Source organism: Rousettus aegyptiacus, unplaced genomic scaffold (genome assembly GCF_014176215.1).
Source record: "Rousettus aegyptiacus isolate mRouAeg1 unplaced genomic scaffold, mRouAeg1.p scaffold_m13_p_1, whole genome shotgun sequence".
NCBI classification, from domain to species: Eukaryota; Metazoa; Chordata; class Mammalia; order Chiroptera; family Pteropodidae; genus Rousettus; species Rousettus aegyptiacus.
Window position 1 is genome coordinate 104,709,735 of NW_023416284.1, and position 72,089 is coordinate 104,781,823.

At 33.6% G+C, this 72,089-nt stretch overlaps 2 protein-coding genes across 4 annotated transcripts; both read right to left on the bottom strand.

Moving 5' to 3' along the window:
- Positions 1-9,121: 9,121 nt before the first annotated feature.
- Positions 9,122-27,258, bottom strand: CRISP2 (cysteine rich secretory protein 2). Its single transcript, XM_016147320.2, has 10 exons — positions 22,639-27,258; positions 21,682-21,785; positions 20,517-20,555; positions 19,896-19,966; positions 18,681-18,797; positions 17,806-17,893; positions 14,032-14,177; positions 13,517-13,614; positions 11,477-11,565; positions 9,122-9,571 (listed from the first exon to the last, which is right to left on the bottom strand). The coding sequence occupies exons 4-10, from the start codon at positions 19,962-19,964 to the stop codon at positions 9,444-9,446; spliced, it is 735 nt and encodes a 244-aa protein (XP_016002806.1). The 5' UTR covers positions 19,965-19,966; positions 20,517-20,555; positions 21,682-21,785; positions 22,639-27,258; the 3' UTR covers positions 9,122-9,443.
- A 97-nt stretch (positions 27,259-27,355) lies between these two features.
- On the bottom strand, positions 27,356-48,756 carry LOC107512122 (cysteine-rich secretory protein 3). Of its 3 annotated transcripts, XM_016147317.2 has the most exons (9): positions 48,720-48,756; positions 41,702-41,799; positions 39,887-39,957; positions 36,380-36,496; positions 34,851-34,938; positions 33,120-33,268; positions 32,601-32,698; positions 30,634-30,722; positions 27,356-28,729 (listed from the first exon to the last, which is right to left on the bottom strand). In XM_016147317.2, the coding sequence occupies exons 3-9, from the start codon at positions 39,953-39,955 to the stop codon at positions 28,602-28,604; spliced, it is 738 nt and encodes a 245-aa protein (XP_016002803.2). In that variant the 5' UTR covers positions 39,956-39,957; positions 41,702-41,799; positions 48,720-48,756; the 3' UTR covers positions 27,356-28,601. The 3 variants fall into 3 exon arrangements, with proteins under 3 accessions (XP_016002803.2, XP_016002802.2, XP_016002805.2); XM_016147316.2 differs by lacking the exon at positions 41,702-41,799; XM_016147319.2 differs by lacking the exon at positions 41,702-41,799 and having other exon boundaries at positions 48,694-48,756.
- Positions 48,757-72,089: the final 23,333 nt, after the last annotated feature.

Below are 72,089 nucleotides of genomic sequence, written 5' to 3' on the forward strand. Positions count from 1 at the left end.
CAGGTGAGTTATCTTGGCTGCAGAGCCCCTTCTCTGTCAGAGGAGTGAGGGGTCCTGGCCCCACAATGGGGGCCAGGCTGTGAAAATCGGTGAGAGGTTGTGGCTGAGTGAGATAGAGGGCTAGGGGAGTTACAGACGTTCCTCTTAAAGTGCCCATGTCTGGACTTACTCACTATCAGACCCACTTGCTCTGAGCTCCAGCACTAGGGCAGCAGCTCAAAAGGTGCCAGGGATATACAAAAAAGAACTGAATTGTCTGGCTTCAGGGTGAGGGCTGGAGGGGTGGCTTTTCCCAGAAAGAAGTGCTGATAATATCCATTGTTCCTTGTTGAGCTCTCCCCCTCCCAATGTGCAGGTGCAGGTGGCCACCAAATCTGAACTGCCATCAACCTGGATAACACAGGCGGCTCTGCCCAGAAAATTCCCTGAGGCTTTGCCTTTCCCAACTTGCAGGCCCACGCAAGCTGCTTTCAGTGGTTTATTCCATACAAATTACCTGTCTTGGCTTTTGCTACAGACTTCTAAAATCTCTCAAAGACTCACAAAACCTAAAGCAGCAGCATCTGGCTCAGAGTGTCCCGTACCTCTTGGTGAGCAACCCCAGGCCCCACACTAGCGGCAGCCAGCCTCAGTTCCTGGCTTGGCCTCCTAAGGCATCTATAAGCTCAGCAGTCATCTGTGGATTGGTTGGTGACTCTTACCAGGTGGCTATGGAGGTGCACAGGCTGTGACTAAACTTGGCTTATGGCTGGAACCCTCCCAGGAGGCCCTTGGGCTGGCACGCCCTGTAGCCTGCTTTGACTAACACTGGAGCCAGAGCACCACCTAGGGCTGCATCTGAAGAGGACACACCAGAAGGGTAGACTGGGCAGGCACCAGAGTCCTGCTAAAGTGAATCTTGTTCCATAGGACCAGCCCTTCACTGACCAGATAAATTATTGGAAAAATGAGTTTCTTCTTTGTGTAATATGCTTCTGCACTAGTAGGTTGGTTCAGTAATAAATATGTGAAGTTTTTTTTTTTCTTTTTTAAAGATGGGGGGCTGAATGGATAAGAAAACAAGACCCTTACATATGCTGCCTACAAGAGACTCACTTTAGATTAAAAGAAAACACAGAGGGAAAGTGAAGGGATGGAAAAAGATATTTTATGATGGAGCTAGAGGGTATTGTTCTGAATGGAGTTAAGTCAGATAGAGAATGACAAATGCCATATGATTTCACATACAAGTGTAATCTAAAGACCAACACAACCAAAAAAACAAAAATAAAAACAAAAAAAACTCCGGAAACTAATACATAGATACGGAGAACACTTTGAGGGTTACTAGTTGGAAGGGGAACTGGGAGAGTCAGTAAAGAAAAGGGATTAAGAAGTACAAATTGGTAGTTACAAAATAGTTATGGAGATATAAAGTATAGCATAAGGAATATAGTTAATAATATTGTAATAATTATACACAATGTCAGAGGGGTACTAGATTTATTGGAATGATCATTTCGTGAGTTATATAGATGTCTAATCACTATGTTGTACACCTGAGACTAATATAATATTGTATGACAACTGTAATTGAAAAATAAAAAATATTATTAAATCTTAAAAAAAAAACCCACATCTCTATGAATGTAGACTAAGTAATCTCTCAGAACTTAATATAAAGGAACATTTTCCTGTCAAATTAGTATAAATACATTTTTAACCCAAACTGTCAATCAATTTTAGTCTAGTTCAGGAAACCTCATCGTGTAGTGCTTAAATCATTAGGCTTTTGTCGGATCACATCTGGGTTGAGTTCATACTCTGATGTTTGCTGGTTGTTAACCCTCTTATCCTTAACCCTCCTGTCCTTCTTTAGTTATCTGCGCAATGCAGACACAAGACTATTTTGAGGATAAAGTGCAAAAATAAATATAAAACATTCAGCATAGGACTTGGAATGTGATATATTTTTAATTAACTTTGGTAACAGTAAGTGGAAACACATAAGTAAATAAAAATTTATTGAGCAACATTAGCGTCTCATACTGATAAATATCTTAAATGCATTATTTATTTCACTTAATCAAAAAAGAAAAATCATCTTGATTTGAGATAAAGAAACAGAATATATGATGACATTTTAAAATTCTATATACAAATCAAGAGTACCTTTTATAATCATCTCTCTCAACCCTAGGGGTTTTGGTTTTAAGATAGTCCCCATTAATTGTTTTCATATGTGCATGTGCATGCATGTGTGTGACAGGTAAATGTAGTGTACTCCTCTATTTGCTGTTGAAAGAGCCATAACTCATTCACCTAGTCACTCCTGTGTACCTGTAGGCCCCTGTGGATTTTCTCATGTGTACTAACAGATCTTGTCACCTGCCCCATAGCATCTGATCCTTTTCTACTCTTCTACTCAGCCTCTCTCATAGATTTGGGGTGCTAAGTGTTCTTATGCCTGGGAACATTCAATGAGCATGTTGCTGGTAACTCCAACCTCAAAGATGAGTTTGTCTACTGGATACTCAAGCCTCCAGTGGTCGCTCTTCAGCCACCACTGACTGTCTTTGCTGCTGGCTTCCAATGTCAGTGACAAGGATGAATACTCCATGCAGCCAATATAAAATTGTGCTTTCTGGAACTTTCTTTAATTCAAATAAGATGTGTTCCATTTAAAAATGGTAAAATTGCATTTTCCCCTTTGGTGTCATTTTATGAATAATTTTTACTATCCTGAAGAACGTTTCGTGTCCCCAGTGGCTAGGAACTCTTATGCACTCATATCTCCCATATGCACTCATGAATGCAAGAATTCCTTCTGCTTTGTTCACTGATAGTTCCCTAGCATCCTTATCTACCTCTATATGTTAAAAACCATCAATTCATACCAATACCTCCAATCTCAATATAATAACATGGGATTTATTCCTACATTCCTCCTCTGCATATGTATAAATCCTTTCTCCAACAGTGAGAAATCTGGCTCCCATTATTCATAATATATTTCTTTGTTCACTCATAGGATATATAATAGTTTTAGAACTACTACCCTATGTGTCTAAGGTTAAAAACAATTAAGAAAATCTTATCTGCTAGAGTTGAAAGTTTGTTTACATAAATATAGAAGACATACAGTCCAAAATGGTATTCAAAAATTAGTTGAACTGGTTCTTTTTTTACCCATTACAGTGATTATTCCATGTATTTAAAATGTAGTTTAATTTGTTTTTGTGTCTATTCCATTTTTGGCTTTTTCTCACTCCCTTCATTGATTATATTTTATTTTAAAGAGTATGAGGCATTAACATGATTCACAAACTAAAACTATACAAAAAGAAATAGTCAGAGAAGTGTTACTCCCTCCCGTCATTTTTACCTAGCCCTTTGACACCCTCCATTCTGCCTCCCTCACTCATTCTTGCCCACCCACTGTAAAAAACCAAAATCATTAGTTTCTGTACACTCTTTTTATGTTGCATATATATTTTTCAAAACTGTGGAAGTACATATATATTTTTGTATTTATCATTTTTTTTACACAAAAGGTAGAATACTATAAAAATACTTTCGTACTTTGCTCTTTTTCATTTAACAACATATCCTGGAAATTACTCTGTATCAGTTCATAAAGATCCTTCTCATTCTTTTTAAAAGATGAATAGTACTACATTGTGTTAATGTACCATAGTTTATTCAACTAACTTTTTGAGTATGAGCTATGGATTTTTAGAAATGTTTTGCAATTACAAATAATATTTCCATAATATTTCACATATTAATCTTCATTTTGTTGAAAGAACAATATGGAATTTCTAGAAGTGATTTAAAATTGAATTCTAGAAAAGCTGCTGGATTAAAAAATAAATGCTCATGTAGTTTTGGTAGCTATTGCCAAATACTTCATAAAAACTGTACCACAACATATAATTTTCGATATTTGTTTTAATTTGAGAGGTAAAAATTCTATGCAAATGTGTTTTTAATTTTTTTTTATTATGAGTAAAGTTAAAAATATTTTCTTATGCTTAGTGGTCATTTTAACAAATTTTTGGTGAATTATTTGTTATGTTCTTTGTTCATTTATGTATTAGATTACACATACACACATTTTTTTGAGATAATAGTTTCTTGATAGCTTCATAGATAATGGGCAGTTTAATCTTTATCACTAATAGAGTCAGTTTTTGTAAATTCTATTTTCCTAGCAAATTATTTTTTTATCTAGGGTTCCAAATATATTTGCATATTTATTTATTTATTTAAATTAGTTTTAAGTATACAGCACGCTGGTTAGACATTTATATAGTTTATAAAACGATCCCCCTAATTGTTCCTTCTCTCCTCTGGTTTTCCACCTAGCCAATATATTAATACTAACTGCATTCCCTATGCCACGCTCCCCATCCCCATGACCATCTATTAACTACTAATTTGTACTTCTTTAACCCTTCACCCCATTTCCCTGCCTCCTTCGCCGTCCCCCCATGCATACAAGTTTTAATAGTACCTTTCGCCCCACATCCACCCTTCCCTCCTCTGCCCCCGACCCCTCTCTCTTCCTATTTCTTCTATTCTAATAGCTGTTTCTCCTTTGCGATATTTGGTCAATTTGTGGTTTTATCTTTTTTTGTGTTTATTAAGCTCACTAGTCATTTGTCTATCTTGTTAATTATAAAACACAGAATTTTGATTTATTAACTATACTTCCGATTTTCTATTCTCTATTTTATTAACTTTCGTTTATGACTATTATTCCCTTCCTTAGAATTTACTCTTCTTTAGATTTACTCTACTGTTCTTTTTCTAGATTTTTGAATTGGGGATTTAATTAATTTATTTTAATTTATTGATAAAAATGTTTAAGACAATGAATTTCCTTTTTATCACTGCCTAAGCATGTTCCACAGATTCAGATAGATAATATTTTTATCATTATTTTTATAGAAATCCTGTAATTTGTATTTGTCTTTCCCCTGTTACTCAAGACTTGCTTAAAAGAGGGTTTTTAAATTTCCAACTAGAAAGGCCCTTTTCAGTTTTGATTTTGTTTCATTACTTGATGATAAAGTACTTTTTACATTTCTATTTTATAAAACACTTTTCTGTAAACTAATAATTGATCAATTTTTAAAAATGTTTTATGCACTTGAGAAGAAAATGTAAATGCTATTAATCTATCTGTCTTAGTGAATCTTTTCTCTTCTATAGTCTAATTTTTTATCCACTTGACCTTTCCTGAGCTGAGAGTTGTATGTTAAAATCATCTGTTATTAATATATTTCTGTTTATGCCTCCTTGCATCCCCTATAGTTTTTATTATATGGCCTTAATGTTATCTGATGAATAGGTGTTTATAACTTTCATATGGTGCATTGCAAAGAGTTATTTTTAATGTTTTATGTATTTTGGCTTGAATTCTTCTTAGTTTGATAGTAGGCTTATAGCCTATGCTTATTTTTTTTTAATTTCCCTGGAATACGTTTGCTAATTCTCTTACAGTTAGTCTTCTTGAATCACTCTTTTATAAAGCATACAGTTAGGTTCTGTTTTGTGCTAAGCTGAAATTTTTTAAAGTAATTGATTTAAAAGCCCATTTATATTTATTAAAATAATGTTTTCAATTTTATTATATTATTTTACATCATAATTATTAGTGCATTGCACTATATTTGCTTTGTTCCTTTATATATTTTCTTCACTCTTTTTAAAAAATTATGACTTAAGAAGGTTTTTACTTTTTATTTGAATAGTTATCTATGTACTTAGAGTGCCCTTAATCTTGTTTATTTGTCATTTCCTAGTGGATTTATCAGTTTTTAGTAGAATACTTTAGCTGTAAGTTATTGACTATACTAAAACAAATGAGCTTATTCTATTATTCTCTTTCTCCATTTGAATCTAAATTATTTCAGAAGGAATCATTTTACTCCCCAAACCATTTCCCGCTTTCAAAATTAAAATATCAATAGCCTTTATTTCATTTATAAATACTATTAGCACTGACTCTAAGATTAAAATTTTTATTTTAAACTTACATTTAATAAAAATAATAATGCATAAAATTGAATCGACATATTGAATAGCTTATATACAATAAAATATTGAAAAATCATGAATCATTGGGATGCTACTAATATTTTATTTTTCTTATATCGTATTCTGCCAGAGGTGATACAGTCTGACTGTTTCTGATTCTTTTTACATCACTGGAGGCTTCACATGATGCCTTTTTCCGCAACTCCTCCTGAATATTTTGTGCATTAGTGTAGTTTTGCTTTAAGTGTATGACGTATAGATTTGCTTGCAGGTATTAGGTCTATTTCTGTTCTTATTCTTCTTTAAGCTATATAACTTTGTAAATATAATCGAATTTAACTTTTGACCTGGAAATCTCCAGTAAAAGATACACTAATTTGACTGTCCTTTTTCACTGTCTTTTGAAATTTTAAGATCTAGTTTAGGTAATTTATCCTCTTATTTTCTTTCTTTCTTTCTTTCTTTCTTTCTTTCTTTCTTTCTTTCTTTCTTTCTTTCTTTCTTTCTTTCTTTCTTTCTCTTTCTTTCTTTCTTTCTTTCTTTCTTTCTTTCTTTCTTTCTTTCTCTTCTTTCTTTCTTTCTTCTTTCTTTCTCTCTCTCTCTCTCTCTCTCTCTCTCTCTCTCTCTCTTTCTTTCTGACTCAGTGTGCTTTAACTTTAGGCCTTTGGAATATTTTTCACTTAAATAATTTTACTAAATAAGTAAAATGTTTTACATATTTATATATTTTGCACATTTGATCCAATTTTGGACTTGCCATATTCTCATGATATGTCTATATATTACATTAATTTTATAAAGTTCAGAAACATAACTTAAAATTTAACCTTCACCTTTCCCCCTCATTTTGGATTCAGTTTTAGTGTGTGGTATACAATGAATAATATGAGGTAGTTGGAGTCTGTGTACAGTATATGCAACTTACATGTGAAATTATGTAGCCCGGTATTGCTTCTTATACCGCCAAAGAGAGGATGTTTAAATAGCCCACATTCTCTCTTTTTTTCTGTTACATCCTCTTGTTTATTTTCTCTCTGACATTTATGGTACACAATATCATGTTTGTGGGCCTATTCGTTGATATTTATTCCACAAATATTTATCGAGGCCTTCCTATGTGTGAAACCCTTTACTGGGCACCAGGAATACAACTGTGAAGTGAGTAAGATCATACTAGAAAGTGAAATTCGTGAAGGCAAGGAGACCATGTGGATGAACTCCTTGAAGACAAGGCCTGGAGCCTTGTGCCACAGGAACTGCCTAGGGCCTTGGGAACTGTCTGGTGCTAATGTATGTTTGGAGCCTGAGTTTATGGGAGCCCACTGGAAGCTTGGTGCTATGGGAGCTAGCTGGTGCCAGGGTGGGTAAAGAACCTGGGAGCACAGGAGCTTGCCAGGAGCCTGGAGCCATAGGAACTGCCTGAGGCCACAGGGGAGCCTGCAGAGAGTCTCTGGAGCCCCCCGGGCACAGGGGGCCTGGGTTTATAGAACCCTGCAGGGACCCCTGCAGCACTGCAGGATTTGACCTAGTGCTGGAGTGGGCTGGCTCCGGGGTCTAGGGTGAAGTCAGGCACTTATTTCACTCTACTTTTCCCACCAAAAAAAAAAGGTATTTCTCTCTATAATGGACTGCCCAAGATCAGGAGACAGGAATAGGAATAGTGTGAATCTATCTTTCCTTCCCTCCTCAATGTGTCTTTTCTTATTTATTTCTATACTTCATCTAGTTGCTGTAATCCCTTACCTGGAATCCTTGGCTCTGGTGAAGGTATTTTTGCACGCAGATTGTTCAAAATTATGGTTTTGAGTGGAAGATGAGTGCTAGAAATTCTTATGCCACCATTTGCCAATCCACTCTTCAAACCAACAATGTTATTTTAAATGCTTACCTGTATCATTAAATTTTACCACATTCCTTATGCAATGCATATAACAATTATGCTCATTTTATAAATGAGTATAATTTATAAATGAAGTCTGATCTGCTCTCTGTCAATATAGTTTGCATTTTCTAGTTTTATATAAATGGAATCACACAGTATGTATACTTCTGTCTTTTCTCACTCAGTTTAATTATTTTTGAGATTCATTAACATTGTCGAGAATATCAATAGTTCATTTTTTTACTTGCCAAGTAGTACCCATTATAAGCATATACTGTAATTTGTTTATCCAGCCACATGTGAATAAACATTTCTAGGTTTTGGCTATTACAAATAAACATTACATGGGTGATCACATACAAGTCTTCAAATGAACATATATTTTTTGCTTTGGTACATAAAAGTAGAAAGGCTAGATCATATAATAGATATATAACATTTTAAGAATCTGAAGATGTGAGTTCTAAAGCTATTACATGATTTTATATTCCCAAGAGGAGTATATGATGGATCCTCCACAACTTCGCTAACACTTTGTATAGTCATTTTCATTCTAGTCATTTTATTACTTGTATAGTGGTATCTCACAGTAATTTTAATTTGCATTTCTGTAATGACTAATGATTTTGAACATCTTTTTATATTCTTGCCATTTGTATATATTCTTTGGTAAAGTCTCTGTTCAAATCTTCAGTATTTTTATTGCTTTTTTTTTAAAAGCATTGTTGACCTTGTTTTTTTGTCAGTCTCAAATGAGAATGTGTGCAAAGACTTATAAATGGTAAATCTCTCTAAAGTATTTATTACTATTATTTTCCTTTGAGGAGCGAGGATATATTTGTATATGCTGTTAGGTAATACTTTTTAAAAAAAAAAATCAATTAAGGCAGTAGGGAGGAGATCGAAATGTTAAAAAGCAAAAAGCAAATAAGAATCGAACTGATTCCTTTGTTTTTGGTTATCAAGATTAATTTTATAGGTAAATATTTTGGAAATTTTGTTCTGTATAATCATTTATTTGGGCTGAATCTAGCTAGAGATAAAATTATGAATACTGTAAAATATTGCACACGAATCACATCTATGTGATTGCTTATATAAGTTCTTTATTCTAAAAGCTAATTACTTCTGTTAGTCTTTGTATTTATTCTTTATATATGCAAAAAATCACGACAATGTTGTTAAAGCTTTTTTTATTTTTTGCGTATTGTTTCAGGAAAGAGGTAATTCTTCATTTTAATTTGAAGTTCTAGAGACCTAAGTCCTGCGGTTAAACAACTTTAAAAATTCCCAACTTGGTTCAATTCATTAACTTTAAAGTATCGAATGTATATTGAAGTCCCAAAGTTGTCATCATGGACTTCGCTGCTTTTGTAAATCGATGTATGAAAGAGATTTTCATGAAGATCCAAGAGAAAAAGAGGTATTACTGTTCAGAATCAAATTTCTAACATGCCTACAGTTTCAGCTCTGTTATGTGTCTATTAAATGATGCAGCCCTTCTCCACTTATTCTTGCACAATGCATGATGAGTATTTCAGTAAATTTTGTTTTCACATTGGCAAGTAGCCTTGCACTTTTCTTTGAGTAGATCATGGTCACAGCCAGCTGTTGTCTTCAAGGAATCACAGTTACTAAGGAGATCTTCATACTCGCAACTATTGGCTGTAACAAAAGCAGATTAGTGATATCCTTATTATTTTCCTTAGTAAAGGCAAAACAATTCATACATTCAAAGTGTATAAGAGGGTGGATTGGACAAAAAATCAAGATTTCTTAATCTGTGATGGGCCTTTTACTTCATGAAGGACATATAGTTTCCTTAGTTGGGCTCACTGATTAATCCACCACTTATTTTATTTTGAAAATGGTGATATGTTTCTAAAATGAATTGACCTACTTTTCTCCCTATCAAAGACAGTAAAATGAAAATAAATAAATCTCTCTATACCTGTAGAGAGTCTAATATGAGAGCCACTAGCCATATGTAGCTATTTAAATTTAAATTATTCTAAATTAGATAAAATTAAAATTTTAGTTTCTTAATCTTGCCACATTTCATGTGTTCAAAGGCCACATGTGATTAGTGGCTATCATAAGGCAGATACTAACAAAATATTTCCATTATTTCATACTATTAGACAGCACTGCTTTAGACGTCAATGCTTTCTTCCCGGAGAAAGTGATTTCTATGAAAAGATAAAGATGCAAAACAGTGATAATGCGCCCTTTTTTCTTCTGATACTTCTGGGGTGTTCCCCGGGGACTTTAAACTCAACAGATCTCAAACTAGACTCATACTACCCACAACCTTCACAATTCCTGAGTTTTGTTTCTCTGTATGCCTCCCACAATCTTAGTGAAATGGTTTTCCTACTCAGCACTTTAGGCTGAATCAATCTGAACTCTTTTTCTACTTCTGTTTCGCACTCAACCAGCACAAGTGATGAACACTGGCTATTCTACTTCTTTTCTCTCAACTCTGTTCATTTCTCTTCCTTTATTTTGCCAGTAATGCAGTAAAGATATTCTTTTTGTTTTTCAACCCATATTTTTAAAAAAGTTTTCTAGCTGGCTTCTATCTAATTGTTTTTGCATACTATTGCTAGCAAGCTCTTTATAAACATGATTCTGACTTTGTCACTCTTACATTTAAACTCTTTCAATTGACTGCTTATTCCTAATAGGGTAAATTCCAAGCTTCTTAGCAAATAGCATTCAATGGAGATATTAATATTCAATGTTTTTGTCCTTTAGTTGATTTATAACTTTGATGCCATAAAAATTCTAAATTATACCTATAGAATTCAGTCAGAAAGAATGTTAACTAAACATGAATGCATTTAAAAATCTCAGTGAATAGGCCAACTCTATTGTTCATAACTTTAATAAAAGTATATCAACTATCAGAGGACAACAGCTATTTTTACATCTTTTTATGATGTGTTTAGAAATGATATGTATGACATTTATTTCATTCTCTCCTTTTGCAGCAATATGTTTGTGTGTTCGATGACCCAATATTGTATACAGGTTGGATTTTGTCATTAAAAACATCTATAAAACTACTTTCAAATTTTAAGGCAAGTGATCATTAAGTCAAACGCTATGATTCCAATTACACTACAAAAAGCATGCTAATCAGCATACTGAACTCATTAGCACAAAAGAAACATATTGTTTGTCTGTCTAGACCAAGCCATAATTTTATCTCACATCTGTATATTTCTACATTTCATTCTTTCAAAATACCTCCTTTGGTATAATAATACTAACTTTGATGAAATGAACTAGTTACCAGAAACATGTAGTTACTATTAATAAGCTCTTCGTAGTCCCACAAACGTACTGACAATAGATGTTTCATTATGTTACATATGGTATTTTTCATTACGAAAAATATGTAGATTATTAAAGTGTATAAAAAAATTAAACACATACACTGTTGAGTAATCTCTTTTCTTTTGCATAAAGACATTTAAATTTGTAACTTAAGGAAATTTCTTAACATACAAAAAGAAAAAAAATCCATTTTTTATTATAATAGCAGGTTAATCACTTCAAACTTACTGCATAATCCATTGTCACAGTTGCCAGGGCAACTGGCACAGGGTATTCCTTGTTGGTAAGGGGTATTCTTTTTACTCACATTATTACCTCTGAAATTTAAAATATATAATGTCAAATATTTTTCACTTGGCTGTGTAATTTACAGTTCAAGGGTAGTATCAGTCACCGAATATAATTATTCAATTTTTCAGATATGTAACAAAACTGAAAAATTATAATTCTCAGTGTGCAATTCAGATAACCTCCAAATTAAGAAATTAACTTTACACATCGACCCGTCTCCTTGACTATAATTTTTCAGGTTGAATAACTAAATTGAATAACTAAACTCTAAAGTTTTCAGAGTATATTTTCAACACTATCTTCATCTCGCAGTAGACTCAAATTGTTAAATTAGTATACCCCAGGGTCCTGGCTAGGAGTAGAGCATATTTCCTAAAGAGACAGGAGAAACTCCTGGGGGCAGGCAGTTGCAGTAAGGAAAAGAATACTCAATATTACGATATCATCTTATATTTGAAAGATGATAAAATACCATAATTTCTCTAATATGGACTAGGGACAGTAAAACTACAGTAGCATATTATATAGGTACACACATACATACACATAAATTTCTATATAGGAATAGTAATATTTAAGTAATTAGTGGTGTATGTGGGGGGGGCAGGGAGAGCTGGAGAAAGTTGGTGAGATTCTAGAGGCAATGTGTGAAAAATTTTTGTTTATTAAACAATGAATATTAGTTTGTTAAAAAGTTTAGAATAGACACCAATATCCAGGATATAATCACCTTACAGGAACTAACTGGTAATTCACTGATGATCATTATTGTATTGGTCATTTAATTAATTTGAAAATGCATAGAAGTGCAGATTTCAATAGTGTCAAGTGGGCTAATGGTCCAACGCAATACATTTGAATCTCAGTCTCTCTACACAGAATATAGCTGTATGTATGTGAGCCCTTGGAAAATTGTGAAATAGACATAAAAGTGTTCTGAAAGTTTTCTCATTTCTGCTTCTCCTTATTATTCACTCCAACCCTCATTTCAGATTCCTGGCTTCAGATACCTCCCCTCTCACAGCGAGACACTGAGTTTGGGTGCATTCCCCTAGGACTTTCCAATTCTTTCTACTAAACCCTAATAGGTGTGTGTGGGCAAAATTACTTTGGAGGTCACCCTTCTCAAACAGGAGATCCATATCCCCTAGGTTATCCATAATCTCAAAATAAATCCTGTGGGAGACTTGTTTGGGGGGTCTCCCTGCCTCTACTCGTAAGGAATTTCAAACACTAAAAAAATTAAGACTAACAGATATGTTGAGATTAGATCTTCAGTATATTCACAGGATTTATTGTAGATGACTTCAAACATTGCTTGACGAAACAGCATGCTTCCTGCTATAAATCAAGACCTTATGGATAGGTTGTTAATGGAGTTTTTTTTGGTGTGAAAACTGTAGAGAAACAAAGACTTAAGATGTTAACTTTTTCTGAACTCTGAAATAGATTAAAGATCTCATGAAAAACCTTTGAATCTCAAAAGAATGGATTATTTTTAATGGTAAAAATGTTAAGTTGTTTTTAGATAAACAGGAGTGGGAACATTTAAGCAGAAAAGCCTGAAAATACAATTTGCCAACATCTATTTGCTAATCCACTACCACCCTTTGTTTAACCATTAAGCTTCTACCCTCTTAGAGTGTGAAATTAGTGAAAACTAAGGATACCAAATCTAGAGAAATACACACTACACAAGCTCATGGAATAACCTTAAACCCTAGGGAAAGGCAATAGAAAAGATATCATTTGATAATTGAAGAAAGAGAGCTTCAGATTTTACATTTGGACCTAAGAACTTGGTCTTTTCTTTTATCAGTTTAATGTGTCTTATCTTAAAGAGAATTTTCAAAGATTTATGCCTTCTCTTTACTGAAATAAGATTTTTTAAAATTTTGGCTTGTTTAATACATGAGAATTTTTAATATGAAATTGCAGATAGAATTATGGACATTCAACTCTAAAGTGTATACTTACGCAGGACAATATTGGCAAACATAGTAGTATTTTAGACTATCTTGATTGGGACAATAGGCAATTCCACATCCAACACGGTAAGATGAGTACCAAACAACCTACAAATCCATAAGGGAATATATGAATACATTAAAGAAAAAAAATTAAAAAACGAATAGCAAATAAAAACTTGAAAAAAATGTTACTACTATAGTTCGTAGCTGTGTATCTAATGGATATATTTAAATTATTGATACAAAGTCACAAACTTTTTAAATGTTAAAATTTCATGTACATTCACTACTTTATCCATTTATATAACATTGGAAAAGTACAAATACACTTGCCAACGAAAAGTTTTGCAGGCCATGCGAAAAAAATAATATTTCTACTTAAATTACCAGCCAATTGTCAATGCTCTATTATACCTACTCAGGCTCCTTTCCCCAAATTAAACACTAAAGTTGTTCGCAATTTGGAGAAATTTTCTATATTAGAGCATTGGTGGCAGAAATATTTTTATTTGTTCTCTTTACCTGGGTATAATGTCCAACTACTGCACTGGAACTTTTTGGTCCTACTCCATAGACAAAATTGTGGCTCTCATCATACCAGTTTTGGATTGCATTTGACCAGGCAGTAGGGTCACTTGACATATAGAGATTCTCACCACATTTTGTACCTAAGAAGGAACAGATCATGAGGAAAGCTGTAAAGCATGCAATAGCAAAAGAAATCAACTGTACGAACGTGAGAATGTTGCTTTTCATAGTGACTATTTTTGCTAATATTGATTAAATACATTAAAAATGTGCTTCTATTTCTTCTCAGCTATAAAACTGAATAGAAGACAGATCTGCTTAGCACAGTGAGGCTGGTCTTAACATGTAAAACTTTGAATAAGTTGAGATGATCTTATTCTTTAAAAATTTTTTCCCTTGGGGTTGTCACGATACATTCTTTTTCATGCTAGATTCTTCACATGTGCAATGCCTCATGTACTCTCAACTTTGTATTGTAAGCTTGGAAAGGCAGCGACCAACTTTTATTCATTCTCTCCCCTTCTTTCCCATATTCTGAGTTTTTCACATATAGGACCCTGAATGAAATGTTTATGATTATAATTTTGTGTACACTGTGGGGAAAAAAACTTTATAGGCAATCATTAAGAACCTCAATCATGACATTGGTTGATAGAATTATATAGGTTTTAAGTGTAAAAAAGAAAAGAAAAGAAAAGAAAGAAAAGAAAAGAAAAGAAAAGAAAAGAAAAGAAAAGAAAAGAAAAGAAAAGAAAAGAAAAGAAAAGAAAAGAAAAGAAAAGAAAAGAACCTCAATCAAGCAACCGACATCAGGAGAGATGACAATTTTCAAAACTTTTGGATCTTTTTTAATTCAACAAATCAGAATGTCACCAAGTCAAATATACCTCAGAGAATTAAGCAAAAAAGGATCTTGCAGAGGGTGACATTAACAAAAGATGGTGGAGTAGGAATCCCTAGGCTTTCTTTCCTCAACAAACACACCAATTCAACAATAGTTCGTGAATAAAATTGCCCTTGTGAGAAATCCAAAAGCTAATTGAAAGGCTCCCATATGCTGGGAAAATATGAAACCAGACTCACTTAAGCCTATAGGGAGATTCGAATACCCTCTTGCTAGAAGCCCTATTCTCAGCACAGTGCCATATAACTAGAAAGAGACCTCCAAACTCCCAGGTCCTCCCAGGGGAAGGAATGACTTGCTTCATTTGCTCAGCATCTCAACTTTTCCTAGGAAACTCTCCAGAGGGCTGGCTTCTGTATTGCTGGTCTTGGAGCTCTGAGTGTCAGGCACAGGCTAGATACCCAAGGGAGAATGGATATGGTGGTTTGGGCTGGTAGATACCATAATTGCTGCTTCTGGTTCAGCACAGAGCAAGCAAATAAAAAAATAACTCTTAGCTTCCCCCTTGGGAGGCAAAGAGTTAATCAGTGTCCAATGTTCCAGTTTCTTTGGGGCTACCCAAAGAACTGGTCTGTTTTGCCAGTCTTGGAGCTCTGATGGATTTGGCACAGTCTTGGCTCCTGGGGGAGAGCAGAGAAGGTGATTTGGCTTAGTAGATGCCATAGCTCTTCTTCCCAACTCAGCATAGAGCAAGCAGACAAAAACCATAACTACTTGCTTCTCCTTGGGGAGGGAAAGAGTTGGTCTGGGCATCCAATGCCACAAATTTCCAGAAGCTGCCCCAAAGACTGCCTTATAACTTTCTTGTCTGGGAATGCTAACAAGACCTAGCATAATCTAGCCTGGGGCTAGTGAAGACACAGGGATTTGGGCTGGCAGTTGCCATAGTCTTTCCCTCCTGATCCAGTACAGAGTGAGCAAACAAAAAACCTCAGCTCCTATACTCTCCCTGGGGAGGAAAAAAATTGGATGGAAAGTCCATCATTTCTGGAGGCTACCTAAGGAACTAAGCATCTTTTTTGAACACAATGGACTTGAATAGACATTTCTCCAAAAACCATGTAAAAATGGCCAACGGGTATATGAAAAGATAATCATTAGAGAAATGGAAGTCAGAATTACAGTGAGGTACTATCTTATACCTGTCAGGATATCTATTACAAAACAAACAAACAAATGAACAAGAAACAAAAGACAACAAATGATTGTGAGGACGTGGAGTACTAGGTAAAATCCTAAAACAGTGTTGGAGAGAATGCAAAATGGTATAGCTGCTATGGAAAACACTAAAGTGGTTCCTCAAAAAATTAAAAGTAGAACTACCAAATAACACAGCAATTCCACTTCTGAGCATTTATACAAAAGAATTGAAATCAGGATCTTGAAGAGATATTAACACACTGATGTTCATTGCAGCAGTATCCACAATAGCCAAGATGTGGGAACAACCAAATGTCCATGAACAGATGAATGAATAAGCAGAATATGATACATACATACAATGGCATATTATTCACCCTTAATAAAGGAAGAAATTTTGTAACATGTGACACGGATAAACCTTTATGATATTATGCTAAGTGAAATAAGCCATAGAAAGAAAACTACTGCATAATTCCACTTTTGTGAAGTACTTAAAATAGTCACATTTACAGAATTAAAGAGTGGAATGGCTGGGAGGAAGGAGAAATGGGAAGTTGCTAAATAATGGCAAAAAATTCAGGTAAGCATGATGAACAAGCTCTAGAAATCTTCTGTACAACATTGTACCTATAGTGTATTATACACGTAAACATTTATTAAGAGGGTAGATCTCATGTTGTGATCTTAAACAATAACATTAAGTAAAAAAAATAATAATAAAGAAGTGCCTTGTACCCCAGAAACTTTCCCTACATTTTTCAAGCCCTCTCTTAGTACTTACATTTTGGTGGCTTGAAATTTATTATCTCCTTTAATAAGGAAGAATAGAAACTAAGCATCTAACAATAGACTTAGATCTTTAAGACCATTTGTTTCATTCTTCTACTGAGTACAGTCAACTCTCTTCATGATTTCATGATAACATTAGCAACAAAAACATAAAGAATAATAGTTCTACTGAAATCATAGGTAAATTATTCATTACCTTCAAATCAGGCTTACCTATATATATGTCATGCTTGACAATGTAAATAAATATTTTTTGTAAAGTTTATGAGTACAAATGTTTTTCCTCATAGCTTTTTGATCCTTGATATGTTCTTATGATGTTTTTGAATTTATTATTCTATGCATTATAAGCACATAGTCCACATAAAATACTTTTCTGCTATCAAAAACTTTTTACCAAAAATATTCATCCAGATTAAAAGTTAAATATTTTTAGAGCAAAGTTTAGGAACAACTCAACATAATTCAATATATTTTATAAATACAAAATAAATAGACTTCAGGACACCAAATGGCTATACAATATCACAAAAGGGTAGTGGGTTAGAAATCAGAAAACCTTGTTATCTTTCCAATATATGTTAGTACTTCAGGTTATATTATTGGTTAAGTCTTTCCTACCATGTTCTACTTTTCTAATTTTTAAAACTTGAATAATGGTGATGCATGACCTGTTTACTCATGAGCTAGTTGAGAGGAACAAATGAGATACTGCTTGAGAAATTGTGTAATGTAAACAATCAACACACATAAAATTGTACTGATCATAATTATCTCCCTGTATACAGTAATTTCGAAAAGATAAAAGTATAAGCAACATATATTCAAAATGTCTTCTTAATGCAACACCCTAGAATGGTCTGTTCTATTTTATTTGTCCAGTGTTACTTTATTTGTTCATTTGTTCAATAAATATTTATTAATTTACATACTAGTTTTTCGATCTTCTGCCTTACTGTGTTCTAAAGTGCACTTGTTTGCCCACTTTTGGGCATTTGCTGTTGCTTCTCTGCTCCATTCCTAAATGTCAGAAGAAAAAAATACACTTAAAAAATTCAACTTCAAAAAGCTCTTGCATTATAATCTGATTGGTAAATTGATTTGTACTCCTTTAAAACTTCTGTAAATGTATTATCTGTCCCTGGTATTAAAATATCCTTTTTCTCTTCTTTTTTTTTTGGTGTGTCTTTTTCTGCCCAGTGCCAGTTTCAATAAGATAGTCCATAGGTAATGTGTCTAATGAGGGAAATATCTAATACAATAATATCCGACTATTTATTATAGCACAGAAGCCACACCTAGGATTTTTAATAATAATGCTACTCTAAATACTGATCAACATCTGAAGTATTATATTTCAATAATAATAAGCTGACCTACATTATTTCCAATTCCATTTACAGTTCATTGCATTCCTATGGTAGATACTTGTTTTTTAGGGACTATGCCCTGGAAATTGGGCTATTTACCCTAAATGGCACTTATGTTGAAGGAAAGGGGATTTCTTTATTTTAGACTAGGAAGGATAGTGAACAAAAAATATAACAGCTTCGCATTTAATGTCCGAAGATTTATTTAGCTTCTAATTCTGTCTTCCCAACTTAATAGGCCTGTCATCTTGACAAATTATGTAACCATTATAAAGGAAATGGAGAACTTATGCTCTGCTCATGACACAGCACAAATGAAATAGTAAAATAGAGGCAGAACTTTCGAAGCCACAAAGCACTTACTAGATGCCAGTTACCAGCTGCCTGCTCATACCACCACTGGTTTACACCACTTTCTTGATATTACTCCCTCTTACCATCTTTAGCATGTTGCTGGCAGGTGGAGAGACTGATTTCCTTAGTTCATTGTGTTTATTTACAATCTCTCTTTGGACTTGTGATTGAGTGGTTAACAAAGCAGTAAAGGCTGGATCCTAAAGAGAAATAAAGTTGAGTTATTTTTTTAACATTTTTGAAAATTGCACATGAGAGTAAGTTAATGCAAGGGAACAAAGATCACTTTAAAAAGTGTTTAGTTCAAGCCAGTATTAGTTAACCATTGCCAAAAATTAAGCAATGACAAACAGTAAAGAAGTAATTTGAAGATTTGAGAATGCAGATGTATTTCATGGCATGACAAATTAAAAAATCCTCTGAGGCCACAAATGCTAATTTCTAGTTTCAGGGAAACTCTTAATATTACATATGAATGGTAATATTTTATGACCAAAAAGGTGGATAATAAGAACATTAAAACATATTCATTCTTATTCAATAAGGTTGCAGCAGGGGGAATAAAGGTAGAGTTCAAGATTCATCCTAGATTTTAAGGGGAACTTTGACCTTACATGTTATCTGTATTTAGAGAAAGAATGTATTTAAAATGAATTAAGAAAAGAATGTTTAGGCCCAAAGTGCATTTAATATTCTAGAAAAATTACTCTATTTATCATGTGATTTTATGGAGCCACTCAAAAGAAAATTTTGCAATATTAAACAAATCTCTGAAACAATATGAAGGGAGAAAAGCCATCCAATTAATGGATTAGTGCTGACTTTGTTCCTTTTAGTAACAAAAATATAATTAAGGTATTAAATAAGGTACTGATATTTTTGGTTTACATTTGTGTGTGTGTGAGGGGGGTCTAAATCTGGAGGCAGAGTGGGCTTTATGAAATTTGATGACCTAAATTTACAATTATCCAAAATATTATTTCATCATTTATTCAATATAAAAATTATTAATGAGATATTTTCCTTTTCTCTTGAAATCTGGTGTGTATTTTACACCTACAATACATCTTGTTTTTGACAAGCCACATTTCAAGATTCAGTAGCCAATGTGCCTAGTTACTTCTATACTGGATAGTTCAGCCTTAGACTTTCACCTAGAAAATGATGTTAATTGCTCTGCGCTATCAATGAGTGCTTTGTGGTACCGGATACTCTTACCCTTTCTGCTCTCAAAGTGCCTTGCCAACCCACAAAGTTGCCTGGATAGCTCTGGAAAAATTTCCCACTTTTAACTTTACCTTTCCTTCTGCGGGTGAAGATGGAAATAGCACAGCAACCAGAAACACCACCACTGGGAGTAAAGCCATTGCTGGGAGGTAAGTCAAAGAGAACAAAGGTCTGCATTGAAATATGTTATACATGGACTAAGAGGGAAAATACAATGAAATGATCATGGTTATCTCAAAGGAACTGTGATACCTAATTTATAACATAACAGGAGAAGAGTGTCATATGGTTCCAGTAGGATCATGGTAGAAACAACCTTGTCTCTGATAGGGACAAGAAAATATAAACTGAAGAAGAACCTGACCGATGCCCTGTATATATGTATGTGTATATATATATGTATATATACATATATATATATTCAAGTATATATTCAAATTATCATACTTTTATATTTTTCTATTATAGTTCTAGTCATAAACATGGGAATTATTTATATTATCTATTTTAGAAGGCAATGTAAAGAATTTATTTGTTTCAATTTGATATAGTGAGTAAAAGAGTAAAATTAATAAGATAATTCTTTCATCAATAAAAAATAGTTTTGAAGATCGTGGATAGATTTATTAAAAATATAATTTTATCATTGGTGAAAAAAATGCTCATGTTAAAATAAATGAGTTATCACTTACTGTTGGTTCTCAGAGCACGGCGAAGTATCTGTTTTATCTCTGAGAAGAAGGAAGGTGAAAAGAAGTTTAGAGCACAATATGTATTACTTCTATTTCTGTTTTAGCAAATTCTGGTTGTGCAAATAAACTTCTGAAATAGAATTTTTTATCCCAATATCTTCAAATTTCATTGCCAGTTATCTAACATTGTTTTTGACATTATTTGGTTCCAAGTTAGCTTTTAACATAAGTAAAGCATGCCCTCCTTCCCTAACTATCCCTCTCCTCTTTTAAGGCACATTAAAATCTGTTAGCTGCTTTTTTGGCCTTTTTGGTGTTTTTTAATAACCACTGAAGACTGGCTGATCACCGTGAAGGTAACCAGGGTCCTAACCTACACATAAACTCCTGTGGCTCTGCTTTCTATGATGTTTGATTTCCAGTTACCAAACTTCTGTAGCCTATTGGTTAAGAGCATAGCCTTTGGAAACTTCAGTTCTGGAAAATCCTCTCAGATATTCAATTTCTCTTCTGTAAAATGTGGATTATCATATCATGGGTTTGCTTTGAAAACTAAAAGATATAATATGCATAAAACACCTATTACAATGCCTGGCATATAATAATAACTAAAAATTATTAATATTTTTATTATCTTTTGCAACATGTGGTAGTTTTTGAGTTCATAAGATCATTCCATAAATGCATGTTGTTTGATTGAATCACTAATTTTAGAAGTGTTTATAAGAACTGTTGTTACTTCCAGGTGTAATAGGAAAAAAAATAAGTATACTCAAAGATTCAAATGTTTAAAGCCCAGTTCTAGTAGAGACCTTCTGGCTAGCTTTAGAAAAATGATGTAACACCTGGCTGTTGTAACTTCATCAGCTTATTAAAAGGCATACACATGGGCCTGAAGATTTGTATAGCTTATTCAGTAGGTTTGCATTAGACGACCCACAATTTCATAATTCAAAAGACCATGATGCCACATATTCTTCTATCCTACTCTCCTCTCCCCTCCCCACTCACCCAACCTATAATTATCTTTGTTGCAACAATAAAAATGATAATACTTTTAGTGAGAGTATATTCAAAGAAAAAAATGATCACATTTTATTCCTTTAAACCTATATTCATACACAGTTGAAAAGCTGGCTGCCATTTTTTTTCCCTTGCTACTTACTAATAGAAAAGTACTGTGCCCTTTCTTGCAGGTGTTTTAAAACCAGGATAACATAGTTCTCCTAGAGTGTCTGTAGGAAGAGCATGGTGTATGGTTTCATAATCCTAGAAAAGGGAAAAGAAGATATTTAAAATAAAAATCTGAAGGATAGCTTGAAAATAATGTCTGTCACAAACTTAAAACTTGACTCTAGTACTTTATTTGTTCTCTAATGCTTTATTTAGTTCAACTCATCATTAAGACCATAATTCCCTTCAAAGATCAGATTGTTTTGATGTTCCAGTATTTCATTTGGACACCAGCAAAGAAGTGGGCTTCTTAAAGAAGTTCGGTATTATTTGTTGACTTATTGCCTTGAAATGTCATAACATATTTTCAGGACTCCTAATTCCTCATCCAGGCCTTTAACCCATACAGCTCTTTAGAAGATAATTTCTGTAAGTAGTTACCCACATAGTGAGCATTTACTACAAGGATCTGGGGTCACACCTCTTTCTCTTTATGTCTTTTTCTAGAAACCAGTAGACGACACAAGTCCAGAAGATTCAACACCCACAATTCTAATCGTTTTAATATACAATTTCTAATAACTGCATTCAAAACATAAGACGCTGAAATTTTTAATTTAACCTCACAAGAGGCCAGATTTAGACATGACTTCAGCCTTCTGCTATGACTCAGAGTTTTTCTTGTAAATAGAATGGTTTATCTTTTAAGATACGTAAGGGTTTCAATAAGATAAACGTAGAGAGGCATGTTCAACGTTTGGTGGATCCGCGTTAAAAACCAAAGGAAACACTCTATCCCTCTGCACTGAATCAGAGGATGATGTGCAGAGTGCCAGAAGAAGCACATAGGTATCAGAAGACCCCTCGGCTCATAGATCTTTCTCTACCCTGTCTTCACCCACCTCTCTGACCCTGGTCATTTCGTTTCCCAATCTGCTCTAATTCTTACCCTGACTCCAGAGCCCAGATCTTCCCGCGTTAGGGCGGGAGCCAGAGACTGACTGCAGCTGGTCCCTCCTACAGTGTGTGTGAAATACCCAGCCAGCTGCGCACGCAGGCGACGTCATAGAGTTTTATGCCATCAGCGCAGACAGCGGATAACTGAATTCTTCCTGCAATTTTTCCATCTCCCTCTAGGGCTGCACCAGAGAAAATCTTACACATTTTCCCTTTGCAAAAAGCAGTCCTGCTTTTCTCTCATTACCATCACTTGATGAGGAAGGTAAATGTCTGCTCAAACACCTGAAAAGTATTAAGGAAAGTGGAGCTAGTATCAGGACCCGAAACGCTCAGAAGGTGGCCGAAAAGGAAATGTTCCTTTACAGACAAGATCTGAGTTAACGCAAGTCGGATTTTAAAGAGCGGATTGAAGAAGTCCAGAGATACTTAAATTTTCAGTTCAACACCAGTGTGGTGCCAACAGTGAACTCGGGAATTCCATAAAGTTGGCATTTTGCAGGTTTGCTCATAAACACTTCGTGTTCTTGTCCCTCTTTTTCCTTCCATAATAGTTTTGTGGTTAGAAAATTAAAAAAGAGTAACAAAAACAAGCCTTAGAAAAATGCCCAGAATTCCTGATGCAAGGCTACTAGCTTCAAGTTCCGCAGGTATATCCAGGGTTGGTTGAAGATGCGTTGACTGTCTTTACACAGGGCAGATGAATAATTGATGTGTTTTCTTTTGTGCTGAGTTGTTTTCAAGATTTAAAGGAATGTATTAATTCATTAGTTAGAGGATAGATTGGGTTAAAAAATGTCAAACCAAGAGTTAACATCAATCACATACTAGCACTGTATACCCCAAGCAAAGACGCTTGAAATTTTTCATTCCAAACCTTGAGACTCACCTAGGAACAACCGTAACTATAACTAACTGCCATATTTCATGGTGCTGAGTGCCATTTTTCCTTAGCAATGTTAAAAGTCCAAGTGACCAATGCGCAGATGTTTTAGTTTTCCTCTACTGTTATTTCAGTTCAACTACCACGGACTAAAAAAATCTTGGAATTTAAAAGTCATCCTAGACTGTTTTATTCTTATGGTTACATTCTATCAAAGTCAACTCCTGACAGTTTGCTTTTCTAACTATATATGAAATCCATTCCCAGATCTCTCTTTCTCACTACAATATTTATTTTTATCATATCTTGCTTAGATTATTAATTTAACATTTTTAATATTTACATCCACAAAATTACTGCTCACACTTTTATAATTTGTTTGGTGCAGTTAGTCTTTCTCTAGTGCAAAATAATTCATTGTTATCCTATAGTAGTCTATAATTTACTGTGAATATTCCTATTTTTCATTCTTGGAGACACCATACCTGTAATTATTATTTGCTCCCATGTATTATGTCAGAATGAGAGCAATTTGAGTATTGTTGTAATAGATACTGTTAGTAAACATGTATTTGAGAAATTGAGAATATCTCTCCTGATGATTGCTATAGCTCCAAAGTCTAGAAAAATACTAGTTACATAGATGGCAGTTTGTAAATATTAGCTGAGTGAATAAATATTGGCATGGCTTAGATTCTTAGGGAGTGATGAGAAAAGAACACATCATTTCTTTCCTCTAAGACTTATAGTACTGTTGAAAATATATATACATGTGAATATAAACTAGGTAGTGCAGTTTAGTACTAAGTAGTTGGAATAGAAAATATATACAGCAATTGGGAGTTCTGCAACGATATTATTTGGGTAAAACCTAGATGGTAGAGTAACATTTGAACTGCTTTGAAAAATGTATATGACTTGATCAGAAAGAAAAAAAGAGTTTGTACACTTGGTTAGAAGAGTAGAAACAGACAAATCAATGTCTCGCAAAGGCATATTTAAGTCATTATAATACGCCGTTGAAAATGTTGGGGAAGCTTTGTATCAAAGTCTAAAGAGATTTGCTTTTTTTTTGTATAACATAGGAAAGTAATTTCACTGATGTTCAGAGAATTGAGAAATTATGTGATAAAATATTATTTCATGAAAGCTACCTGATGGCACTCTGCAGGATGATTTGTGGAGCCGAGAAATTGGTGACAGGAAAAATTAAAGTGTAGTAACATTTCCCATCTTAATTTCAGAATAATAGAAATAGAAAAGAAGGTTGGGATGTGAAGAGATAAACAAATGGTGTTGATGATGGATTTAATATGGAAGGTGAGTCCAGAAAAAAAGAAAATTTGTAAATTTAGAGTCTACATGTATTGGAGAGTACATGGAAAGTATATCTCCATTATTGAGAGGAAATACAGGCATTTCTAAATATTCTTGTAAAATCAGAAGTTCATAGTGTGCTGAGCTGAGAGTTGAAAGGACTGGGTTCTTGCATGGACTTTGATGAGAAACCCCCTGTAATTCTTGTCCTGTTCCTTTACATGTAAGATATTCTATGTTCTTCTCTGTAATTTTGTGACCTTGCTAAACTTACTCATTTGTTCTAGTAGCTTTCCTATACATTCATTTGGATTTTTCTTTACAAAAAGATTATTTTAATCTGCAAATAGTTTCTACCTTTCTAATCTATATATTAACTTCTTTTATTTTATTGCATTGGTTGTAAACTGAAAATGTGAACAAAGTGGTACAAATTGAATCATTGCCTTATTCCTAATAGTGGATTCCAGATTGAAAAGTACTACAATCGTGTTTTCACTTGTAAAGTAATACAAAGAGAAGGCATTTGGTCATTCACTAGGTATAAGCTTAGTTAAGTATAAGGAGAGTTTTGTAATGTGTTCCTTATCTTAAGATAGGTAGTTGCTTTCTATTCCTGATTTTTTGAAAATTGTTTCAACTAAGGGTGCTAAATTTTATCAAGTGCATTTTTTCATCTTTTCTGATGATTATATCTTTATTGCTATTAATATGGTATGTCACATTAATTTATTTTTGAATGCTGAAACATCCTTTTATTCCTGTGGTAATCTTCCTTTGTCATGGTGTATAATCATTTTTATATGCTGCATTTATGTTCATGAGAAATAATAGTCTGTAGTTTTCTTTTCTTATACTGTCTTTAGCTTCGGCATAAGATAATATTAACCTGAGTTGGGAAACAGTTCTCTTATTTTCTGTCATGATATAAACAAAAACATCCTGAAATTATTTATGTATAGATATTATATATATGTAAAGACACACACATCTATAACCTAGTGCAATTTAACTTTCTCTTCTAGTTAATAATCTCTTAACTTTTTTTGTTTCAGTCTTGTCCTTTTACAATTTATAATTCATCCCATTGTTTACTTATAATATCCCAATTCTTTACCTGCCCTAGAAGGTGCCATGTGACTAATTTTTTGTCTGACCCCTTTTTAAAATTATTTTTTAAATTATTTTACTCACTCTACTCCAGCCATTCTAGGCTTCTTGCTTTTTCTTATAGATACCAAATTTGTTCCTTCCTCAACAACTTTGTACTCACTCTTCTCTTTGTTTGAAAATTTTTCGATCATTAAATTTACTGATTGTTTTTCTTATTTTTTAGTGTGTTCCTAATTCAATGCCATCACCTCAGAGAGAATTTACCTATCCCATTTAAATTAACGTTTGTCCCTCTCAGCCTATCCTCATTATTTTCTATCCTCCTGCCCATTTTAGTTCATAGCACTTGTCACTTCCAACATTGTGTTAGGATTTATTTGCAAAATACAAATTTTCTTTCTCTCTCCTCTACTGGAATGTGAACTCCATGAACTTGGTCTATCTTGTTAATTACTCTATTTCAAAGTGCCTAATTAAAAACCTGAGTCATAATTGTTTTCAATGTATATGTGTCGAATGCAGGATTGAATTATATAACACACTGTGCTGTTTGCCGTGAAAGAAAGTATAGAGGGAATAGGGGTAAGAAAGTACAAGAGGGAATAGGGGTAAGTTCTTCAGATTATTTACTCAGAGGAATCTCTTGGATAAAATGGCATTTAATGTGGAAAAGGTATTCTAGCAAATACTAGGGAGATGACTCTTCCAGACTGGGCTAATAGCAAAAATAAATGCCCTGAGCTTGGGAGAATTTAATAAGATCATTGTAGTTGAAGCATAAAAAATAAGGGAGAATGGAATGAAGTGAAATTAGATAGGAAAGTATGAAAAAAGATCATTCGGTTTCTTGCAGGTCAGTTTAAAAGTGCGGATATTATCCTAAGTACTTGAAAAATTTATGGAAAGCTTTTGAAAGTAGATTAGTCTATTGCTTTAGAGATTAAAAAATGCGTCAGATGGTTACCAGATTTATCTGGGCGATCACTTCATAAGTTATGTAAATGTCTAATCACTGTGTTGTATACCTAAAACTAATACTGTATGCCAACTTTAATTGATAAATATAAAAATATAAAAAGAGAAAAGAGAAAAAAGACATGTGTTGTGAAGACAACATCTGGGAGCCGCATTCATGGTTTTGGACCTGTCCCTGTCTTACCTTTGCCTCGTGACTACTCATATCCTTGAAATTATTAGTGATGCTTGACACTGGATAAGGATGTGAGTCTGATCTGACAATCCAATTATTAGTATTGTCTGAAAGCCCTTAAAAAAACACAAACATTTAGCAATGGAATAGAGAAATTCAAACTTGGGTGGGGTGGGAAGTCTGAGAAAGAATAACTGAACCATCTAGAGAAAAAGTATGAAGTGTTATGGAGCCATGAAAACAGGATTTTCATATTTTTTATGCATTTTTTATTCAAGTAGTTTTAGATTTGCAGAAATTTTGCTGAGATAATACAGAGAATTTCCATACACTCTGCACCCAGTTTCAGTTTCCCCTAATGTTATCACTTTACATTACCCCAATACATTTGTTAAGACTAAGAAATCAACATTACTATTAAAACACTCCAGACTCTGTTCCAATTCTACTGATTTTTCCACTAGTGACCTTCATCTGCTCCAGGATCCAATTCAGGATACATCTTATTTAGTTCTCATCTGCTTAGTCTCCTCTGGTCTGTAACGATTTCTCAGAATTTCCTTATTGCTCATGATTTTGACAGTTTTGAGGAGTTCTGGTCAGAAATATTTTATAAAATGTCTCTTAGTTTAGGTTTGTTTGACATTTTATCCCTTAACAACGTTCGGGGCATAAGGTTTTGGAAGTAATAGCATCTTATATAAAGGTATACATGAGTCCACATGAGTTATTATAGGTAATGTTAACTGGGATAACTTGGTTAAGATGGCATTTGCCAGATTTCTCTATTGTAATTATTATTGTTCTCTTTTCATATATCACACTTTGGATATGAGTAATTAAGTTCAGCTCAGACTCAAAAGGGAGGGGTCTAAGTTTTATCTCCTAGGGGAAAGAGAATTTACATTTTAAAAAAGAAGGCATGGCCATATTCTATTGTACAATTTATGCAGATGAAGAATGAAAAGTCTTCATTGATTTTTGGAAAATTGAAGGTTGGAGTTACCTTGGGAAGAAAAAAATAATATAATTATAAAGATGGAAGCTAAATAAGTGAGAAGAGGGAGGAATTAAAGCCTGTATGTGTTAATACTTCTTTAAAGATATTTAGCTATAAAGTGAACCTAGAAAGGAGGACTGTAGTCCAAGATTCATGTGACAATTATACCATGTTCCATACTTTTTGTACATTTTGTTCTAGGAACATGATTCTCAATTTCAATTTAGGTTTCTAGTGACCTTAGTCATAAGAGACTTTCATATAACTTTCAGAATCTCCATATTTATATCAAAACTCAAAGTTGTTTCCTTTTCACCCTTTGTATGAAAGAGATTTCTGTAAAATATAAAACAGATCCAGTAGAAAAAGATGTTACTATATGGAATCAAATTTCTAGCTAGCATATCTATGATTTCCTTGCTAATAAATGTCAAGTATAAGTCGATGATGTGGCTTTCTTCTACTTAGCCATGTTCAGCATGTATTGGGCATTTAATAAATTTTGTCTGAACAATGGCAGGAAGCCTTGCAACTATTCTTGGTGAGACCAGCTTCACATCCCAGTTGGTTTTTCAACTGTTTACAGTTACTGTAAACATCTTCATATTCACAACTATTAGCTGAAATGAAAACAAAGAAATTAGGCACTTCATTGTCATTTTCCTTCATAGCAACAACACAAAGAATAAATTCAATGTGAGTGAAGAATAGAGAATACAGCAAACAAGTTGGCATTATTCATTACCCTATGATGGCCATTTCAATCTTGAGGGATACATAAGGTCCCTTAGTTAAATTCACTGATTAAGCCATCATTTTAAATTTTGAGCTTTTCCAAATATTTCTAAAATGACTGACTTATTTCCCTACCTCAGTAAAGAGGTAAAGTGAATTTAACTAAATCTCTCTGGAACTTCAGTATCCAAAAGCCGCTAGCTATGAGGTTGTTTACATTTAAACTTAAATTAATTAAAACAAAAGACCATTGAAATTTCGGGTCCTCAGTGATACTAGTTATATTGCAAGTGCTAAGTAGCCAATGTGTCTATATGGGGTACTTTACAGGACAGTACAAATATTGAACATTTCCATCATTGCAAGAAGTTATATTGGACACTGTTGCCACTAGACTCTAATGCCATTAATCTTTCTTTCAGAAGTAAGAAGTCATTATGAAAAGGTGAGGATTTTAAATGTAAAAATGGGAGGGAATTTTACTATTACTATTGGACATTTCCACTTGGATGTCCCTCAGCGGTTATAAACTCAAAAAATCTCAAACTAAATTCATTATACTACCTTCGAGCTTGACATTTCTTTGAAATCCCTCCCCAACTTTCAACTTGATTCACTAAATCTCAAAGAAATGGCACTGTCAACTACTAAATAATTAAAACCAGGCACTGGGAATCAATCTGAACTCTATCTCCTCTACTTTTTATCAGTGCTTATTAAGCACAAGTAATAAACACTGGCTATTCTACTTTCTTCCTATCTCTTATAAATTCTTTCTCTTCGTTCACTTTGTTCTAATGCAAAAAAGACATCAATTTGTTATTGAATCCATGTTTTTTCAAGTTTCCAAGTTAGCTTTGATCCAATTGTTTTTTCATACTACTGCCGAGAGCTCTTTATAAAACACAAGTCTGATCTCATCACTCTTCTGTTTAAAATCTTCCAATTGGCTACTCATTACTAATAGGATAAATTCCAAACTTCTTAATAAATAATATTCAGCAGAAGTATAAGTATTTTCTTTTTAGTTAATTTATAGCTCTTATATAATCTCAATATTCTATATTATGGCTATACATTTCATTCAAAAAAATGATATAATTCAGTCAAGTGAATGCATTTGAAAGGTAAAAATTTGTTAATGGCTCATTTTTATTGTTCATAATTTTAGTAATACATCCCAACTAAACAAAAATACCAAATTTTTGTACCTCGATTCATAACAATGCTGGAAATGAGATATTATATGACATTAATTTTATTCTCTTCTGCTAAAATAGTTTTGAGACTTCTGTGAGCTAATGATACCATATGCAAATTTGATAAACATTTAAAGAGAACAAAAAATTACTAGCAAACAAAAGTGCATGTGGTTATTAAATTAAACTTGATTATTCTAACTATACTATGAGGAAAATTAGGAATTTAGTATGATATAAGATATTTGCTATGCCTGTCCAGAACTGAGCCATGTTCTATGGTCTCACACCTTTATATTTTCTTTTCAAGATGCCACTTTTGTTATAATCTCATTAACTTGGGTGAAAAGAAAATTCATATTTAATTAAAATAAATTAGGTTACAGGTGGTAACAGGCTTTCATTGCAAATAATACATGAATACTGAATAGTGTAAATTTTTCCTTAAATGCACTCTTTTGAAAAATTTTATTATTGTTTTTTATATGAAAGCATTGCTTAAGTTGGTTACATTCAGAAGGCCGTCTAATTTTTAAAGAGAAATGTCAGGTCATTTTGTTATACTAACAAGTTAATGACTTCAAACTTACTGCATAGTCCATTGTCACAGTGATGAGGGCAGCTGGCACAAGGCTTTCCTTGTTGGTAGGGCGTATTTTGTTTGTTAATAAAATTTCCACTGAAATTTGAAATACAACATGTCAAATGTTTTCATTTTTTAGTTTAGTTTATGCTCCAAGAGTAGCATTGATCACCTTATATACCTGAATATTTATTCACTGATTTTAATGAATATTGACTGAAAACTAATATTGCTAGTGTGTACTCAAATACCAATGCAAAGTAATCTAACAATTAACACATACACTCACTTCCTTGACAATAATCTCACACCCTGAGAAACTGAAATGAGATTCACAGAATCTAAAGTTTTCAGGGTATATTTCTATGTGATAACGCTCCTCATCTCTCAGTAGACTCAGTGAAATTCCTAAATCAGTGCACCCCAAGGTACTGGCTAAGGGTAAAACATATCTCCTAGAGAGACAGAAGAAGCTCCTGTGAGGATAGAGAGTTATAGTATGGAAAATATTTAATGTTAAATGTAATTTTATATTTTAAAAGGAAGTTATAATTATTAATAATTTGTATAATATAAGCTGGAGAAAGTAAATCTTCAGGATAATTTTAAGCTTCAAGATGCAGGGTGGTGGTATTTTCAAGTAGTTTGGGACGTAGATGTATTAGAAAAGATTTTGACTATCTAGAGATTTTATGTGTGAGATTTTTATGTTTACTAACAATGAGAATGTTATTTAGAATTAAAAGATGTAATTGACATTAATCTCTAACGTATGTTGGTCTTAACAGTGACTAGCCCGTACCTCATTGATGACTATCATCTTATTGGCCACTATTTGAAAATAAAAGGGACTCAAATCTTCACTTGGACCTAGTGAGCCCAAGACCCAAAGCAAAGATTCTGAATCTCAGTCTCCCTGTACAGAACACAGCTATATGTGTGTGAACCCTTGGAAAATTTGTGAAATAGATATAAAAGTGTTTTGTAAATTCTCTTACTCTTGTGCACTCCTTTTTCACTCCAACTCTTACTACAGATGACTGGATCCACAGCCAGGCAGTGAGTTTGGATTCATTCTCCTAAGACCCTTCAATTCTTTCTATTAAATCCTAATAGGTGTTTGCAGGAAGGTCACACTTCTTAAATTGGAACCTAACCTCACCTGGGTCCTCTATGGTCTCAAAATAAATCATGTTAGAAGCGTGGTTTGGGGCAAAACTCTCCTTTTTGTGACAAGGAATTTCAAACATTAATAACAACCTATTTAATGAGAATATATCTTCAATATGTTCATAGGAATTTTTTGTGGATAATTCAAACACATTGCTTGAATGCAGGGTGTATTTTCTGCCATAAATCAAGATCTTAATGAATGGTTCCTTTAGAAATTTTTGTGTGAAATTCTGAGAAGCAAAGACATAAAATGTTACCTTTTCTCGACCACTTGAAATATATCAAGGATTTTTTGAAAAGTATTTGAGGCCCAAGATTTAATCAATTCTTAATGATGTACTATAGGTATTTTTGTATAAGTAGGAGTAGGAACATTTGAATACAAAGGGCTAAGGTCACTAAAATGTCATTTCCATTTGCTACCTCACTTTCACTCCTGGCTTCATAATCAAGCTTTCACTTTATAAAATGTGAACTTCACAAAAACTGACAATACCAAATCTAGAGAACTACATACTCTAGATATGTGTGGAGTGACCCTAAGCCTTGGGAAAGACAATTGAGGGGGAAGACAAATCATTTTTGTCATGCGGGAATATAGTTTTAGAATATTATACTTGAAATTGAGAAGCTGGTCTTTTTTCTGAGAAGGGTTATGTATCAAATTTAGAAAACCTTTCTAAAGATTTATCTCTCCACTGAAACATGCTTTTTTAGTCTGTTTTGTCTATTACATGATAATTTTAAAAGATTGAATTGCTGATGGCATTATTGACAGCAAATTTGAAAGTATATACTTACGCAGGACAATATTGGCAAACATAGAAGTATTTTAGAACTTGTTGATTGGGACAATAGGCAATTCCACATCCAATGGTGAAAGAAGTGGCCCAAGCAACCTATATGCAGATAGGTGAAGATACAAAAGTACATTAAAGAAGAAGGAAAGATTTAAAAAAAAATAGTAGGAAATAAAAAAACTGGATAGAATGTTATTGATGTATTATGTTTTCATATATCTTATGGATATATTTAGTTTATTGAATTAAAGTAAAGATCTTTAAAAATATTACATTTTCATGTGCATTCATTACATTATCCATTTAGACTATTAGAAAAATACAGAATAGATTTCCCTACCAAGAACCTGTAGGCCTTTTACAAATGACAGCTAAAGGCTGAAATACCCACAAAAGGTGAAGATTGTCTTTTACCTACTTGAGATCTTCCCAAGATTCAACATTGGAATCAGTCAAAATTTGGAGAAATTTTCTTTTTAGGGCGTTTATGACAAAAAAGGTTTTTATTTGTTTCTCTTACCTGGGTATAATGTCCAATCACTGCATCGGGACGCTTTGGCCCGACACCATAGATAAAATCACGTTCTTCATCGTACCAACTTTGGCTTGCATCTGACCACGAAGTAGGTTGACTTGACATAAAGAGATTCTCACCACAGCTCCTTGTCCCTAAGAAGAAACAGATTATTCATGAGGAAAGCAATAAAACATACAATGGTTACTATATATATCAGAGTCCCTGTTCTTCAAACACAGTGCCATCATTGCTAGTTGTTGATTAACCCATAGGAGTTCCTTATCAGCTATAAGTGAATAGAAGCCAGATGTGCCAAACGCTTTAAGGCTGATGTCAACATGCAAAATTTTGAGTTGATGAAGTCCTCTTTAATATCTACTCAGTCTAGAATCATTCATTTACATATTAAATTATTCACTAGTATATAGCTCATGTGCTCTCTGCTGTGTAGTATAAACTTTCTGAAAGCAGAAAGCAACTCTTATAATATTCCCTCTTACTCTAATTCCCTCTTACCAGAGAATTTTCATATACAGCAACTTGAATAAATGTTTAGAATTATTATTTTGTGTAATCTTTGTACAAAATCGAATGCTCCATCTTTAAGGGCCTTGAGCATGAAGGAAATGACACCAAGAAGGACAATATTTTTTAAGTTTATGGGTCTTCCTTTAATCAGCAAATCAAAATGTCACAACCTAACTTCTCTGTGAAGACACAGGGAAAAAAAGTGCTTTGCAGCCCCAGAGCATTTCAATATATTTTTCAAGCTTTAAAATTAATTTTTATGTTTGGATGATTTGAAATGTAATGTCTACATGTTATGTAAAGGGAGTGTACACTACTCTTGGATAGCTTTTTAAAGAGGAAAACAAATAAACAGATTCTAACTAGACTGGGATCTTCAAAACCATTTGTTTCAATCTTCTACTGAATATAGTCATCTCTCTCCATAATTTCATTAAATTATAGTATCAAAAATACAAATAACAATGGCAGTCCTACTTTCGAAACAGGAGATTTATTTACTAGTTGCAAATTGGGCTTGCCTATATCTGTCATTTTTCAATAATTTAAGTAAATATTTTTTCTTAGTTTATACATATAATATTTTATCTAATTGTGTTTGTATTACTTGATGTAGAAGTCATGAATATGGATTATTCTTGGTGCGTGTATTGTGGGCATACAGAACATACAAAAGACAACTTACTGTCATCAAATATTAAAAACATGCTAAATATTTTTGAACAAAATTCAGAAACTTTGAAAAATTCAACATATTTTATATATTGGCTATAAATAGTTTTTAAAACACAAACAGTTCCATGAATATGAACTATGATATATAATATAATAATATGAAAAGGGCACTGGGTTAGAAGTCAGAAATTCTAATTTTAAATTTTTATATATGACACTAATTACCATTTTCCCTTTGACAGTCCATTCTCTACTCTAAAACAGAAAAAAAGATGATACGTGACGCTTTATGCATGAGATGGTTAAGATCTACAAATGTGATATTGTGTGTGACAATTTTGTAAAATATAAAACACTCAATAAGCACAGGTAGTGCTTTCCAGATTTTTTTCCTCACATGGAGACACTTCAACTTGAAAAAGGCAGCATTACAAGCAACATTTATTCACAAAGGTTTCTTAATGCAACATCAAAAAACTAGCCCTTATTATTCTACTTGTTTACCTACTCAATAAATATGAATTTACATACCAATTGCTCGATCCTTTCCCTCACTGTGTTTTAAAAGGCACTTGTTTGCCCACTTTTGGGCATTTTCTGCTGCCTTGCTGTCCCATTTCTAAAACAAGGAGAGAAAAAAATATATGCATTTAGTGACTCAAACCACAAAGGAGCCTAAATAAGGTTTATAATGATATTGGTAGGTTCATTCACATCATTATAAAATTTCTGTATATGCATATAATATACATGCATTATATATATTATATATATGCATATAATATATAATGCATTATAATTCAAGACACATTTTTTGATGAACTTATTTCTACTCCACAAAGAAATATAGATAGTATGGTTACCCTAAGTAATTAAAAAATATAAGATAGTTAATAGTCTATTTATGATAGCATGCAGTGGTCCTACTATAATTATTGATAAACATGTAGATGAATTGAGATTATTTCTCCTGTAATACTGAGCTGGCATACTTCATTCCTAGTTCCTTTTATTTATTTTTTTTCCCTACTGAATACATTTGGGAGACGTGGCCTTCAGTACTGGGTCCAGAAAAAGTGGGTTAATTTACCCTAAATGTCCTTGATCCCAAAAGGAAAGAGCCTTCTTGATCCTAGATTAGAAAAGTGAGTGGAAAAACAATGGCCATTATTGGATGTCAAATATTTGGTTTTAATTCTGCCTCCACAACTTAAATAGCCCTGTAAACTTGATAAATATATAACCATTATAAAGTGAAATTAAGAATCCCTGCTCAACCCCATGAAGCCAATGAAGCTTAAGTTTTGGGCCCCTCACTTGCATAGCCCCTTCCAAAGTTGTGCTAGGGGACCTCAGAATACGTCTGGCCATTTTTTTATTTTATTTTGTTAAAATTGAAGTAGTAAGATAGTTTCATATTCTCTTTCTTAAAGAGGGTTTCTTTAAGCTTTAAGTCATCAAAAGTTAAATTTCCCCTACTAACAACATGTTTCTTAGAAAAGATCTAGGGTATCAGGTGGACTTAGATGGAGTGGACATTAATAATGAAGATTGTATTGATGATGATATTGTAGGTCTGACTCTATGGAGAGGGACTGGACAGGAAAGCTGCATACAGCCAGAGAATTTATTCAAAAGTTGTTCTGGATCAAAATTAACAGAAAATGCCAGTAGAAAGTGTTTAAAAGTCAATTTATCAGAGTCAGAGGACACACACTAACCTCAGGGCCAGGGTTTTAACCTAGGGCTTATGAAGGAGTTTCAGGGGCTCCATGGGCACCCTGAGATTGTATGCAGTCTCTATACATACATTTGGGGGGGGGGAAGATCCTGACAGATTATACTATTCTAGTGAATAGAACATATTATAGTAGGGGGATTTATAAGCAAAATAGTATATGCAATAAAAAAAAGTATTTCTGCCTTCTTGGTAATAAAGCTCAAGTTAAATAACAAAAATAGAACTTCCTAAGTCACAAAGTTCTTAAGAGATCTTATTTACTAAGTGCTTGATCTTATCATAGCTGACTCAAGCCACTTTTCTTGTTACTGCTTCTTACCATCTTCAGCATGTTACTGGCAGGTGGAGACACTGCCCTCCTTAGGTCATTGTGTTTATTTACAATCTCTCTTTGGACTTCTCCTCGAGTGGTTGACAAAGCATCAAAATTTGGAGCCTAAAGGAAAGCCAAATTAGAATTATTTTTTGAAAGTTTTGAAAAATGCATATGAGAGAATAAGTTAATTCAAGAGAGCAAAGATTATTTTAAAAGTGTTCAGTTCAAGCCAGTGTTAGTTGTTAAATATTGCAAATAAATCTGAGCCAAAGCTATGACTTTTAAATAGGAAAGAAACAGAGTTAAATCTTGAAAGCGTGACATGACAATTAGCAACACCCCTGAAGCTGCAAATACCAATTTCTACTCTTAATGTGATTTTTCTAGATATATGTGTGATAAAATAATGGCAAGTTACAAGATAGAAACCATTAAGACATTCTCATTCATAATCAGGCTGCAGTAAGGAAGTGGTAAGAGTAGGGGCAGGTGATTCATTCTGACTTTAAGAGAAACTTTGACCTAACATGGTGTCTGTAGTTAGAGAAAAAATGTTTAGGACCAGTCCAAGTGCATTCAATGTTAGCAAGAGATTCTACCTATTATGCAGCAGATTTTATGGAGTTGCTCAAGAAACAGTTTTACAACATTAAACAAATCCCAGAGTCAATTTAGAAGGAGCAAATCCATCCAGTTAATGGGTTATTGTTGACTTTATTTCTTTTAGTAACAGAAATATATTTAAAGTATTAAATCAGATGCTCGTCATTATTCACAGCATCCAAGACATGGAAACAACTGAAGTGTTCTTCAATAGGTGATTGGATAAAGAAGAGGAGGACCATATATACAACGGAATACTACTCAGCTTTAAGAAAAGATGAAATACTGCTATTTGTGACAACATGAGTGGATCTTGAGATTATCATGCTAAGCAAAATAAGTCAGATGGATAAAAGTCAAGAACCATATGATTTCACTCATATATGGATCTAAAATTAAAAGTAGCAAACGAATAAGACAAACAAAAATTCATAGACACAGACAACAGTATAGTGGTTACCAGAGGAAAAGGGGGTGGGGGTATGTAAAAAAGGGTAAAGTGGGTCAAATATATGGTGATAAAAGATTTGACTTTGAGTGGTGAATACATAATGCAATACACAAATAGTGTATTATAGAATTGTACACTTAAAACCTATAAACTTTTATTAACCAATGTCACCCCCATAAACTTAATAATATTAAAAAATTAAATCAAATATATTTTTGGTTTATCTTTGTATATATATATATATGGGGGGGAGGGATTAAGCCTGGAGGTAGAGTACAGTGTGTGAATTGTTGCATAAAATTTATACAATTTGATGACCTAAATTTACACAAGAGTGTGATGTTATATGAACATGAACAAGATTTTGAAGTGTATGTGTGAAAGACAGCACCCTTTATAGATTTTCCTTGACATCTGGGGACCTGGGGACAAGTTATTCTTTCTTTTCTGCAATACTGAGTTCTCTTGAATCTCTCCAAATACTGCAGACATAAGTCTGACCACATTCTATTGCCACTATCTACTTATGAGTCTATTTCTCCCACTTGCTTACATGTTCTTAAGGACAGGGACCAAGAATGAATATTATGGCACCCACAGATCTGGCACTTACCCAGCTACTGATTCCTAAGTTAGAAAGAATGGAATGGGTTATTATATTAGCGGTGGCTGATCTCTGTATTATGACGAAGCATAAAATAACAACCCTGGATATGTCCTATTAACCCTCAAACACCTGCTTAAAATAGTTTCATTTCAAAGCAACTCAAAATTTGGTCCCTGAGACAGGAGAAGTGCTTATTTCCTGCTTCTTACCCTGTCTTGCTTTGTAGATAAAAATTCTAATGATGAAGACATGGCTTTGTTTGCTTTATAAAAGAAGTATCAATATTTTATTAGGTGACAGGTGAAAAATGTTGAATATAGAGTATTGAAAATAAAATGGGTACAATATGGCATCTATCTATCCTTAAAGAGTTTATATTGGATAAGCAATATGATATAAATAATTTTAATACCACATGACACATAAAATGATAGGTAGCATCTACTAGATATAGAGAAAGGATGGATTGACCCTTCTTGATTGGGGTTAGACCATCAAAAAAAAGATGGTCTGGATTGGGGTTTTGAGAGATAAATAATGTTTTCTAGGCATCTTGAGAAAGAAGTTACAGAAAACCACACTGGAAAGAGGGTATGTCAAGCATTTTCTCAGTAAAAATTTAGTGGTGCAAGAGGCAAATGATATCTCTCTCTTTTTTAATTATATCTCTTTTTACTAATTTGATAAATGAAAACAGGAGATGGACCAAAGAGGTGGCAGGGGATTGGAAAGGGCCATAAAAAGAAATATTTAGGAAAGAAAATGGAAAGACAACAAATTTCTGGAATGAAGCCCTTAGCAATGAAAAAATTGTCTTCAGATTAAAAATCCAATTGTGGCAACATAATGACTTTATTTACAAATGTTAAATGATATTTTCCCTTGTGTCAGAATTCTCTGGTCTGGGGAATCCTAGCTAATCTTGTATGCCCAAAGCTAAAGAAGAGTGTGAGAACCAATAGCTCCTTACATTCAGAGATTTTCTTATTTGAAGAGAGATACTTTCTACAGGTACCTACAAGCCAATTGAAAGAGAACAATTCATTCTGTTTTGGGATTATTAATATGAAGCAGCATATCATAAACAATAAGAGCATCTTATCTTATATATAATAATTATAAAAATTATGAAAAATCAAATATTTAATACTTTAGTGAGTTTTATTTTTATACATTAAAAATATAGATGTGATTATCCTCACCCAGTAGCTATGAAAATTAAATGTGGTGATATAAGTGAAGAAGTTTTGCTAAGTTGAGATTATATATTGTTAAGTTTGTGGAGGGATCACAATGAAATGGATTAAGTAAAAGGAAATAAGAAAAGATCTTGAAAAAAAGGAAAAAGAAAAGATCTTGAGATAGAAGAAGTTTTGATAACTTTTAAATTTATAGATGAATACTGTCAATAAAAAAATAAATAAAGCATAATACATATTTTAATTTTTTGGTGGCCACTTTAAAAAGATAAACAGATTAAATTAATATTGAAATATATTTTATTTAACATATTCAAAATATATGTTTTCATCATGCAATTCATATTAAAATTATTGAGATATTTTATTTCTTTTTAAGTTTTCTAAGTCTGTTGTGTATTACATTTATGCAGAACTCAATTCTGACTGTCCACATTTCCAGCGGTCAGTATCTTCAGGTAGCTAAGGGTTACCATACTGGTGGGTCAACAGACTTAGATTTAATCGTGTAAAGTACCTTGAGTAATAATGAGTTCTTTGTGATGTACTAGGCACTCTAGCACTTTTTACTTTCGAAAATTGATCTAGTAGCTTGATGTGCCTCAAGACTGATTGAATCATTCTGAAAAGATTTTCAACCTCAACCCTACCTTTCCATTTGCAGGAAAGAATGGAAGCAGCACAGGAACCAGAAACAGCAACACCGGGAATAATGCCATTGCTGGGAAAACAAAACAAAGGGGACAAAGACCAGCATTAGAATGTTTAGTGTTTGGACTTTTAAACAAAGGGGAAAAAACAAAATAAAACAATGTAATGATCTCAGATATCTCAAATTCATCAGTAACATAACAAAAGCAGATTTGATTCAGGATGCCAGCAGAGTGATAATGGATTCAACCTCAGAAGCAAGACTCTCAGGCAGACGATGAAGAACAAACAGATGTACTTGCCTGGAGCTCTCGAAGTAATACATCTATCAATGTTAAGGTTACACTACCCAATTCCACCTTAGTTCCACAGTCTTGTCTATGTAGCTCCTCTTTTCAAATTTTGGGAGTAGCTTCCTTACCCTGACCATTTAGGAGCAGTAATAGATCTGGTTACTTCTACTAGGGTACTACTGTACTATGCCTTGATGGTTTCCTTAAACCCCGTTTACTTTTGCAAATATCTACTAATTAACATCTCTTCAATTTACCAGTTAGCATACACCATTTCTTTCTGGCCAGGCCTCTGGCTTATATACTTGCCATTCATAGAATGCTAGGCAAATCTACTAAGAAGTTAGTGTTTTTTGTTTGTTGGTTTGTTTGTTTGTTTGTTTTTAACACTTTCAGCCACTCTCTTCGGTTTTGCATATGCAGCCAGTATCATCTTCATTTTCATTCAAATCTTTCTTTTTATTACAATGCTTCAAATTTCAAAAAAGGTAATACTCTGATCTAAAAACAGAAAATCACTTTTAAGGGATTACTAGTCCAGTTTATATTAACACCCTTAATAGGTTCATATGCTTTGCTTCATTAATTCAACTTTTTGGAATCCTGAAGAAATAATATATCTCGACAAACTTTAGGCATACATTTTATCACAATATTAATAGGGTAAAACATTGTAATTTATTAATGCTCAATTAACAGAGAGATAAAATGTCTAAATAAATTAGAATGCATTCTCTTATTAGAGTATATTAGACATAAAATTATGTTTATGATGGTTTTGTAACAAGGAAAATGCTTATGCATCAAAGTTAAGTTTAGAAGAAAAAAAGAGAATAATACCATATAGTATATGGAAAATTGTTAACCTTTTGTTACGACTGAAAGTTTGTACCCTCCTCAAATTTATATGTTGAAACCCTAATCCCCAGTGTGGTTTATTTGTATTTGGGCCTCTAAGGAAATAATTAAGGTTCGACAAGACCATAAAGATGGGCCTTGATCCAATAAGGTTAGTGCTTATATAAAGAGAGCTACCAGAGATTCCACCCCCTTTACCGCACACAGGGAAGAGGCTATGTGGGAACACAGTGAGAGGGTGGTTGTTTGCAAACCGTGAAGAGAAATTCACCAGAGACTGACCATACCGGTACTTTGGTCTCAGACTTCTAATCTTCAGACCTGTGAGAAAATACATTTCTGTTGTTTAGGCCACCAAACCTTTGTTGTGGTAGCCCAAGCAGGCTTATACATTCTCGTGTTTAATATTTTAGGGTTAGGATATTTTCAATGTGCTCTACTGTCCATAACATGTAGTAACTTGAAATCTTCTGGAGCTACATATCTGCATTCCAGTGCGCATGTGTGAGCTTGCGGGTTACCTCCAACTACTATCTAGCAAACGTATCTCAATGCAGCTCTGCTTTTCTCATGGTTTTATGACAAAAACTCCATGACATAGGTATTTGGGGCCAATTTTAAGATAAGGTAACAAAAATTTTATTACATAGTGGTATTAATCACCTTGATGTGTAAGGAGATCTGGAAAATATGTACATTATTCTCCTGGAGGATAGTAAAAGAAAAAGGACCTTATCCTCTTCTCCCACAAAACGAGTGCTCTGACGAAAAGCCAAGCAAAGAACAAATGAGGTTAGACAGAAATACAAGAGAATGAGTTTATCTTCCTGTGTTAAACAATCTTTTCTGTATTTTGTATGTCTATGTTACTGTAATTACAGTAATTAGAAAAAATAGAGATATTTATTCCAAGAGAATTATTAACTCTTAGAAAAGTGCTTCCGATTTTGTCAAACGTGTTACTTCAGTCACTTTTTTGCAAACAGGTATAGCTAATAGGTTAGGCATTACGATGTTCAAGTAAAAGGAAAACAGAGGCATGGAGATAGTGATCTGACCGTCTCACTGTTAGTGTATAATTGGGACAGAACTCAAAGTTTTCTTTTAACCTCAATGTCCATTTCCCGCTACACTGTACTATAATTTTTGGAGACATGGGGTTTTGGGTAGAGTGAAAGCATTTAATGAATTTTTTTGCCTTGACAAAAATAACACATTGCTATAAATCTTTTTTGTGACTGGTAAATAGCTGGCAAACTACTGAACATGTTTGAGAAAGTCAGAAAAAATCAATGCACATTATTTACAGTTAAGTCAAACCTTTTTTCTTGTCTTTCAAATATAAAATAAAAGTCCTAAGATTTGTGAATTCAAATATATTTTCTTAGGCTGCCCATCTTGAGTTGAAAACATATGCCACAATGATAATCTCTATTTATGTAAATTTCTTGAAATAATGGGGAGCTTTGTTGACTATTTAATAATGTGGTTTTGTCCATTTAACAACTAGGATAGGAAGGGAGGGAGTTGGAATGGTAATCCCAAAGTTGATAGCATGTTCCTATAAGGGTTCTATATTGAATATAACTTATACAGATGTTTCTACATGTTCTATACAATTAAAATTTCACTTATAGCAATAGGAAAAGATTGATTTTGTTTATATTATAGTTTTTAGGTGAAACAGAGGAAGAGGTAAAAGAACAGAATGAAAATTTGAAGACAGAAAAGGAAAAACATGGAAAGAAAAAATAAACATTTCTGTATAAAGCAAATACATAAATTTAATGCCAAAAGGAGTCATTTTTATTTCTCAGAGATACCTGATCCCCTATTGAACGAACATAAACTTTGGCACCTGTATCATGATAAAAGAAAGAGAGCAATGTAAGTGTTAAGAAGCGTGGGTTTTTCTTGATGTTATTGGTGCTTTTTTACCCAGCTCATCTTTAACTACATGAAAGTGAAAATTTACATCTGTCAAGTTAAAATATGGTGACATAGGATCACTTCATAGGGTTTTTGATAACATGAAACAACCACCATATACATACAAGTCCTAGCATTAACCTTACTGTTGTTATTATCATTTGGGATGCTTGTTCCTCCAGCAGAAATCTCTCAGCTCCCAGAACCTTCAGGGATTGCCTCTGCTGAAGACAGCCACCTGGCCTAAGGTCATGCTCCCTTCAAATGGCAGCCTCATTTGATGTCTGTCAGATATGGGATATAAAGGCCTGACCTCTTTACTTCAACTAGAAATATCCCTGAAACATCTTCCCAGCTCCAGAACTACTTTGAAGTAGTTGATTGGCTGAAGCCTCCAATGAAACTATATCACAGCTTAATTTCTACCTTTGCCTAATCTTTCTTCCTTCTGCTCCTTCCCAAAGGAATTGATCCCAAGTGCATTTCTTAATAAACTTCCTGTGTCTCAGATTTTCTTAGCATTGCTTGGGGAACACAAATTGTGACATCATTCATTAGATAGTCTTTATTCCATAACTCTAATCGGGATAGTCTTTTTATACTTTCATTATCATTTAATCATATGCTTTTATGCCTTTGATCATGTTAATTCTTAAACCTTGATTCTAATCACATCCTTCAAGAATATTTCAGGCTCCCTTTCTTTAAAGAAATTCACAGGCTAACTCCAAAAACACTGATCTTATTCTTGGATAGAAGTGTTTAAAGCCCACCCAGTAAACTTTTGATTATATTCAATTTTTCTGATTATGTACAGGATAGTTTCTTCATGTACATTTGACTTTTTTCCATAATTAGATTGTGAGTTTGGAAAAGACACACTACCCTCTCCACATTCTTTTAAATGCCTGATGGCTAAAGATGGTTCACCATATACTTGCTCAGTGGTGGAGCTATAGAAACTTTCAGAGTCTCCAGAGGACACTCTCTTTAGCTAGAACGCCCATCCCTCTGGCAATGGCCTCAGGAGGGCCTACTGGAGAATTTGAGAGCCACAGAGAAAAACAGATCCTTTTTTTTTTTTTTTTTTGCAAGTTAATGACAATCAGGTGGAACACCTGATTTTTCCTTTGACAGACATTTGTCAAGTTTTACATACTCCATCCAGGATAGCATGCTAAATATTGTCAAATGTGATCAAGTGAACAAAACATGATTCCTGCTCACCCTCAGAGTCTTACTTATCATTAGGGGAACCCATTATTTAGATATCCAGGTTGTGAGTTATTTGGACATTCCTATATGTAAAAAACTGGAGTGTAAAGTTTTATTTTCTTTTGACCTGATTAATTTTGATTCTTTTGAAGAAGGATGGGGAAGAATCTAGCATAGCACAGGCTCTAGAAATAAATATTACAGCTGAGGTAAATATGATTAAGATCTACTGTAAGTTGGAAGAGAAAAGCATTTAGCTCCTCCACTCCACTCTTCTTCCCCAGAGGTCACCCTAAATAGTAGGTGCTGATAAGATACAGTTTATTTTACTTTCATCGAATAGAGTTATACAGAAAGCATTAGAAAGAATTAGGTAAAATAACTTCCTCTTCCTGTCTTCCACTTGCATGTAGACAATTTCCAAATGTGTGTAGTTACACATTTCCTCTGCTTAATTACCTGGGGACAAACTTGAGATTCTTTTGAAATAATTTCCCTTAAAAATGTTATTTTGTTATGTGTGATTCACCAACTTTCTCCTTCTATATGCTTTTCCACTCTGCTATTTGTAATTCCCCTTTTTCAAAGAGATTAGTAATTTCTCTTAAGTGTGAGTATAGAAAAGCCAAATCCAGGGATTTCAAAGGTTTACCATTTCAGGTATTGAGGGTATACTACTATCTAAAGACAGCAGAGCAAATTGTGTCTTTCCAAAGCATAAATACATATATGCTACAATTAAAATGTAATATAGTGCTCCTTCTTCATGTTGATGTTAGGACCACCACTGCATTTGAAGTACTCATTTGAAAAATAAAATAAATTACTTTCTCTAAGACATAATATCACTGCTTGTTAATGGATAAAAAACATATAGTTAAAAAATTATACAGGCATACCTTGCCTTAAAAGTTCATTTCGTGAGATAAGAATTTTCAAATTATAAACTAGGGAGAATTTTGCTTACTTGCTAATAAAAGAATTGATAAAAGAGTCCAATTAAAAAGTAAGCTTTTAGTCTTCTATTCCAGTCAGGATTTCCAAAGAGGCAGGCTTCTGATTATCACCCTAACATGAAATCTGAAGAAATGAAAAAAGTGAAATGGAAATATGGCTTCCAGGAAAGCATTTAAAAGATAGTGAGACAATCTGTTGAGAATTAAGTCTCTCATGACCTCTAGTATGTGTGTATGGATGTGTGTCTGTGTGGCAAGTATTAAGTGGAGGAAGGTGTTGCATCCCAAGGCAGTGCCTGGTCTGACCATGCAGTGACAGTAACGACTTTTAGTTCCTGCTTTTGCTTCAAGACAATCATCGTGTCCCCTTCATTGTAAAATTTTGTAGCTATAGAAGGAGCCACTTGTTCTGGTGCTTACGTGTTCAAGACAGCATCAAGGAAACATAAAAACCTTCATTAGGTGTGAAGAACTAACAAAAGTAAAGATATGTGGACTATTCTGCATTACTGTTACAGTTATATCTCTATTTATTCCTACCCCCAAGGGTTATATAAGTATAAATTACATGACTACTTCCTCCCAAAGGTGTTTCTTTCTAAGATGTAACCTTAAGTGTGGCAGAAAATGGAAATGATTCTGGGATTGATTCCTAAAACAGATGAGGATAATAGTACATAACATAAGGACCTATTTTATAAATGAAATTTGAAAATCTTAACAACACATCAACTTACCAATTTCAAAATATCATGATTAAGTAAGTAAAGTTTATATCAGGACTGCAAGGATACTTCAAAATTAGAAAATTTATTTGTCAGACTCATCACATGAATTGACTAAAAAAAAGTGGCAAAAAATATTTCACTAAATTTAATCTCTGGTTACAGCTAAAAAAAGAACAGAGGAGAATAAGGTAGATCATTAATTTGATAATGGCAATATACTAAATAACTATAGCAAATATTATAGTTACTGGAGAAACTAGGTGCATTCTATTTGATATTGAAAAGAAAAAAATGACAAATGTCATTATTATTGAAGAGGTCCTGATGAAGCCATCAGACAAGAAAATAATATATTCATGAGTCCTGGAAGAAGTAAAATCATTATTATTTTTAAATGATATGGTCATCTATCTAGTGAATATATTATAATCAACAAGTTTGCTAGATGTAATATCAACCTACAAAAAATACTATTGACATATATCAGCAACATTCAACTAGAAAAGAAGATTTTTTAAAAGATGCCACTCATATTAGTAACAAAAACTATAAAGTTTATGAAATAACCAAGAATAAAAAGATCTTTTTCAGAGAAAACTTTAGAACTCTAGTAAAAAACATAAAAGGAGATCTGTGTAAATTGAGAGATTTTTATGCTCTTAAATGGTATGTGTTAATATAATAAAGCTATCAATTCAAATTAAACTAATATAAAAATTCTTTAAAATTTAATAAATATCTGATGGGCATGTGGATAATTAAGTAAAGCTTTTATGAGAAGAATTAATTTGGTATCTTTTCATTTTAGTTATTTATACTTCAAATTTATGTTTATAAAAATTCAATAATTGTAAGAACAGACAAATGAACCAAGGGAGGTGAATAGGAAATTTAAGAGACAGACCAGATAAGGTAGTATAAAAAAGCATTAGAGGAAGAACAGATTATCTATCATATTGTGTTAGGAAAATTAGCTCATGATACGGAGAAAAATAAAACCAGGTCCTTTTTAAGCATCACCTATAAATGTGAGTGTAGAAGGATTAAATTTATCAATAGAGAAAATAATTTACATGCACGTTTTCAGGGCCATACCCTTTTCATCTAAGTGAACCACACATAACAATGCCATTATATATATGGTGATACAGTGTTTTGTGTGAAGCAACTGTATCACTCTTGGCTTATTTAAAACTCCTAACAATCTAGGGAGTAGATGATATTCAATATCCTAGTTTACAGCTGGACAGTCTCAGGATCATAGATTTAGTAATGAGTTGTAATAAACATGCCAGCAGGAGAACTGGGGTATAAGCCCACACTGCTTGGTCTCAAAGTCTTCACTCCTGAAAGGAGGGAGAGGAAATGTTTTAAACAATTATACAAACCTGAAAAGATGCCATTACATGTATTAAGACACTTGCATGAAATGTGTGCATTATAGGTATATCACATTTATATATTAATCACAGCACAGAAAAGTATCTAATCTAATATTTTCAAACTCTAATTATAATATTTAATGTTCATTCTGATCACATTCTTTCATCTCACCACTTGTCTCTGAGACGGAAAGCAGCCTAGACACTCTACAAAGTTAGGAAATTTTCTAGACTTCATCGTATAGGACATCTGTAATGATAAAAATTGCTTTTACAATTCTTCAAAAACAATTATTTTCTTTCCAAGGATGAACTACCTTCTCTTTACTTGATTTCTTAGCAGTATTTGATTAAAACACTACTTGAGATTTCTGACACGTTTCCTCTCAGTTTATCTCTTCTTACAAATCTGTGCTCAATTCCGAGGCCCCAGCTGACCTTACAACAACACATCATTATAGAGTAGCTGCCGGGCTTGAAACTTGTCATCAGTATAATTTCCTTTGATTCTCCTCCGGAGAGTTAGTCATACAGGCAGATAGATGTTGGCTTAGCTTTCACTAGGAGAGGAGGCAACACCAGATTTCTCTGACAATAGTATAAAGCTTCTCTAAGCTCCCTGGCCGACATTCAACTGCTGAGGAGAAAAGCATTAATAAAATATTCTGAAAGTAAAATCTTTCCTCTACAAGGTAAATAAATAACTACTTACACGTCATTGTTAGGTAGCTCTATGGTCTTTTAGTATTTATTTATACAGAATCATTCTTTATTTGCCAAGGGCAAATATACAATTCTGTGTAGAAATTGCTTCCATATAAAAATATACACAACATATATTATATCTAAGTTATTTATGTAAATGTAGCTGCCTGGGTAGATTGACTTTTTATTGAAAATCTTCTAAAAGTCTCTCTCTTTCTCTCTCTTTGATTTGACTGCATTTCATGGGGAAAATTTTATATTATATTGGTACTCTTTAATAGAATATTTTTTATCTTGAGGTCAGTGCTATAATTTTGTTTTGATTAATTTAAAACTATTAGCAATAGCTTCTCATTCTTATTTTGATAATATCTAAGTTAACACATCTCCAATATGTGAATATTAATATATGAAAATACACACACATATAAGCATAGTTTTTCATTTTTCTATTAAAGGAAGTTTTGATATAATGATCAAAAGTGATAGACATGGAAATGAATTATATTGCTTGTTTAAGAATAAAAGGTAAGAAATTGATTTAAATATTAAACTTGATAAAAGTGCTTTGGGAATAATAGAGCATACATTATTTTCTTAGCTTAAGGAGAATATAATAACTTAAGATAACTACTTGCAATAAAAGTTATCAATAGACTTTTGAAAATCATAGATTCATTTACTGTGTATCATTTTACCACTGACAAGGAATAAGTATATTGGTATAATAAAATGTTCACCTTAAAATAAAGGAGTTATCACTTACTGTTGGTTCTCAGAGCAAGGTAAAGTATCTGCTTTACCTGTAGGAAGAAGGAAAGTGAAGAGAGAAGGTTAGAGAGGTATATATACATTACACCTGTTTCCTGTCTTTGGCAAATACTGTTGTGCAAGTAAATCTAAGTCAACAAGGTCTGACACAGGATTTGTCTTACCAACAGTTTCAAATTTCATAGCTGGTTGTCTAACTGCAAGTTTGGCTGTACTTTGTGATTCTCTTCATGGCTTTTAAAAATACATTTCTAATTCAAATTTAGCTATTGTACATTTACTCTTTGGAGCTCATATACTGTTACTATGTATCCACACTTTAATCGACCAATACTTTGACAATTCTTAGCCAAATCAATCTTTTTTTTTTTAATTAAGTTTATTGGGTGACATTGGTTAATTAAATTAAGTAAATTTCAAGTGTACAATTTGATAATACATCATATGTATATTGTGTTGTGTGTTCACCACCCAAAGTCAAATTACCTTCCATCACCATATATTTGACTCCCTTTACCCTTATCTACTTCCCCTTCCCCCACTTCCCTCTGATAACCACTAAACTGTTATCCCTGTCCATGAGTCTCTGTCAGTCTTTTTCGTTTGTTGCTTTCAGTTTTATATTGCACATATGAGTGAAATCATATGGTTATCAATGTTTTTCAGTCTGATTTATTTCGCTTAGCATGATAATCTTATAATCCATTCATATGTTACAAATGGCAGTATTTCATCTTTTCTTATGGCTGAGTAATATTCCATTGTATATATGTACAACTTTATCCAATCATCTATTGAAGGACATTTTGATTGTTTCTATGTCTTAGACACCATGAATAATGCTGCTATGAACATCAGGGTGCTTATATTTTTATGGGTAAATATTTTTAAATTTGGGAGTAGATACCCAGAAGGATTTTTGGGTCATAAGGTAATTCTATCCTTAATTTTTGTGGAAACTCTATATTGTTTTCCATAGAGACTACCAATTTGCAGTCCCACCAGCAGTGTATGAGGGTTCCTTTTTCTCCACATCCTCTCCAACATTTGTTATTACTTACCTTGTTGAGTATAGCTATTTTAACACGTGTGAGATAGTATCTCATTGTGGTTTTGATTTGCATTTCCCTAATAGCTAGTGAAGTTGAGCATCTTTTCATATGTTTGTTGGCCATTTGTATGTCTTCTTGGGAGAAGTGTCTGTTCAGGTCCTCTGCCCATTTTTTTAATTAGATTTTTGTTGTTGTTGTTGAGTTGTATGAGTTTGTTGTATATTTTGGATATTAGCCCTTTATCAGAGGCGCTGTTTGCAAATATCTTCTCACATTTAGTTGGTAGCCTCTTTGTCCTGTTAATAGTTTCTACTGCTATGTAGAAGATTTTTAGTATGATATGGTCCCATTCATTTATTTTTGCTTTTATGGTCTTTGCCTTTGAGGTCAAATTCATAAAATCCTCTCTAAATTCAAGGTCCATGAGTTTAGTATCTATGTTTTTTCTATGTGATTTATTGTTCCAGGTTTTATATTTAGGTCTTTGATTCATTTTGAGTTAATTTTGTTATATGGTGACGGATAGCAGTCTAGTTTCATTCTTTTGTATGTGGCTTTTCAGTTTTCCAAGCACCATTTATTGAAGAGGCTTATCTTTTTCCATTATAAGTTTTTGGCTCCTTTGTCGAAAATTATTTGTCCATAGAGATGGGAGTTTATTTCTGAACTCTCCGTCTGTTTCATTGGTCTACGTGTCTGTTTTTCTGCCAATATCATGCTGTTTTGATTATCATCACTCTGTAATATAATTAGAAGTCAGGCAGAGTGATAACTTGGCTTTGTTCTTTTTCCTCAGGATTGCTTTGGCTGTGTAGGGTCTTTTTCACTTCCGTGAAAATCTGATGATTTGTTTGGTTACATTTCTTTAAAAAATGCCACTTGGATTTTGTTGGGGATTGCATTAAATCTGTATATTGCATTGGATAATAAGATTATTTTAACTATGTGGATTTTTCCAACCCATGAACGCAAAATATCTTTTCATTTCTTTGTGTCTCCTTCAATTTCTTTTAATAATGTCTTACAGTTTTCAGTGTATAGGTCCTTCACATGCTTCATGAAGTTTATTCCTAGGTAGTTTATTCTTTTTTGTTGCAATTTCAAAGTAAATTTATTTTTCATTTTTTTCTGAAAATTCATTGTTAGTGTATAGGAATGCTATGGATTTTTGTATGTTGGTTTTGTACTCTAAAACTGTACTGTGTTTATCTCATTGTGGTTTTTAATGGAGTTTTTAGGGTCTTCTATACAGAGTCATGTTATCTGAAAAAAGTGACAATTTGACTTCTTTCCCAATTTGGATGCCTTTTATTTCTTTCTCTTGCCCAATTGTTCTAGCTAGGACTTCCAACACTATATTGAATAAGAGTGGTGATAGCAAACAGCTTTGTCTTATTTCTGACCTTGGAGGGAAGGTTTTTAGTTTCTCACCATTAAGTGTGATATTAGCTGAGGGTTTGTTCTATATGGCCTTTATCACGTTTAGATATTTTTCTTTTATACCCATTTTATTAAGTGTTTTAATCATAGATGAATGCTGTAACCAAATTATTCTCATTACAACATTCGTGTTTTCAAGATTATTTCTGTATGAATGAAGCTAAGCTTATCATTTTCATGAACTATAGAGAATAAAATATTTTCTTAACAGCGATCTAAAATATTCATTAGTAAACTGTTGGACCTTACTGTTTTTGAGAATAACTTCATACTTTATCTTTGTAAATGTAAGGTCATTGTGCCTTTTGAACTGTAATGGCAAAAGACCCTATAACTTGGTTGTATTTCTAAGTTTTAAATTATCCCAGTATTAAAATTTATTTTCTAGTTGTATGGAATTCAGCATAACATTGATGTGCATTACATAGTAAATCATGATCATTTAATTCTGTTCATCTACAGAAGGCTTTATGTAATCCTTGCGGGCTTGTTTTCATACCTCAAAAATAAAGGGGGGGTGAGACATAAGAAGAAATGAAATACTGTCATTTGCAACAAAATGGATGGAACTCGAGATAATTATGCTAAGTGAAATAGTCAGCCAGAAAAAGTTGAAAATTACATGATATTACTTATATGTGGGATATAAACCCTTATAGACATGGACAATAGACTAGTGGTTACCAGAGGGTAGGGAGAGGGGGCGGGCAGATGTAAATGTGGTAAAAAGGGTCAAAAATGTAGTGCAAGAAAGAAATCTAACTATGGGAGGTAAACACACAATGTAAATATATGTATCTTACTGTTAAAATGTACAGCTGAAATTTACTGAATTTCATTAACCAACGTCACCATGAAAAGTAAATTAATTTAAAAAACCCTTGCTAAGCATAAAAAAAATAAATAAAATAAAATAAAAGGGAGTGGACTACTAATATTAAGCTCTCTTTACCTCTAAAAAGTAATGATTTTAAATACCGAATTTGTATAAATGAAGGGTTATAAATTAATAAATCACATTTAGTACGTACATAGCACTAGCAGGCATTTCTGGGTACTCATGTTAGCATATATATTGCACTATGGGGTGCACAATTCAAATGATTACTAGGAAAAAAACATGCTAAAACAGACCAGTGTCTGTGATATGATATCAACAGAATATCATTTAATGATAGTTAATTAATGTTAAATAGTTGAATATTGCTCTGAATGTTCTTTATGATAGTTTAAAACTCAGGATAGGTTTTACCATAAAATTTTAAAAAGAGTGCTAACCATTCAGCTGCCATGTCTCCAGTTAATCCCTAAAATGTATTTTACCCCATGATATGTGATATGTGACTTTTCAATATGCTGAATTAACCACTAGGATAAAATCACCTTAGAATCATCATCTATGCAACCATTGTTTTCTATGGGAGGATGTGTTTCATGGGCAAGAGCAGATCCAGAAATGCCCAGAGCTCATGCTACTCTATATTTAATGATATAATACTCTTAAGAGCTTGGGATTCATGGGATTCATGATATGATGGGCACAAATTAAATTTCTGTACCAAAGTGTATTAGGAAATTATTTTTCTGTCCACAAGTTCTTACATCTATAAATGGTAATACTATTATTTTATTTAATTGTGATAAAATGGGGTAATATATATAAGTTCCCTCGCATGTAGTAAGAATTTCTAAAGTGTTAGTTCCCTCCTATTTTATACACTTCTTTTCCTTTGTTTCTGGAAAAATCTGTCTCTCACACTTGTAAACTATGGGATTATACTTGAATTTTATGAGGGATGGTATGACTAAGTAGTTCTATGAGAAATTACCACAAGAGAAGTGGATAGAAAAGAGTATAAAAGAAGAAAATATCTTTTTTGACTCATTATTACCACTTAGTAAATGTTCTCTAATTTTATATCCACAGTTATGACTAAATGATCATTATGTGCACCATGACATATAAGGTATTTTGCTTGTCAAATATTAACACCTTTATTAAGTTAAACTTAGCAATATTATATTTTTTTTATTATATATAAGTGGCCCCTTAGGGTTACAAAATACCATACACAGGTTGTACTGACATATTGACCTTAATCTTTCAAAAGATTGTTTTCGACATCCTTTGGTCCCTCATCTCCTATGATTAGTTTGTCTTTTTCTCTCTATACCATGGTCATTGTTGGTCCTTCATGATCTCTCCCTCCCAAATTTATCAATGGATATATTCCTGCATATTTTTATTTGTACATTCAAGTTTATGCTAAAGGATCAAATAATTTGCTTCTGTGTATATAGTTTAATCAATTTTAACTCTTCTAATGGAACTTGTAGTTGAGTATCTCAGTGACCATCGCTATTAATACATCCTGTTTAGGGAATGTTGCTTTTTCTTACTCTTTAAGATTAATCTTCTATTTTGGGGTTCTGACCAGTACACTGTAACCAGATTGACTATAATATGAATTAAATAAAGTACAGCTTCTTTCCTTCCCTAACTGGCTCTCCTCTCGTCTTTGACACAATAGCAACTGAAGGCTGTCTTTTTGGCACTTCTGTGCTGACCACCCAAAAGAAACTAGCTACTGCAAAGGCAAATAGCAACCCTGCCTTATAGCTGACCTGTCATGACTCAGATTTCTATGAATTTTACTTCTCAGTTACCAACTACTTATATTTTACTGGTTACGAGCATAGCCTTTGGAAACTATCAGGTCTGGGAAATTCTCTCTGAGCTTCAGTTTTTACTTCTGTAAAATGTGGATTTTCATATCATAGGTTTGCTTTGATGATTAAAAGGCATATGGTACAAAAAACTCTTAAAACAATGCCTGACATATGCGCAACAGAATTAACATTTTAGTTTCTTTCTGCAAAGTCTTGTATTTGCTGAGCACATAAAATATTACATAAATACTTTCATTTGATTGAATTGTTAATGCAGGAGTCTTTATAGGATCCTTTTCTCTATTTATATGTCATGAGAAAGAATCAGTATAATCAGAAATTAAGTGTTAATGGCCCAGTTCTATCAGAAATTGTCAGGGTGACCTTAATAAAATGACCGATCATCTCTGATCCTCTGGATCCTCGCTAAGAAATTGAGGATCATAGACTCAGGTGCATTTTAGAATTAACATTAATTCCACTATCCCCCTCATAAATAAATAGTATATTTGTATATGAGTTATCTTACTGAATTATTCTTTAATAACTTAATTTAGTGACATGTATTTCCAGGAAAAGGATAATTTAATTTATGTGCCAATTTCTTTGTATTTTTCTTCTATTTCCTCAGCTCTTATGGTTAATTCCCCAAATTCTTCCCTTTTTTTAATTAAAATATATTTTACATAAAACATTGTATAAATTTAAGGTGTACAACATGTTAATGTCATATATTGACATATTACAATGAGATTGCCATTGTAGTGATAACTAGCATGTTACATCATTGTACTTTATTTTTAGTGGTTAGAATAATTTTAGTCTCAGCAACTTTGATGACTATAATACAATATTGCTGTCTATAGTCACTGTTCTGTGCATTAGACTCAATGTCTTATTTACTAGTTGTTAGTTTGTACTCTTAAACACTATCTCTTCTAGTCCTTCACCCCCATTCCATGGCAAACATCATTTTACTTTCTGTTTTTACAAATTTAACTTTTTTTGATTCCACATATAATATTGTGCATACTTGCTTTTCTCTAACTTATCTCATTTCACATAATGTGCTCAAGGTCCATCCATGTTGCAAACAGTAGGATGTCCTTTCTCATGGCTGAATAATATTCCATTGCATAAATAAACCACATATTCTCCAATTCATTCCTAATATTCTTATACCTAACTATGTGAGAAAATTTTTTGAATTGTAAATTATATGTTCTTTTCTTCAGTGTATGAACCATTTATATATACACTTATATGTCTCTTTGGTCAGGTTCCTTAGAAACAGAAACCAAGGCACAAATTAGATTGCTTATGGTTCCTTGAAGAAGAAGCATTTTGCAGGAAAAATCTGTAATGGAGAGAGTGAAGTAGGACTGGAAAGGGCAAAGCTCTAAGGAAAATGCGGTCTCAGGCGAAGTCTAGCCTTTCTTGATCAACAGGAGCAGAGCTTCAGACACTTTTTCTAACCTACAAATCTGTCAGCTGTTAGCAGTGGTGGGATGAGATTTCTCTGGTGAGGTGTCTCCCATTTATCACAAGCAATTCTCTTGAGAAGGGGAGTAGATGTGGGCACTTCGTCTCCAGCATTCATAGCAGCTGGGGGACAGACACATTGACTCAGGGACAGGATCTCTGTGTTATATGTAAACAACATCCATCACTCATTGGAATAATATATGCATTATTATAAAGGTAATGTAAAAAATAGTGAAGGCATTTATCTCTCCATTATTCAGCTATTTCATTTAAAAAAATGAGAAGGCAGACTAATTTAAAATCCTTTCCATTCTTAAATTTCTGAGTCTGTTTTAGGAAAAGAGAAAACAAGGTTATATATTTTCTCCCTTATTATCTGGATATATTTATTTGCTAAGTCACTGACTTTTGCTAGTCTTGGTTTTAATTCAGTTCTTAGTTTTGTTACCTATAAAATAAGAAATACCTAGTACTGTGAAAATTTAACAAATTTAATATATGAAAAACATTTTACTAACAGTATCTTTCACATAGTAAATATCTCATAAAGACCAGCAATTATGAGTGTATGTAAAGTGGTGAGTTTATACTACATAGTATTAAAAGACCTATTCGGTGCTAGGATTTTTTTGTGTGTGTGAAATTCATTTGAAGTATAGTGAAATTGTTATTTATCAGTATTTATCAGTATTGTTATTTATCAGAAGTTTATAAAGCTAATAAGTAACTTGTTAAGGATTAGACGGTTAATTGTCTTATATAGATATCCTGGCAGCTAGCTGAACTATCAACTTTACAGAAGGGAAGTTAGTAAAGAAGTATCCAAAACTGGGGAGAGGAACTGCTGCATTTTGCTAAGCAAATCTTTCCTTAGATGTTCTCAAATTTAGTGTCAACAAATAAAATATTTGTATAGGATTTTTTTTTTTTTTACAAAGAAAAAACTAAATTTTTTTCATGGCAGGGGCTGAGTCATGTATATCAAATCTTAAAGTTGTTGGTACATAAAAAGGATTTAATAAATGTTTGTTGAATTTTTTTTGTAGCTATAAAGTAGGATTAACAGAAGAAATGGAAACACATTTCCCTCAGGAAAGTACTTCTTAACATTGCTTAAGATCCTCTGTTCGAAAACCAGAAGTTAACTTCATGGCTATAATTATGATCATGTAATGCACATTTGAAAATGTATTTGAAAGAACACAATTTTTTTAAAGAAAATCACCTAATATTTTACCATGCATAAATGAAAATAGTGTCTATTTTAGGATAGTTTCTTATGGTCTCTTTTGAGTATTTGATTTTCGATCACAAAATAAAGTCATACCTATTTTTTCCAAAGTTAACATATTTAGTATGTGACCTATTTAGAAGACGATAAAAAGACTGGCTTTTAAAAATCATCTAGTACTCAATAGTTTTTTAAATGTAATTGTAATTTAAATATAATTTCTAAAAAAGTAATTGCTACTTGAGTTGTTCAGAACTAAAGATGCAGAAACTTATAATTCACATTTTCTAAATATAATAATGGTCCCTATATGCCCTCTGCAGTTCTGCTTTTGAGGCATAGGAGGAAAAACAGAGAAGTTTTAGTTCTTAATTTTCCTACAGTGTCCAAAACAGGAAACAAGCGTTGTACTTTTAGAAATTTACAGTTATTCCATTAACTTTAGATCTGAAGAATCTGGTCAGAGAGACAAATCTCCAGGCAAAGAGTAGAAACAGAAGAATAGCTAAGACAAGATTATGCAAAATTCATATGCCATAACTGAATTCATAAATTTGGGATTTATAATGAGGAGACTTTCACAAATAAGAACATATCATTATTTCTGCTTAATCTTCTTCTTTTGAATGGCTTGAATACAGTACCAAGAAGTTTTTAAAGAAAGAAAATGAGTGGCCAATAAGCCCTTGCATTCCTGAAGCCATTTCTCTGTGGCTTCTGAACATTAAAAATGCCATAGCTTGAAATAAAATTCTTAGGGCACAATATTTTTACCCTAAAAATTATGCAGACATTGAAATTTATTTTTGTTATTTTTCAAAAAATAGTTGACCTAAAATTCCAGCTTGAAAAAGTACTGATGCTTGGTTCTTACCCATGGAGATTAGGATTTAATTGGTCAGAAGTGTGTTCTGGATATAGTGACTTTTGAAATCTCCCCATATTGTTATAATTGAGGTCAAGGTTGAGAACCACTCTTCAAAAGAATAGAAATACTTGAAAACTAAATTAGTTACTCAACAAGTATTTCTTGAGTAAGTACAACATACTCAGTACATAGTACAAAGTTGTATAAGGAATGTGAAAAATTCTGTCCCTGAGTTGCTGAAGAGATAAGACTGGTATGCGGAAAAAAAATACAGAACAATCTACTAATACATATGATTGGTGACAATGGGTAAGGTACCCACTGCAATGGTTGTAAGAATTCAAGAAAAGGAATACACTTAAACAGCTCCACTAGCCGTTTTATATACATTTGTGTTATCTAAGAAAAAAAAAGAGGGAATATGCTTTATTGGTAAATTGAACATGTAAACATATAGAAATTTGAAGGCGAGTTGGCATTTAGGAATAAATAAACTTTCAGGCCCTAATGAAGTTATCAAATACAACGTGGATTTAAAAAAATTCTTTTATTGAGATATATATAATTCATACATAAAGAATCGCACATATTTAATGTGTACAATTTGATGAGTTTGAACATATGTAAACACCAGGATACTATCACCAAAATTAAGGTGCTAGAGATATCCAAAAAACAACAATAACAACTTGGATTTTACATCTGAATTTCCCCTGGAAAAGTGTGTCTTTTTACTATAGAAAATTAACTCTTTCTTTATAGGTATACTTGGGAGAGACACAGTCTCTGGAGCAGAGCCTGAAGGCTTATACTAGATATTTGTTAAATGATACATCAGCTGAAATAAAAAAATATGACATTGCTTACATTTCTTAATTTAATTAAGGTATGTTAATTAATTTTAATATACCTTAAGGTAATATAAATATCATATATTTTAGCTTATTCTCAGAATTAATTCATTTTACATCATTATTTGGTATAATCAATCAATCTGTGAAATATTCTGTCTTAAAAAATAAAAAAATTCATATTTGTTAAAAATTGCCTTGATGTAACTTATCTTGTATAGGACTAAGCATGACAACATCATTTCATACATTTTAAAAATTAGAGCTATGTTTATGCTCAATGCTCTAGATTAAAGTTTTAAAATCTGAGCACTGAATAATCAGTAAAAATGAGCATCTAAGGGCAATACTCAAATGAGGTCATAAATTCTGACAAATGAAAATGAATTTGATCTTCCCTCTGTAAATTTTGACATGTGTCATGGAACTGTGCCCAAATATCTGGGTATGAATATAGGTATCATTAGAATTCGTTTTGCAACAATTCATTGGGTATGTGGAAATTAATATTATGCACTCTATTATCTTTAAATATCTAGGATAATTATAATTGTGTACACAAATTATGCGTAGAGATTAAAATCCTCATTGTTGTTGAAAACAATGAAGAAGGAAGATAAATCTTTTGTTACTTGAGGAGCAAGTTTACAAGTTGAGACTCCTGTAAATAGTTAAAAGATGAGTGGCATAATTTGTAATGATGACATATTTTACCTTTGACAAATAAACAGAACAGTATTTACTCATAAAGAAAGCAAGAAAAGATCAGAAATTATGGATAAATAATTTGAAAATTAACTTCTTGGTGATGTTTTTCTATGAATCTTGGCAATATTTTTCAATAAACTTGACTGTATCTATATGGCCAATTAGTACAGGTGTTTGTATTAATGCCTTTCTCTCTAAGGTCATGTTAAATTTATTAATGCAGTCTTTGATTAATGCTACCTAACAAGAAATGCTGAGTATACTTGACCATGAAAAAAGTATTGTATCTTAGAAATGATGAGAACATTTTACAATTAAATATGGTTACCTTCTGTTCTCATTCATCTTTCCTTCCTTATTGAACATTTTAAGATACGTCTATCATTAAAAAGTTGATTTTTGCTTTTAACTTTGTTTTTGTAGCATGAGTTTAACTCCTGACTAGTTAATTTTTATAAATTGAAATTTTTGTAGTTAATAGTAGTATCTTTTGTGTATTTTCATGTGTTCGATCCTTTATCGATGCTCAAAGTAGCTGTTCTATTCATTCCAATACTGATAACTTTTTCTTTGAGTTATCTACCATATTAATGACAAAAGATGGCATGGTGAATAATCTCTTTCATTTTCAGTAAAAGTCACATGTTATTTCCTACAATATCTTTTAAAAGAATGAAAAACTAATATTTAAATTATATTATTAATTTACTTCATTTGGTAATTTTCTGTCAGAGGAACTAATAAACTATAAGCAGTCCTTTAGAATATATTTTAACATGAACTTCTACATCAGCTTTTTCCTGGTAGGAAGGGGGAAACTGTTGGGTCACTATTGAAATCATATTAGAAGAGTAAATTCACTTTGAAAACATTGACAGTGTTATGCCATTGAGCTTTCTTATACTAGACCATATTATGTCTTTCCAATTATTTAATTCTATTGAAGTATTTAGATCCTTCAAGAGTATATAAATTTTTTTCTCAAGTAAGCTTTGAATGTTTCTGGCTTAATTTATTCCCATATTTTATCTTTTTAGTTGTTGTAAATGTCACTTTCTTTCCATCTACCACTCTAAAAACTTACAATAAGAGGCACATTTAGTTTGTCTTTGTAACCTAAAAAATGAACTATGTTACAAATAAAAAAGATAGTAAATCTATATCTCTACCAAAATTAGAGAATATGAATAAACTTTCCCCTACAAACCATCTACGATTTATCTTGCTTTTTTGCTTGTTGACTCCCAAATATTAAATAATGATGTTAGTTGTATTGGTTTCCTATGACTGCTATAGTAAATCACCATAGGTTTTTGGACTATAAAATAACAGAAATTTATTGACTCATAGTTCTGGAGGTCAGTTCATAATCAGTATCATTGTGCTAACATCAAAGTGTCAGCAAGGTTATACTTTTTTCAGAGGCTCTATGGGAGAATTCATTCCTTGACTCTTCCAGCTTTTGGTGGCTGCCAATCTTCATTGATTTGTGGCTGCATTGCTCCAATGTCTACCTCTTTGGGATTATACAAGAGATAACTTGCCTCCTCTCCTTCTACCTGTAATCTTTCTCTCTCGGTCTCATAAGAACATTTATGAAAACAATTAAGAATCACCCAGATAATCTGGGGGTAATTTCCACATCTCAAGATCCTTAGCTTAGTCACATCTGCAAAGATTCTTCTTGTTTTCAAATAAGATAATGATTAAAAGTTGCAGGGATTAGAACGTGGATATCTTTTTTGGGGGTCAGGGGTGGCAAGGAATGTCATTTTAGCTTAAACAATAGTTAATACCGGACTTCTCATCTTATTAAAGTCTAAGTGATATCTGACTTTACCTTTCTTGCCATCCGAGCAATTGAGGGAAAAATTACTTATAGGCTTATTGTAACAGTTTAATACATTGCCAGGGTAAATTTTCAGAATCATATCTTCAATTGTTCAGATGCTACAAGTGTGATCTGAACAAACCCATTGGAGTTCTGAACTTAGTATACCTCTTCACAATCTCAGGAGCACTAGTAACTAGTAAAAAACAGTACAATCTTAATTTGAACCAATTTATACTTTGTATAGTTAGATAATGTAAATATATTGGGAAATATCTGTGCAAGGAGAGTAGCAATATTTCATAAATTATAATGAACTCTATAAAGGTAGTCAGAGCTGTAAATATATTGGGAAATATCTGTGCAAGGAGAGTAGCAATATTTCATAAATTATAATGAACTCTATAAAGGTAGTCAGAGCAGTCAAAGTTTGAAACTGGTATAGAAAAATAATAAATTCCAAGGTATAACAATGTAAGGAAATGGATGAAATTTAATGGCAATAATCATCTTAGATCAAGAAAATAAAACCTAATTATTGTAAAGTCCTTTATGTTCATCATTGAAATGCAAAAACAAATTCTTCTCTTTTGAGCAAGAGAAAAGAATATATATCCAAAGACTGAAATCTCCGTGCCACCCTGGAATCTAGATGGCTTGCTTCATCCCTGGCATAAATTATATTAGAAACTGAATCATTACAATCTTCAAACAAATAAGAACATTTTTAATCCCATAGACAACTCCAATGAAAACAAAAGATACTGGTTCTATTTGTACCAATTCATCTAAGACTAGAATTTTAGAGTAAAAATGTGACAAACTCTGTAGGACAAAGATATTTGAATCAGAAATCTCAAGAGGCTCAGAAGAGACACAGAGGTGCCCATGAGCCAGGCCTTTTATCTGTCAAGAGGCCAACTTATGTGGAGCTCCTTTTGTTTTTCTGTTTTTCTCGTGGGGTGCGGGTAGATAGGTGAAGAAAAATTCATCTTTTATGCTAGCAAAAACTAACACACTTCTTGTTAGAAGAAATATGTTTCCAGTTCTTCAAGTATCAAGGAATAGGAAAGGTTAATAAATCCATGAGAAATGTATCCCATATGTTCTCAAATGGGGAAAATTTGCCACATGTTAAAGTATTGCCAACTTTCCTGTCGGTTATTAACCATAACAGCTAGTTACTGAAAACCTATGTTTCCAGAAAAAAAAAAAAAAAAAACATGGAAATATCCTAATAGATTTAAGTATATCTCTAAAGACAAGATTCTTAGTCTAAAAGTTCTGAGTATGAAATTTCAAATTCTGTTTCTCCACAAAAAAATTAGTATGTAAATATGCTTTAAAAAATGGGAAGAATTGCCATGCCATGTCATTACCTCTTTCTTCTTCCTTTTTAGGGTGTGTATAGTTTGAATATTTTATTTCAGTAGGTTATATGGAACCTAAGATTGGTTTTCAGTGGATAGGGTGTAGAATGTGAAGTAGTATTAAATTATAAGTCCTTTTTTGTTCACAAATACATTAAAAATTCTGTCATAAGATTAACATGCAATATTAGTTACAGAAAAATTAGCAGGAACAGGAAAACATTGTTTCCATAGTGGATTATTTGTAAAGATTTTTTTTTCTATTTTATCAACCAGACACTAATACTATATTAAGAAAAAACTGTCACAGGAAACCTTATATACACTAACTTTATTGTCATGAGAGTTGTACTTGTAAATAAGAATATTTGATAAAAATGTACTGGATATATGTCATTTGACACATCTTAATTACTAATCACTATTTTCTCCTAAAAATCATATGAAATAGCCATTATTATATTGAAAATATTGAGCAATTTCTTGAACCATTTTATATGACTGCAAAAAATTTTAACCAATCATACTGCAAGCCCTTAAGTATTAGGTGTGGTGTAATGTGAATGAGGATAAAAAAATTTTTTAGACAGTCATCCTTGGTGAAACAAGCTGCCATTTCTTTACTGACAGCAGTTGAGAAGTCTAAATTGTTTCCTTAGATGAGTAGGTACATCTCAGCTAAGACTATTTTCTTTAAAGCTCTTTAATTCCTTTCAATTCTTTATCTCCATGTTTTCTTTTTGCTCAATAAACCACAAATCAAATTTCACCTCCTAGTTCCTCAGCTATTTTGCTTTTACTTCACCTCCCTAATACATTAATTTTGAATTTTGGTTGGGACTAATATAAAAATGATTAATGCTTCAAAAGAACATTGATTATTTATCTGTATATAAATACACACACATATATGTTAGTAGAACACTTGTTTTTTAAAATAACATAATTTTGTTTTTTTAATTAATATGGTCATAATAATGATATCAGGGTAGATATCAATAAAAATCCAGCACCATAATTATTGCTAATAATTTTCTGGGTGTCAAGCTACTAAAATTTCTCTAGATCTAATTAGGAAAATGCTCTTAATGTGTCACAAATAAAGACATGTTGCAAATAGAAACAAGGTGATCATTTATTTCTAACATAGTAACTCTTCTTCACCTTAGAAGGTGCTGTCCTCAGAGATAACAAAACAAATAACAAAAGGGGACTTATTTGTGTAAAAGAAGAAGTAAGTAAAGGGAGAGAGGAAAATAGCTTGTTCATCCTCTAACATCTTCACTAGCATGTACGAGTTTCCTACTAGTGAGTGCATACTTCTCTTAATAAAAATTCGTAGGATATAATGATCAAACACTTTATAAAGACTTTCATGATTACATATTTCTAATTTTATAGTAAACTTCTTTTATAATGAGATTTCAATAGTACTCAGAAAAGCAAAGTGGTTCTCCACAATATCTGAAACATTAACTTACTGATGCTTGACATTCTTTATGTTTGAAATTCCCTTAAAAAAGAGTAAAGCTATTCATCATCCTTTTGAGAGTAGACTAATGCAACGTGGATGGCAAAGATATATTGAAAGGTGAATAGGTCGAACTTTTGGATTTAAATTTATGCCTGTCCCTTGATTTTGACCAGATAAGTCACTTACCTATCAATAGTATTACAGGTCGTCACTACACTAAGAAAAAGATATTTTAAAGCAGGTGTTTCATAAAAATATAATTTCAAATCAGAAAATGTAGACAACTCTGTGAGAAATTATCTGTAATTTTTACTTTGAGAAAATAATTTCTTGTTGTACAAACCAAAAAAAAAAGAAAAAAAGAGAAAAAAAAGAAGGGAAGAATCAATGACAAACCCTACAGAGAGTAATCTTTTGTCTAGAGAGAATTTCTTTATTTATATTAAAATAATATGGAATCCAGACATGAGAGCATTTGCTCTTTCTGCTCCTTCTGCCTGAAAGAACCTGCATTTATCCTCCTCTTATCCTTCTTTGATGCAATTAAATCCTAGTCATTCTACTTGGAATCATAGGTTAGGATAGAGAGCTGTGTTCTCAAGGGCCTCTCTGATGTTATTTAAAACACTAGGCTGCCTCCACATATGACAAACCTAAAGCTAATATCATACTCAATGGGGAAAAGCGAAAAGCATTTTCCTTAAGATCGGAAACAAGACAAGGATGCCCACTTTCACCACTCCTCTTCAACATTGTATTGGAAGACTTAGCCACAGCAATAAGACAAGAAAGAGAAATAAAAGGTATCTGAATTGGAAAGCAAGAAGTAAAACTCTTGTTATTTGCAAATGACATGTTACTATATATAGAGAACCCTAAGATTCCACCCAAAAACTGTTCAAATTGATCAATGAATTCAATAAAATAGCAGGATATAAAATTAATTTTCAGAAGCCAGTGGCATTTTTATATACCAATGATGAACTTTTGAGAAGGGAAATTAAAAAAACAATCCCATTTTCAATTGCATCAAAAAGAATAAAATATCTGGGAATCAAATTAGCCAAGGCGGTAAAAGGCCTGTTCTCAGAAAATTATGTCACTGAAAAAAGAAATTGAAGAGCATACAAATAAATGGAAGCATATATTGTTCTCATGGGTGGGAAGAATCAACATCATTAAAATTGCCATACTAACCAAAGCAATCTCTAGATTTAGTGCAATCCCTATCAAAATATCAATGACATTTTTCAGAGAGCTTGAACAAATAATCCTAAAATTTATATGGAACCATAAAAGACCCCGAATAGCCATGGCACTCATGAGAAAGAAGAGTAAAGTTAGAGGTATCACACTACCTATTGTCAAACCATACTACAAGTCTATAGTAATCAAAATAGCATGGTACTGACATAAAAACAGACATATTGATCAATGGAACAGAATAAAAAGCCCAGAAACAAAGCCACATCTATATACTCACTTAATATATGGCAAAGGAGGCAAGATTAAAGTCTCTTCTATAAATAGTCCTGAGAAAATTGGATGATGATGAAAAAAAAAGAAAGAAAAAAGAAACCGAACCACCTTTTCACACTGTATACAAGAATAGACTCAAAATGGATTAAAGACTTAAATGTAAGACCTGAAACTATAAAAATTCTAGATGAAAACATAGGCAGTAATCTCTCTGATATTGCTACTAATAATTTATTTTCAGACATATCTCCTCAAACAAGGGAAACAAACGATAAAATAAACAAATAGGACTACCTCAAATGAAAAAGTTTTTGCACAGCAAAGGAACTCATCAACAGAACAAAAAGACAACTGACTGAATGGGAGAAGATATTAGCTTATGATACATCCGAAGAGGTTAATATCCAAAATTTATAAAGAATTCATACAACTCAACAACAAAAAACAAACAATCCAGTTAAAAACGAGCAGAAGACCTGAACAGATATTTCTCCAAAAAGGAAATACAGATGGCCAATAGACATATAAAAAGATACCAAAGGTCACTAATCATCAGAGAAATGCAAATTAAAACCACAATGAGATATCATCTGACACCTATCAGAATAGCTATCATCAATAAATCAAAGAACAACAAGTTTTGGTGAGGAGGCAGAGAAAAAAGAACCTTCATACACTGTTGATGGGATTGCAAATGGGTACAGCCACTATGGAAAACAGCTTGAAGGTTTCTCCAAAAATTAAAAATGGATATACGTTTTGACCCAGCAATTGCACTTCTGGGTATTTATCCAAAGAAAACCAAAACAATAATTTGTAAAGATTTATGCATCCCTATGTTCATAGCAGCGCAATTTATGATAGCCAAGTTATAGAAGTGACCTAGATGCCCATCAGCAGAGGATTGGATAAAGAAGTCATGGTTCATATATACAATGAAATATTACTCAGCCATTTAAAAAAGTGAAATCCTACCATTTGCAATGACATGGATGGACTTAGAGGTTATTATGCTGAGTGAAATAAGTTAGACAGAGAATGATAAATATCAAATGATTTCACTTATATGTGGAATCTAAGGAACAAAAAAACAAACTAATTAAAAACAGATTCACAAATATAGAGGACAATCTGAGGATGGCCAGAGAGGAGAGAGGTTGTGGGGCTGGGAGAAAGGGCAGAAGGGTTAAATAAGTACAAATTAATGGCTAATAGATGGTCACAGAGATGGGGAGCACAGCATAGGGAATGCAGTTAGCATTAATATAATGGATAGGTGGAGAGTCAGAGGAGAGAAAGAGCAATCAGGGGGATCGTTTCATAAACTACATAAATGTCTAATCAATGAACTATATACTTGAAACTAATAACAAAATAAAATTTAAAATTAAAACAAACAAACAAAAAACCCTCTAAGGCTGCCTCAATAACCCTAGAGCCTTGTCCATAATCTATCACGGACACTCTATGTTCCTCCTTTCCCTGTTCTTCCCAATGTCCCAGTCCACTTAGTCATGGCACACTGTGCTTATTCATGCAGAACAATGAACAATTATAGCCATGGGGATTTCTGTGAGAATAATTACATAAAAATAATTTTCAATAATTTCCCAAGGGGAACTTACTTTTCTAGCCAATTTTTTCAAGTCAACTATAAAGAATGTACATGTGTTATTGCCTGCAATTTATACACTGTCCATTAAATCTCTTCATTTCCTAAAATTGCCATCTTTCCATCATGTCCCTTTTTTTATTGCCCATTCTTTATCTTTCCAGGTTGTAAGAAGAGAGTGACTGCAATGTCCTTGAGGTTTTCTGTGTGTAGTTATATAGATAATCAAGTCATAGCTGTTTCCATAGGGACACTTCGGGGTATTTGCTCAACTCTAGGTTTATTTTTCTCAACACATACACACATACAAGCAATAAAAGCAATATATAATTTAGTGAGTACATTTCATACGCATATTTTATTCTTTTTTGTAAAGAGAAGGAAAAGATAGTATACAATTCATCTGGGTATATTAATATAATTCTTCCTAATGATATACTCAAAATTAGCAAGAGTGCTTTATTTTTTTTTTAAGTATATAGTTTTTGTATTTTTTTGTTGTTGTTTTATTTTGTTTCTTAAATACACCGAGTCAGAATCTCTGGAAGTGGAGCTCATATTTCAGCATTTTCAAAATTCCTCCCAAGTGATTCTTTCATTTTGAGAATTCCTTTAAAAGCCATATTCATGTGTGGAGTCACCTGAAAAGTTTTCTAAAGTTGTTTGGAAAGACCATCTAATTTTTGATACTTTGAAAGTGAAAGAGGACGTTATTAAAAAAGTATTGCTAAGGAAAACCTATGTATATCAGGGACTTCACAAACAAACCAAGAAACACTGTTATTCTCATAAGAGCTGAATACTAGGACACATGTTTTGAACATGAAATCTAGGACAGAGTAAAAGTTTTGGACCGTATCATAGATGTCGGTTCCATATTATCCCTGCTCGTATACAAGCTATTTCTAACTCCAGCTTGTCTTTTACATTTTCGGCACCACTGTTCTAGATCAAGTCCTCATCATTTATCTTTCAGATTATAGATCTGGCCTTGTATCTGCTCCTGTTCTCTTCATTTTTTTCTTTCTCTCATTTTTTCTTTCCAATTGATGTGAGAGTAATGATGCACAAATTATTGTTCTCTTATCATGCTTAAACTATGTAAATGTTTCTCCATGATTTAAACCATAACAATGCACAGAATAAAGAATTGAATAAATGCATACTATACCATTGATATGAATAATAAATGACATAATGGTAAAAAGAACAGAATTCTTATTTAGCTAGTATGCACTGGTGGTTAAAAATACTGGTTGGCAAATCGAACTCGCTCTTCCCCTTTCAAGTGCTCCTTGCTCCACTGCAGAATCACCTGGCCCTTGCCTTCAGGACCGCATGGACATTTCCGTAATCTGGCAACACATGAGGCTAAACCTGGCACGGCAGCATCCTCTTGGACCCATCTCCAATGCTATGGTGTGCAAATGTTCTCTTAGGCCAGTGCTGGTGATGTACTAGTTATGAAATATTTTTAAAATCCGGCCTTAGAATAATAGTCTCTTCATGGTACATAAGATTCCTCATGATTTGGCTTTTTTATACCTCATCTGTTCCATAGTCCAACTCCTCCTACTCTATACTTCATTGCTCTGAAAAATTACATCTCCCTTGTCTTCATGCTTTTGCACCTGCTTCCTGAACCACTCTCTTTCCTACTTTCTTTCCTCCTAAACTCTTACTTATTGTTTGTATCTAAGATTGTTTATTTATTTATTTTCACAATGGTCTTCCTTAGCTCCTTCCTTAGGCAGATCTGAGTACTTTTCCTATGCTCATATTTCATTTTGGACATATCTCTAAACTCAGTAAGTTTTAAAGGTGGTCTTTTTATGTTAAGGGTGAAAAATTTTCAAATGGCCAACTTCTGCTTCCATTGTTTAATGTTAAACAGAGTGTAGTTCTAGGAGATATTTTGTGCAAAGATATGCTAATGATAAAGGCGTAGTTATCCTGTGTAGAGATATGTTAATGGTCAGCCTCTGCTTCTGTAAACCTGCTTGCTTGCTAGAGGGGGTTTTGGAGCTTTTTAAGCTATCCCCTTTAGAGGCTCGGGACTGATCTTTTCTAATCCTGTGTGGTAGAGAGTCAGTCGCTGGCCGGCTAATAAAGGCTCACAATTCATCTCAATTGGCTCTGTGGGTCTTAGATTTGATCGCACCACAACATTTAGAGGCCCCAGTGAGATTTCTCCAAAGGGGGAGATCTCCTAAGACCCACGACCCTGGCCACCTTGGGCGAGGACCTATTCCATCTAGGGGACGGCTGCTAAGAGACATTCCTCAGCCCTGGATCCCAGGCAGACTCGCCCAGGAGGGCAGGCGGACAAAAGGTACAATTCCGTAACAATTGGGCATAAGTCATCTGGAGCAGCTTCACCGGTGAGTCTATTTGCACTACAGGTATCCAAGTGTTAACAGTAATTTATTATATGTGGATTGTGAGTTTATTTGCCCTTGTGTGAACTAGATTTGAATTATATTACATGTGTGTAAAATGGCTCCATTGATGTCAAACCTCAGAAATGTAAACAAACTGTTTTGCCAAACTGAGAATGTTTACCCCAAGAGTGAAATTCTTTTGACCAAGTGTGATAACCAGACACCCGTGAACCTGGCTAATAAGACACTGAAGACGTCGCCGCTACACATAAAATCTCCAGGACTCTCCGCCTGAATCAGAGCACTCTCTCTGTCACACAAGAGCGTGTCTCTCCGTCCCTTGATTCCCTTCTTGGCCCAAGACTCTGTCCATCCGAACGAGAGACCTCTTCGCCAATCGACGGTTGATCGACCGGCATTTGACCCAGCACTGATCCGGCGTCGTTACTGCTCACCGCGTTTCTGTTTCAGCCAGCATTGCCAGGTGGTCTGCTAGGACTGAAACCCATCAGGATCTGGTATGAATAAACCCTAGCGTGCTTGCAATCTTATTTGTTTGTGTGTCTGCATCCTTACTTAGTCGTTGTCTCCCTGGGCTCTTCATATTTAAGTATATTAAGCAAAGTGCTGTCATGGGTTCGAACTGGCTTAAGGGCCTTAAGGAACAAGCGAAGCCACCTGTGCATAAGTTTAAGAAAGAGAGCGACTTGGACACCAGGTTTCTGGTTATCTGTCTGGGAACTAGTGGAAGGCTGGACGCATTAATACTTCCCTAGTTTAGTCAAGGTCTGAGATGTCAAACTTGACTTCAGGTTTTTGAGTGCTTTAGCGCTTTGTGTTACCTGTAGTTTGTCTTGTGTCTGTCTGTCCGGACTGGTCAAAATGCACTGTTACCTTCTTATTGCCTTAGTTTTCATAAGCTTACTCCATATACCAATGTGTGGCATTTTAATTCTTTCCTTAGATCTGGCCTCCGTGGCCCCGTCCAACTGGATGCTAGGTCAGAAACTGATCCTAGCCCTGGCTTATTTGGCTCTTAAGGGGATTTTGCTTGTTTTTACTAACATGAGTCAGGCTTTTTCCTCAAATCGTCTTACCCCCTTCAGTGCCTCCTTAAGCATTTTAAGGATTTCTGGAGACGAGTCCACGCCTACGGAGCCAGTGTCACTCCCTTTGACCTTCAGAGCTTCTGCCAGTTAGGTCGGTCCACATTTGGAACGCAGTGGCCATCAGAGGGGTCACTCGACCTGCAAACAGCCTTTCAGGTATGGAATGTTATCTACGGAAATCCTGGCCACCCTGATCAGGCGCCATATGTTGATGTGTGGATTGTTTCTGATGCCCCCAAGTACTTAAAGGACTGCTGCTGTGGAAAAAAATCAAAGACGACTCCCAAGTCTGTCCTTCTCTCCACACCAAAGGAGCAAAAAGAGAAACTGTCCAGACAGATGCCTCATCCTCTTTACCCTGTCTTACAGGTGCCCCCTGAGGACCCTGAGATCACTATTCCTCCCCCTTATGCCCCTTGTGACCCAGTCCTGTCTCCATCTAACAGGGAGGCAGAACCCCTCCTGTGTCCTCCCCACACCCGTACTGGGGTTGTGTACTGGCCCCCACAAGACCCTGATCCTGTCCCTGACACATTGAACCAGGCAGCAGTCCTGGCCCTACTTCGGCAATTGGCTCCCCTGATTGGGGGAGAAACCCAGAGGCCATTCATGGTCTATGTCCCTTTTCCCACCAGTGATCTGTACAATTGGAAACACCAGAACTCCTCATTCTCAGAGAAACCCCAGAGATTAACCTCTCTCCTAGAGACTATTTTCTTTACCCACCCCTGGGATGACCGTCAGCAACTCCTCTAGGTCCTGTTTACCTCAGAGGAGTGGGAACAGATCCTGAGAGAGGCTGCAAAAGCATTATTAGAGACCAATGGGCAGCCTTCCACCGATCCGGCCCGCATCCAACATGTTCTCCCAAACACCCGTCCTTCTTGGGACCCCAACACCGACCAAGGTAAGGAGGCTCTCCAATGGTATCGCCGGCTTCTGCTCCAGGGCCTCTGGTCTGCCACCAGATGACCCACTAACCTATCTAAGGTGAGTGAGGTCATCCAATCTAAAGATGAGTCACTAGCGGCATTCCTGGAATGACTCTTAGAGTTGTACCGGTTATATACCACTATTGACCCGGAGGACCCTAATAATAGGAGGGCTTTGTCAGTCAGTTGGTCTCAGATATTAGAAAGAAACTGCAGAGGATGGATGAGTTTGAAAGAAAAAACCTGTCTGAGCTGGTCGAGATAGCCCACTGAGTGTTTAACAAGAGATGAGGTAGATATAGTACAGACTAAAAAAATGACCAAGGTCCTGCTTACAACCATACAAGAAGTCCAGCCAAAAGGACCTCCAGGAAAAGGCAGAGGCTGAGAACAGGCACCCTGGGTGGACAATAGACCCAGGAGAGTCGGGTTAGAAAAGGACCAATGCATATATTGCAAGAAAAATGGACATTGGAAGAATAAGTACCCTGAAAAAGAACAAGCCCCCCCCCCCCATAAAAGGCCCCCCTCATCTTTGAGGACACAGAATAAAGAGGTCAGGGCTCTTACATTAGTTTACAGGTCAGGGGCAAGCCTGTGAACTTTTTGGTGGACATAGAAGCTTTGCAGTCCACCGGACCGGTGGATTTCCAATGCTTAAATCACCCAGTATCAGGCCTGCTTCTCAACCCACCTCTCATACAGTTCATGAAAACTGCTGCATTCAACCCAGCTACCTTACTGCCTGACGATGACCCTCGCCAAACCCTGCATGACTGCCTTGAGGTACTAGAGAACGTCACCTACCTCAGGCCAGACCTGACAGACAGCCCTTGGCCGAATCTGGTAACTTCATCTCAGAAGGAGTCAGG

Coding starts and splice junctions, on each gene's coding strand:
- LOC107512122 (XM_016147316.2), bottom strand. CDS start 39,955: ATGGCATTATTCCCGGTGTTGCTGTTTCTGGTTCCTGTGCTGCTTCCA. Junction 34,939..36,379: donor CCAGTAACATGCTGAAGATG/GTAAGAAGCAGT, acceptor TCCTTGTTTTAG/AAATGGGACAGCAAGGCAGC. Junction 30,723..32,600: donor GTTTGCCAATATTGTCCTGC/GTAAGTATATAC, acceptor TTCAAATTTCAG/TGGAAATTTTATTAACAAAC.
- CRISP2 (XM_016147320.2), bottom strand. CDS start 19,964: ATGGCTTTACTCCCAGTGGTGGTGTTTCTGGTTGCTGTGCTATTTCCA. Junction 13,615..14,031: donor TAGTTGGACATTATACCCAG/GTAAAGAGAACA, acceptor ATGGATTTGTAG/GTTGTTTGGTACTCATCTTA. Junction 9,572..11,476: donor CTGTGACAATGGATTATGCA/GTAAGTTTGAAG, acceptor CTTTTGTTACAG/CCAATAGTTGCGAGTATGAA.